The sequence below is a fragment of the Sebastes fasciatus genome, chromosome 9 (genome assembly GCF_043250625.1).
Source record: "Sebastes fasciatus isolate fSebFas1 chromosome 9, fSebFas1.pri, whole genome shotgun sequence".
NCBI classification, from domain to species: domain Eukaryota; kingdom Metazoa; phylum Chordata; class Actinopteri; order Perciformes; family Sebastidae; genus Sebastes; species Sebastes fasciatus.
The window spans coordinates 7,787,186-7,857,238 of NC_133803.1; the positions used below are offsets into that span (position 1 = coordinate 7,787,186).

At 42.6% G+C, this 70,053-nt stretch overlaps 3 protein-coding genes across 18 annotated transcripts; 2 read left to right on the forward strand and 1 right to left on the reverse strand.

Moving 5' to 3' along the window:
• Positions 1-2,154: 2,154 nt before the first annotated feature.
• On the forward strand, positions 2,155-15,390 carry arhgap22a (Rho GTPase activating protein 22a). Of its 4 annotated transcripts, none has more exons than XM_074645724.1 (12): positions 2,155-2,348; positions 2,593-2,686; positions 3,349-3,481; positions 7,490-7,686; positions 8,452-8,539; positions 11,473-11,601; positions 11,749-11,959; positions 12,066-12,198; positions 12,277-12,350; positions 12,745-12,866; positions 12,972-13,971; positions 14,049-15,390. In XM_074645724.1, the coding sequence occupies exons 3-12, from the start codon at positions 3,433-3,435 to the stop codon at positions 14,266-14,268; spliced, it is 2,223 nt and encodes a 740-aa protein (XP_074501825.1). In that variant the 5' UTR covers positions 2,155-2,348; positions 2,593-2,686; positions 3,349-3,432; the 3' UTR covers positions 14,269-15,390. The 4 variants fall into 4 exon arrangements, with proteins under 4 accessions (XP_074501825.1, XP_074501823.1, XP_074501824.1 ...); XM_074645722.1 differs by having other exon boundaries at positions 3,383-3,481; XM_074645723.1 differs by lacking the exon at positions 3,349-3,481.
• Positions 14,646-31,711, reverse strand: mapk8a (mitogen-activated protein kinase 8a). 10 transcript variants are annotated; one of them, XM_074645734.1, is made up of 12 exons: positions 31,303-31,703; positions 22,726-22,892; positions 22,333-22,462; positions 22,131-22,189; positions 21,890-22,028; positions 20,246-20,411; positions 19,419-19,490; positions 18,840-19,022; positions 18,613-18,737; positions 18,416-18,479; positions 17,487-17,564; positions 14,646-16,689 (listed from the first exon to the last, which is right to left on the reverse strand). In XM_074645734.1, the coding sequence occupies exons 1-12, from the start codon at positions 31,336-31,338 to the stop codon at positions 16,673-16,675; spliced, it is 1,236 nt and encodes a 411-aa protein (XP_074501835.1). In that variant the 5' UTR covers positions 31,339-31,703; the 3' UTR covers positions 14,646-16,672. The 10 variants fall into 10 exon arrangements, with proteins under 10 accessions (XP_074501835.1, XP_074501829.1, XP_074501828.1 ...); XM_074645728.1 differs by having other exon boundaries at positions 14,646-16,684; positions 31,303-31,702; XM_074645727.1 differs by lacking the exon at positions 19,419-19,490 and adding an exon at positions 19,890-19,961 and having other exon boundaries at positions 14,646-16,684; positions 31,303-31,698.
• A 40-nt stretch (positions 31,712-31,751) lies between these two features.
• ptpn20 (protein tyrosine phosphatase non-receptor type 20) lies at positions 31,752-57,127 on the forward strand. Of its 4 annotated transcripts, none has more exons than XM_074645718.1 (47): positions 31,752-31,899; positions 34,322-34,469; positions 34,677-34,840; positions 36,080-36,145; positions 36,233-36,412; positions 36,534-36,609; positions 37,137-37,217; positions 37,368-37,497; positions 37,728-37,881; positions 38,150-38,221; positions 38,400-38,574; positions 38,795-38,930; positions 39,033-39,171; positions 39,271-39,423; positions 39,531-39,716; positions 39,817-39,979; positions 40,079-40,346; positions 40,443-40,519; positions 41,306-41,383; positions 41,490-41,597; positions 41,739-41,855; positions 41,983-42,191; positions 42,413-42,514; positions 42,717-42,810; positions 43,374-43,459; positions 44,466-44,637; positions 45,132-45,343; positions 45,940-46,038; positions 46,149-46,663; positions 47,108-47,762; positions 48,392-48,562; positions 48,672-48,846; positions 48,933-49,143; positions 49,229-49,266; positions 49,544-49,630; positions 50,340-50,404; positions 50,705-50,866; positions 50,941-51,190; positions 51,500-51,606; positions 51,762-51,844; positions 52,228-52,364; positions 52,462-52,610; positions 52,705-52,795; positions 53,999-54,333; positions 54,425-54,640; positions 55,681-55,743; positions 55,849-57,127. In XM_074645718.1, the coding sequence occupies exons 2-47, from the start codon at positions 34,346-34,348 to the stop codon at positions 55,957-55,959; spliced, it is 7,242 nt and encodes a 2,413-aa protein (XP_074501819.1). In that variant the 5' UTR covers positions 31,752-31,899; positions 34,322-34,345; the 3' UTR covers positions 55,960-57,127. The 4 variants fall into 4 exon arrangements, with proteins under 4 accessions (XP_074501819.1, XP_074501820.1, XP_074501821.1 ...); XM_074645719.1 differs by having other exon boundaries at positions 37,422-37,497; XM_074645720.1 differs by lacking the exons at positions 51,762-51,844; positions 52,705-52,795; positions 53,999-54,333; ... (1 more) ...; positions 55,681-55,743; positions 55,849-57,127 and having other exon boundaries at positions 52,462-52,599.
• Positions 57,128-70,053: the final 12,926 nt, after the last annotated feature.

Here is a 70,053-nt window from a genome sequence, read left to right on the forward strand (position 1 = left end):
GCCTCTACCATAGAGGGCGTATTGGTCGGATTCAGAAGTTCCTCAAAGTGCTCCTTCCACCGCCCGATTACCTCCTCAGTTGAGGTCAACAGTGTCCCATCCTTACTGTACACAGCTTGGATGGTTCCCCGTTTCCCCCTCCTAAGGTGCCGGATGGTTTTCCAGAAGCACTTTGGTGCCGACCGAAAGTCCTTCTCCATGGCTGCTCCGAACTCCTCCCACACCCGCTGCTTTGCCTCCGTCACGGCAGTGGCTGCTGCTCTTCGGGCCCGTCGGTACCCTGCAACTGCCTCCGGAGACCTCCGAGATAACATATCCCGGAAGGCCTCCTTCTTCAGTCGGACGGCTTCCCTGACCACCGGTGTCCACCACGGTGTTCGAGGGTTGCCGCCCCTTGAGGCACCTAAGACCTTAAAACCACAGCTCACCGCCGCAGCTTCAGCAATGGAAGCTTTGAACATCGTCCACTCGGGTTCAATGCCCCCAACCTCCACAGGGATGCCAGAAAAGCTCCGCCGGAGGTGTGAGTTGAAGATCTCTCGGACAGGGGCCTCCTCCAGACGTTCCCAGTTCACCCTCACTACGCGTTTGGGCTTACCAGGTCTGTCCAGAGTCTTCCCCCACCCTCTGACCCAACTCACCACCAGATGGTGATCAGTTGACAGCTCCGCCCCTCTCTTCACCCGAGTGTCCAAAACATGCGGCCTCAGATCAGATGATACGATTACAAAATCGATCATCGACCTTCGGCCTAGGGTGCTCTGGTACCACGTACACTTATGAGCATCCTTATGTTCGAACATGGTGTTCGTTATGGACAATCCATGACTAGCACAGAAGTCCAACAACAAACGACCACTCGGGTTTAGATCAGGGAGGCCGTTCCTCCCAATCACGCCACTCCAGGTGTCTCCATCGTTGCCCACGTGCGCGTTGAAGTCTCCCAGGAGAACTATGGAGTCCCCTACTGGAGCCCCATACAGGACTCCATTCAGGGTCTCCAAGAAGGCCGAATACTCCGAACTGCTGTTTGGTGCATACGCACAAACAACAGTCAGAGTTTTCCCCCCCATAACCCGAAGGCGTAGGGAGGCGACCCTCTCGTCCACCGGGGTAAACTCCAACGTAGCGGCACTCAGCCGGGGATTTGTGAGTATCCCCACACCCGCCCGGCGCCTCACACCATGGGCAACTCCAGAGAAGAATAGAGTCCAACCCCTATCCAAGAGTACGGTTCCAGAACCGAGGCTGTGCGTAGAGGTAAGCCCTACCAGATCCAACTGGTAGCGCTCCACCTCCCGCACAAGCTCCGGCTCCTTCCCCCACAGAGAGGTGACGTTCCACGTCCCCAGAGCCAGCCTCTGCCGCCCGGGTCCAGTCCGTCGAGGTCCCTGGCCTTCACTGCCACCCGTGTGGCAGCGCACCCGACCCAAGCGGTTCTTCCCGCAGGTGGTGAGCCCACAGGATGGAGAGGAGGGGGGTGCCACGTTCCTTTTTCGGGGTATCCCCGGCCGGGCTCCGTGGCAAGCCCGGCCACCAGACGCTCGTTGACGGGCCCTCCATCTGGGCCTGGCTCCAGACGTGGGCCCCGGGCTTCCTCCGGGCCGGGTAACTCCTCCTCTGCCTCGTGTCGTCATTGGGTTTTTTGTGAACCATTCTTAGTCCGGCCCCTCACCTAAGACCAATTTGCCATGGGAGACCCTACCAGGAGCACGAGGCTCCAGACAACACAGCCCTCAGGGTCATAGGGACACACAAACCTCTCCACCACGTTAAGGTGATGGTTCCCGCATCGTGTCATGTAAGCATATTATATGTTTTGTTTATGTTTATAGTAACTAGAGTCAAATAATATATAGTGGAGTGAAAAGTACAATATTTGCCCCTGAAGTGTAGTGGAGTATAAAGTAGCATAAAATGGAAATACTGAAGTAAAGTACAAGTATGTCAAAATTGTATTTAGGTACAATATTTATTCAAATTCAAAGCTTGTGACCTTCCCTCTCGTTTTACATAGTAAAATCACTACCAGCCAGAGCGTTGAATGTTATGAGTGGGGAAAATGTACAGTAATAACATCTGAAGGAGAAACCCATAATAGTTTTTACACGGCAGTCAGCCGTTTTCACTTCTCCATCAAGGCAGCTCACTTCCTCAGCGAGAGACAGACGGGAAAAGTCAGAAGAGGAGGACAGCAGCAGACTATCGTACAGCTGTGTTTAATTTCTCTGTAAAGCAGTACCTATACCACAACATCTGTATGGGACTGTGATGCCCTCTTGTCGTGGTGGAAAGAGAGTCTGGCTCCAGACCGAGAGTCGTCTGGTCTGCCCGGTCGACAACACATGGCAAGTAATACTCCCATGACTGTCTTTATTTCCTTCCTTCTATCAGAGTCTGTTCACATCAGCATTCTTCATGCGCACGTCATCAGCGTGTTACTGATGGCAGCTATAGTAGTCCCTTCTCTTTGGGTATGTGGATGCCATTTGTTTCTTAGTGATTGTCAATTAAGTAGAGGACTGAGATTTCAGTGTTGCCATTGTTTAGACCCTGAGAGTGTGTGTGTGTGTGTGTGTGCTGTGGCTCTAGAAATGGCCCCAGTTGAGAGGGATACACCATGCAGACGGGTCAATGAAACCATCCAGGACTCCTCTGACCAGTGACAAACCAAAGGAATTGGCAGGTAATGCTCGCTTTTTGGTTTGTTTTGCAATGATGAGCATTGTATCAAGCAAGGTGATGACTTATGGTGTTGAGGATCCAACTTTCTGGTATCTGAGCTATAAAGTTAAGCTCTAATTTTACGATCTGTCAGGGTATGAGCTGTTTTTTGTGTAAAGCATTGCATTCCCAAAGTTATGCTCCTACTAATACTGCTACTCCTTAAAGCCTTCATTATAGTGGGGACCATTTGTCATTAATTGTTATGTGTTATTCTTTCTTATGATAAAGCTCCGTCAGCATTGTCCCCTTACTGCATTTTTAGTCTCATCCAGGCTCTTGAACTGCAGCATTTATCTGCTTTATCACATCCACTCCAACCCAACCAGACAGGCTGAATAGGAACAAGAACATCACACCCTTGAGTGCTGTGGCTTTCATCACAGAGATTGCTGAGTGACTGAGTAGTGTGGCATTTCCCCTCCGACTATAAATCTTAGCCTGAATGAGTCTGGATGCTAAATATGAGTGTTGCACAGTGGAGTTCTGTCAGGTTTTAACACCCGAATGTATCATGCAATGGTTTATAGGTACAGACAAGACAATAACTTGGCCACTTGCTCTGCATCAAACATTTAACGGTGTCAGTTAAATCAAATGTATTGATCTGAGGTTGTGCTTCAGGTGCAGAAGAGATCATAATCAAATCTCCCAACAGCTGGAGGGATTGTGGAGACTGTGGAGCGATGCGGGAGCCAATGTAAAGAAATGGGTGACAACAAGACAGAGGACACACAGCCAGACATATTTATAGACGGTGAGAAATTGATACTGAGAGTGTGCAGCAGAAGGCAGAGAGACTGATAGCAAAGGGGAGAGAGGGAGAGAGAGAGAGAGAGAGAGAGAGAGAGGGAGTGGGCAGGGCTCTGTATGTGGGAACAACAGCATGCCGGCCAGTGGGACAGACAGGGGGAGAAAGAAAGGAGGGGAGGAAGAGGAGAGTGTGTGTGTGTGTGGGGGGGGTTAAGTGCTTGTAAGTGTGCGTGTGTGTGAAAGCAGACGGAGACAGTGTCCAAGTGCAAGACAGTGAGCCAGGAGGAGAGAGATGCTCGGATGAGGATGAGGAGTAACAGGGCGAGGCAGCAGCGAGAGGTTCTGTGTGTGTGTTTGAGGAACAGTGTGTGAACAGAGGGATGCAGTCATGTCTCTGTGAGAGGGAGCAGCACAGCAACGGTAACCATGCTGAGCCCCAAGATAAAACAGGCACGCCGTGGTAAGAACAGTCCCTCCTCCTCTTTTCCTCCATCCCTCTCCATCTCTTTTCTTGCTTTTCCCTCTGTCCTCTCTGCAGTCCATCTTCATCTTTCTCTCTCTCTTTCTCTCTGCAGAGCTCCATTTGTCCTTCTGTCTTTGTAGTAATGTGACATCAATATTGTTGCCAGTGCTTTTTAATTGATGATCACATCAAAAAAAGGTGTAACAGTGCCATATCAGTAGCACCGGTGTCATCCTGCATCCCATTGTTATCAGTAATGACCTGAGTTTTCTTGCATGATCTGAAGTGTTGAGGCTTTATCTTCTGTGTCCAACGCTCACTGTTAGAGCTAACAGGCTCTATACTACTGAGTGATGTAATCCTTCTTGATTATACCATCCTCATTCCTAGATTTGATCCTGTGAGATACTGTATTGTAGTAAACATGGCTGCTGGGAGGATAATCCTCCCTCCAACAATGCTCTGAATCCTGACACGTTCACACCTGAACACATGACTTCATCTCTATTTGTTCAGGGTTTATTGGGTTGGTTTTTGGTTGCCGTGGGTTTTGACCGGTGACTCTAGATCAGAGGTGGTGGTGAAAGGAATGCAGGGGCTGTCCGCTCATGTAAATCACAACAGCTGACTGTCAAACATAGTTCCTCTAACGCCGGGTAAAACCCACTTGTGACCGCTGAAGTCGGGACGCCAAATATACGCCTCTCACATGACATGTGTGAAGATGAATAAGGAAGCTGTAAATCACAGGAGCAACTCCTGGCGCTGAGGTTATCATGATGTAGGGTATAAATACGTGCTGTGGTCTTCTTGGCAGGTGGTTGCAGTAGACAACTAACTGTTCCAGGTGGCTTGAGGAGTTGTGACAGTTGCCAAATTGTCTCAATGAAATGGACTAGTATTGATTTCTAGAGACGAGTATCCACATGATTGCTGTTTCAGAGGTATTTCCACCCTGACAGGAAGGGATTTTTTGATCTTTGTATGAAAATGGAGACGTTTAAGGCTTTAGGGTTGTTGCTTCATCTCTCCCTTGGCAGCCGTCTTATTCTAGCCCCGCAGTAAAAGTAAGACCATAAAAAGATGACGGGAAGGACGAGTGCCTGTTCTCTCTCCTTCATGAACTCAGTTGGAGAGTGCAGTACAGCCACTTCACTTTGCTCGCACCGTTTTGTGCGCTTGCCATCTCTCATTTGCTGTAATGGTATTCTCCTTTGATTAGATTCCCAGCTTTGCCCTCCTCTGACCCTTTTATGCAGCAGCATCATCGTACAGCATCACAGAGCTGGATCTGCACTCAGAAGCTGAGATGTCACAGCAGAATCCGAAAGTAGTGGAGTCTTACAGGAAGTTATTGGTAAAACTCTGAGATGTGGTTGAGGCTTCTGTCATTATCTGTGTGGCTGAATAATTGTCAATATGAGGACATTTGAATGAATATTGAAGTGCTTTAGTCAAGAAATGATTATTTTGAGGCACTATGTGCAACTGAGCCTTGAAGACTTCACGACATTTTATCATTTCCTCAAGATTTCATTATGAGAGTCTGTCCAAACTGCACCATGTTAATTATAATATTCACAAAACATCATTATGGTGTCATTAGCAGAAAAGACCATTAATGTCTAATAATCTAATAAATTATAACTAATAAGGTTAATCATTCCAATATTGGGTAGTTGCCGGCTTGAATATCCAAAAAGTATTACCTGTGGTGGAATGTACCAAAGTACAATTATTCAAGTTCTGTACTAGATACAACTTTGAGATACTACTACTGTAGTTGATTATTTCCATCTTGTGCTGCTTTACACGTTCTGCATCTCTACAGTTCAGAGGTATACAAAACAATGCGAGCACAAAATGTGACGCCTTCTAATAGATTAAATTACCCAACAGTAAATAAAGTTGTTTCAATTTGCTCCACTGCAACCAAACATAACAGCTAAATGCTACAGTAATGCATCATTAATTATGAATGTGATTATAATGTAATGTAACACTGACTGGGGCCATTTCCATTCTGTACGTACTGTACTTTCACTTTTGAGTGAATGTGTACCACTGACTTTTGAGTCAGTGGTACACATTCAAGGCACTGTTCTTGTTCTTAACTTCCGTTCTCTGCTTTACTTTATACTTCTGCTACACAACAAGTCAAAAGGAAATATTGTACTTCTTACTCCACTAAATTTACTTTACAGGTAGATTTACTAGTTTCTTTACAGATTAAGATTTGACATACCAAACATAGAATATTATGCACTGTGATAGATTAACATACCTAAAAGTATATAAATTAGTTACAGTTAGCTCCACCTCAACCAACTACAACAGTAATATGCTGCTTACACATTAATGCATCAGTATAGATTAACTCAATAATTAGTGCTTTATTAGTACATTTACTTTTGATACTTTTGTACATTTTGCTAATAATATTTAGGTACTTCTACTTATCTAAACTTTTGAATGCAGAACTTTTACTTGTAATAGAGTATTTTCACAGTGTGGTGTTGTAAGGGATGTAAGTAAAGAATCTAAATATACTTCTTCAATCAGATTATCACCAATGAGGTCATATGTATATTATTTTATTAAATATGTGGTGATGCCCTTTGAGTAACATAATGTCCTGAAAAGATGACAATTTGATCCTCTATGCTGACCGTAGATCAGTTCCTCTCTGAGATTTCCTGCCTCTTTTTTTTAAAAAGATGAACAAGAAGTCTGCTGTATTTATAGATCCGGCTCTGCCTGCACCCGCTGCCAGCATACAGTTTTGTTAATGACTGCTTCACGTGGTCTCTAGTCTTCTCCCTTCCCGGCAATCATGACTCTGCAAATGAAGGACATCCAGAAAGGTTGAGAAATAAAATGAGGAGCCCAGACAGAGAGCTGATAAGGAAGAGAGAGAGAGATTTCAGTCCAGGCCCTTCCTTGCAGATACCTCCTCTGCTGTCCTCAGCAGAAAGCAAGATGCAATTAACAGGAAAAAAAGACGCCATTGATTTCTCTCTCCTCTCCCTCTGCCTTCTGTTTATCTCTCTCTCTCCTCCCTGACTCCCCAGGGTTCTCGCTACTGTCACTGTTTCTGCTCTACATCTTTGGCATACCTATGCTAATATACAATCCATGCCTGTAATCAGTCTGTAGCAGTTAAAGCGCAACATGATCCGAAGCTAAACTCCTCTCCGCACCGCAATGACATTGGAAATGATATATGCCCTCATTAATATCTGAAACACATAATAAAATGTAATGGAGCAGATAGATGGATCTTAACGCAGGATGTCTTCGCTGCAAAATGGAGGCCGTGCCTCGGTAGATTGACTTAAGAGGGAATCTGGATGCATGGTCCAACCTGTGGGCTTAGCTGTACTCAAGAGAGACTGCTGTGAATAATGATTCAGGATCGTCGATGGGTGAATTGTTCGAATAAAAGCAAAAACAACACAGAAAGAAAATCCCCAAATAACATGAATCCTCTGTCTTTATCTCAAGCTCCCTTTTCCTTCACTTTATCTCTATGTGTGTGTGTCCATGCAGCGCGGTCCAAGAGCATGGTGCTGGGAGAGTTGTCCCGGGTCTCCCGGCCCTGCTCTCCTCTGGATCAGGAGAAAGCGCTGAAAGCCGGCTGGCTGAAGAGACAGCGGAGCATCATGAAAAACTGGCAGCTGCGTTGGTTTGTCCTGAGGACCGAAGCTCTGTATTTCTACAAGGACCAGGATGAAACCAAGGCACAGGTAAACGCTCACAAAACAAACACATATACAAGACAGTTACCTGATGACACCTGTTGCCCCATGGGAGGCTGCACTGCTGATTAATTCTGCTTCGAAGCCTGGCTGATACATATTCAAGCTTCATGAATTTATCTGCTTTCCCCCAGGGTCAGTCGATCCATTGTGTGTTCTCCAACTCTGAAAATAGCTTATTGATTCTTTTAAATCAGCCGACAAAATACAGTTTGTAGCCCTCAAGTAAAATTAAGCACTTTTCTGATTTAGGTAACCGTGATTTTGAACTCTTATCTCTATACGTTTGGTGTCAAACTATAGCTGGATAAATATCCATTCATCTTCACGCAAAAATCATCGCTCCATTAAAGTGGTAGTGTGTTGTTAGAGCCCTGACACACACTCCGATAATGTGGTAACTAGCTGCCCTGTGGTTCTGCTGTAAGCACTTAGTAGCTGACCTTTGACCCTCTCTATGGTGGAGGGATCAGAAATGCACAGCACAGGAAGCACCAGAGGGATAAAAAGATGAAGAGATGTTTCCCTGAGTCATCCCTCCCTCCATCATCATTACCTCCCTCCCTCTGTTGGACGGACGCCCAGAGCTCAGTGTACTCAGAACTCTATAATGTTTAACATGCACTACTCGTCCAAGTCCAGAACCACTAATTGATTTCTCATTTGGCCGTTGATACGGCTGTTTTCCTCATGCCGGTCTTCCTGTCTGTCAGTCTGTCTATCTCACGCCTTCCTCTCCTCTTTCTCCTACAGGGTTGTATTCCTCTTCAGGGCAGTCAGGTCAATGAGCTGCCTGCCAATCAAGACGAGCCTGGTCGTCACCCTTTTGAAATCGTTCCAGGTGAGTTGGCACGGTGACAACTCTGCATGTAAGCAAGTAAATGCATGTTGTTCAAGTGATGCTGAACCATCTGCTTAGTACTAAGTGTCAAACAAACAAGATTTTCATTTAAAAATGTACTTTACTCTAAATCCTGAGGTATGATGAAGCACCAATACCAATTCAAGAACTTAAAACTTTTCGTTTTTAGTGTTCCGAAGGTGATGAAAACCCAAGTCGTGCAACATCATTGCATAATATACCACCACGACTAGAACATTATCCCGTTGCCAGTTTTGCTGTAAATGACAGAAAGTATCTCTCCGTGTTGCTTGAAATTGTGATCATCATACTGTACACACAGTACAGTATGTCCTGTGTGTGAACCTCGTCGACCCATAATCAAAGTGATGGACAGAAGTAAATCAATAGCTACGTATGAGTCACAGGCCGTAACGCATGCATGAAATATGCAGAACAGCAGAAAGGATGCGATTGCCACGGCCTTGTGTTTGACAGTTCAACAACGGCTTCATTCATCTCTGCTCTTGACAGCGTGGGGTTGGCATGATTACGGTCACAACAGTGGACAGTATGTAGCCTACAGCAGATAGATCAGAGGGCCTGCTTGGTTGAAAGAAAGAAAGAAGTCTGCATAGTTGCTGGCTCTCATGGGAGTGCCTCTGTATGACTCTCATGGAACGGCATCTTGGATCATATCAGCATAGGTTCACCTGCAAGCATCCGTTCTTCTGAAGGGCTGCCACTGCTCAGTTGTAGCCCCTCTTTTCCACTGGTTCAACATGGGCCATCACTGCAGCAGGTTGACAAACACGCTGACATGTTATCCTGAGGATGAGGTTTCCATTAATGGTAGTAAGTAAATTTTTTCAGCTTTGAGGCTTGGAGGATGTATTGTAGAAATACTGTAACACCACCGTATTGGAGTACTTTTGAATCCAGATTGAACTACTGAAAAGTATTGTATATATCTCCCTCTCTGGCTTTCTCTGTTGCCGCCGGGATTGACAAGGTCTTTATGTATTGTATCAAAGGTCCTGTAGAAACACTGTGCACAGAAACAATCGCAACATTTTCACTTTGCATGTCTGACAACACTGGCATGTTCTGCTGCACCGTCTCAGCGTTTGGTGAATGTGGTTATAAGAAGTAATGTATGCCCCTCCCCTCTGAAACATTCATACACACATATATAGCGCATTACCTGTGGTTAGAATTACATGTCAGCAGATTTAACAGCTACTGCAGGGCTGCAGTGGTAAATGGAACAGATGTGGTCACATCGACTGTATACTGTGGGTGTAAAACAATTAGGCTGTTGCAGTTAGTGTTTTTAATTATGTATGTGACCTTCCAGTGTTTGTGCATGTTTGTGTGCATGTTCACATAAAGGACCGTTCCAGTGATAACACATTTACTATGGAAGAACATTGACAATATTGTATTGATTTATTCAGGTAGTACATTTTAAAGGGGACGTAGTATGCTTTTGTGCTTTTTCCCTTTCCTTTAGTGTGTTATATAGTTTTTATGTGCATGGAAAAGGTCTGCAAAGTTACAAAGCCCAAAGTCCATGCCAAAGGGAGTTACTCTCCCCGACAGAAACACTGCTCCTGAACTGCCTGAAACATCTTGATTGAAGTCCTGCCTTTTCTTCCATAACGTGGTGATGTCACCAAGTAAGACATTTTGCCGAGCTGCTAGTTTGGCACGCCCTCGTTCAAAGCCAATTAGAGCAGAGCTGGAGCAGAGTCCGAAGAGTTTGGTTCGGTTGACCAATCACAACAGAGTGGGCCAGCTGACCAATCAGAGCAGACGAGGCTTTTCGTATGCATCTCTTTAAATTTATTGCAATGTTGCAATTTGATATTGATGGTTACTTTTTGAATACTGAACTATTCAGAATTGTTGAGTAATGCATGCAATGATACTGTAACATTCATGTTTTCCTCCTTTCAACATATTTATCATCCCCACCTCACAGGCAGACACTGGTTTCAATTCATTTCACAACAACAGCATGAAAATCAACTTTGATGGTCATGAAAAAAGATAAGATGCTCATTCTGATAAATTACCTTCAGGTTTTAGTTCTCTGCAAGGCAATTTCCATACAGCTGAATGGAGACCAAAACACATTCAGAAATCTAAAACACAATGATGTGCTCTGGAAAATGGTGAGCAAACTATATGCATTTGTAGTAAATGGGGTAAAACATGCAAATACACCAGTTTGGTCTCTTAACATGTGAGATGGTGTCTAGTGCCACATTGGAGAGAAAGTGTGTTAGTGAAATAGCAGTGTGAAAACACGCTGATGAAAAGGTCCTGGACAAAAGAGGCATGTGCAGTTTCTGGTGTCCCCAGGGAACAGGACTCTTTCTGGGTCATTTCTCTCACACACAACACACTATGCACCACAATGCAGGACTTAGTAATGAATCCAGGTACTGACATATATAGCTTACACACGTTTATAAGCGTTTATAAGAAGGTTTTCATAAGTAGAAAATGTAAGACCATTTTTATGAATAGAAGCTTTGAGCTGAGTAGTGCTTCCACCTCTTCAAAAGCAAGCCATTGCAAAGTCACATGAAGGGAGAGGACTTCACACAGCGTAATCAAAGCTAAACTGAAATAAACTGAAATGTCAACCCAGGTGGCATCAAGCTGTGTGCAGCCAGAGGAAGGGGAGAGGAAGTGCTGCATGGCTGCGACTTTGTACTTTACAGGGGGGCTGGAGCTGATAAGGTTATTGGAAACACTGATAGTTCTAGTTGGTAAAATACAGTTTATATGATCAGCAAAATCTTTTTAAAAGCAGTGTCTGTTCTGTGTCTGATTCCACATATTTGAAGCGCAGCGGCTTTGAGATGTGTGAGTCGTTGTGTCCTATTGATCCAGAAAGTAATGAAATGTGTTTGTGTCTTCAGGGGGGGCTGGAGAAAAGGATCGAACGGGCATAAGTCACGAATCCTTCCTGCTGATGGCCAACTCCCAGAGTGACATGGAGGAATGGGTCAGAGCCATACGTAGAGTCATATGGGCTCCGCTTGGAGGAGGTGGGATTCTTAAACATACAGCACTGTTTATGGCAATTAAGCAAATATATTATTAATGCTTTAAAGGGAGGACTTAAACCTCTTCGGGTTCACATAAGAAAACATTCTGAGCTACCTGATTGGTGTTCATTTTCTGTGTGTTTGCAGGTATCTTTGGGCAGCACCTAGAGGAGACGATGTTGTACGAGGCCCAGTGTGGCCCTCAGAGACTGGTCCCTGTGCTGGTCGAACAGTGTGTGTGTTTCATACGTGAGCATGGGCTCGAGGAGGAGGGCCTTTTCAGGGCCCCCGGACAGACCAATCATGTTCGAGAGCTGCAGGATGCCTTAGACCGTGGCGAGAAGCCAGTGTTTGACAGGTGATGCAGCGGGAGGGGGCGTTTTATCTATACAGCAGCATGCCAAGCTATAATGTATGCTGGATTGCATTCATTATACTGTATGTCCTCTCTCTGTCTCTTACAGTACCACAGATGTCCACACAGTGGCATCGCTGCTAAAACTGTACATACGGGAGCTGCCGGAGCCTATAATCCCATTCTCCAAATACACACAGTTTCTCTCTTGTGCTCCGTTTCTTACCAAGGACAAAGCAATGGTAATTACATGTCTGCTTAACATAACTTTATGTCCAAACTCTTGCCATGGCAATGAACACATGTTCTTTTTCTTCAAGGGTATCACAGAGCTAAGCAAACAGGTGAAATCCCTTCCTCAGGTCAACTACAACCTCCTCACATACATCTGCAAGTAAGTCAACGCTGTGTTGTCGTCTGCTGTATGTCAGTATTTGTTAAGCCGAACTGATGTGACTGTGATGGGTTTTATTGTTCCATTCACTGTTTGATGATTGAGGATTTGTCAGCCTGTCACGCAAAAGAAATAACAATAATTCATTACACCCACGTCCTCGTCATCAGGGGAAGTGACATCACATTTATTGACTCTGAGTTTGTATAATTGCATGTCTTCTGCATCTATTTAAATATCATCAGCCGAACCCACACACCAGCCAGAGTCATGACTCAGTCCTCCTTTTCATTAGCTTGAATTTTACTACAAAAAAAAGAAACGGGGGCAGCCAACGCTGATGATTTTACATAATATGTGGAAGTAAGTTCCACTTTTGGTTCTTTCCGCTCAGGTTTCTGGACGAGGTTCAGTCCCACTCCAATGAGAATAAGATGAGTGTTCAGAACCTGGCCACTGTGTTTGGACCCAACATCCTCCGGCCCAGAGTGGAGGATCCAGTCACCATGATGGAGGGTTGGTGATAATGTTGACATATGTGCTGCACAAATGTGCTTTCCAATCAATTTGTACAATGCCATGGAACATTACAAGTATATGTGTGTTTGTCATTATAAACAGGAAGTTCACAGGTGCAGCTCCTCATGACTGTGCTGATCAGTGAACACGCCCGACTTTACCAACGGGAGGAGCCGGAAATTGAGGTCAAGACTCCCCAACAGCATCAGCAGAGTCCTCTGCAACGGTGCAAGGTGGAATGGCTCTCACAAGACGACGCTAACCCGCCACCCTCCTCAGGCACAGGCTCCAAAACCCCTAAAGAGCAATCCCGATCCTCCACCCCTACTACAGACGGTAAGCCGACTGCACCGAGCCCCGTTATGACGTCGGAGAAGGGCGAGGATGGTCAGATTGAAGGAAAGGGCAAAGCTAAGACTGAAGAGAAAGCAGATATCAAAACTGAAGGGAAAGGTGGAGGTGAAGTAGCTGTTAGCCCCAGTAAACAGTCTAAAGCCCTGCCCTCCTGGAGGAGCTCCTTCAAAGGCGGTGCAGCATCTGGGGTGCCGAGGGGGAAAATAGGGGGGTCGGCAGGGGACGTGTCAGCAGCTGGTGGGACCAACTGGCTGATGAACGGCCTGTCGTCCCTCCGAGCTCACAGGCGCACCACCTCATCTGGTGAAAGACTTAAAGACTCCACCCTGAAGGATTCAACCCTTTCCCTTAAAGAGGGAACTCTTCCACTTAAGGACACACAGAGAGACTCTGATGAGGACTCATCTCAAACACCCCTGTCTCACAGAGCTCTCCACCAATCCCACAGACTGTCTGCCTATGACAACGTCGCCCCCTCCAGTTTAAGCCTGCCTGCCGACACCTCCTCCATGTGGACATCCTTTGAGATCTCGTTGGCCGAGCCGGAGGGAAGCGATAAGGCAGTAAAAGTAGAGCAGGTTCAAGAGAGACCCACAGAGGTGAGGGACAGTACGAGTACTCTGGATAACAGTGCAAGCGGTACCGAGGATGACCTCACAGGGACAAACGACGGTCTCGCCAACATGCTGGCCGAGCTCAAGCAGGAGCTGAAGAAACAGAGGACGAGCTACGAAACCTGCATTCGCAAGTAAGAATGAGTCACTTCCTGTCAAATTAAAATCAGCACGAGTTGTTATTTATAACCTCTTCTTCTCTTTCTTTGAGGTTGGAGGACTCCTGTTCCAAGTACCAGTCCCAGGTAAACCGCCTGGAGGAGGAGCTGGACCAGGAGAAGAAGAAGTTCCACATGCTGGAGATCCGACTCAGGAACTCGGAGAGGGCACATGAAGACGCAGAGAACCGAAACGTCCTCCTCCAGAAAGAGATGGAGGAGTTCTTCCAAACCCTTGGAGATCTGACCACAGGAGCGACACGGACCAACTAGACCAGACCAACCTGCCTTCATCTGGTCCATCAGAGGAAGAGGAGGAGGAGCTTGATTAATTTGAAGACCAGTCAGCCCCAAAGCTTTGAAGACCAAATACCTCTAGTGCAGTACTACTTGCCATCGTGTCCTCTTTAGTACAGCCGTCTTGTGCCTACACTAAGCAGTGCCGGTGCCAAACGAGAACTCCTCTGGACCAAGCAAGCATTTTACCATTCCTTACTATTATACACCACAGGTCATGTAGCTGTAGCTGATTATTTATTGACTAAGAGAGCTGAAAAGGCCTGATACAGTCTTCCCATACACACCCTGTTCAATTCCCATTAGAACTCATAATGTTAACTTGACAGTAAAAGAAAGAACAATGCGAGACATTAAAATCCAACTCTTTTATTTGCTGGAGTTGAAGGTAGACAGTTTCCATTTTTTGATGTATATAATTGGTCTGTTAGTGAAGCAATTTCAGATCCACAGGCTAAACTTCACACAGCTGGCCTGATCAAAACACACCACAACAGGTTAACTCTTGGCTGTCAGCGTCAGACGACTGCAGCATCATCCCAGTAGTGCCGAACGGCGTTCCCGTCTTTCCTCTAAATGTACCTGCACTAAAACCAGATGTGCTCGGAGAAAAACTCATGCGTAGTCTAATCTATCTTTTCTATTTTTGAGGAGAGGAAAACAACAAAAAAGAGGAAGCCACAGCAGCCTCATTGAGATGTGTGGCCCAGGACGGGTCAGGACATGCGTCACAATCCCCAAAGTGCATTCTGGGAGCTGATGCTAAGGGGGGTTAGTTACTGCCTGGGGTGCCCAACCATGAAAAGGGCAAAAGGGACAGGTTGGGAATTTGAGCCATCAAACACATCCAAAGGTTACCGTGGCAGGTAGCAAAAATGCCTGTTTCCTGACTCTCAGAAAACACACATACATCTACAGTAAAATGTACAGATCGATCACTGACTCTATTAATCTATGAATTATATTGCACAGAAAAGAAAAAAAATGAAACAAAATGCATATAAATAGTACTTCTGAATGAAATGTACATTACATACAATAGACGCCTCCTAGCTTGAAATAAATAAATAAATAAATAAAGCAAATACAGAAAAAAAATGATCTTTTTTCGCATTTCTTTCGAATGATGTGTGCCATGATACTGTATCTTCAAAAAACGTGTGTTTGAGTGTGTGTGCATGTGTGAGGTAGAACTCAGAAAGACGCACCGCAGAAGAGAAAAGCGTCTGCAACGGAGAGGACTGAAAATCACTGAACTGAGTAAGGGCACTTAAATTAAATATGTTAAATATCAGACAGCGGTGAATAATGTCTGAAAGAACCTGCCAAAAGGGTAAAGTGATTTAGACTTAGTCTCTGGTGACCGTCCCCAAATACAGAACTAATTCTAGCCAGTGGAGTGGCCTATATTAAACAGTAATCACTGGCTGCTCACTACGCCACACTTCTATTCACTTACATTCACCCTGTTCTTCCTCATCCAACAGACCGTCGCCTACTAATTACATCTAAGTAACTAAACAAGTTTAAATACAGTCAGTTAACAGTATGCTATAGTAAAAAAAGAAATTCAGTGTCAGGGCAATAGACCGTTTGACTGCTTGTCAAGATGCACACAATCAGAGGTGATATAATACTAAGTTAACTTGGATACACCAATGGACGCTTTCTACAAGAAAGATGAGGAACAATATCAAAATAAAATCATTCATTTGGATCCAAACTGAAGTGCGCTCTAGTCTACAGTTAAAAACAGAATTGGTGTAGATTCATTCAAATGTCCCAAAAACAATACAAAAAAAAATGCCAAATCAATAATTCAAAAAATATACTCAACATAATATTGCAGTGCTAACAGCGCGGTATTCGACTGTGTAGCAGCAGCTAAAATAACAGCAATGTGTAAAGTACAATCAAATCCCTCTCTTTCATAACATACATCACAGATTCACATCAAAACATACTCTGATTCTTTGCAGCAAAAATACAGTAATAATGATACAATTTCAAACCACGGTCATTTACAGCAGTATAGGGGGGAGGGGGAAATAAAAACAATCTGTACATTAAAAGCGGCTCTACAAACTAACAGTTCCATTGGCCTAAATCCTCTCCCATCACACACACTGATGAGGAAAGGTTTTTGTGTGTAGTGTAGGTGTGTGTATGTGTGTGTGTGTGTGTGTGTGTGTGTGTGTGTGTGTACGTGTGCGTTATCTGCAGCAGGCCAGCGAACCCAGAGAGGTGTGGCTGTCTAAGCTGCTGTCTGTTTCAGAGGTCATGGTGGGGTCACTGCTAGGGTCAGTGGGCTCTGTGGACATTGACGAGACATCGTTGGCCGAAGAGGAGGAGGAGGACGTCGGCTGAGGGGGGCTGTCGATCACTGCTGCACCTGTGCTGCGAAAAAAATACGTCGACGCATAGGTTTCATTGAATTACAGTGGACACTGCCATTGTCTGCTGAGTCACAGATGCAGATGTAAACAGAACCTCAAAACTTCAAGTTCCCAGTAAGCACTGATTTGGTCATTTATAGGTCAAAATACTTGTAGTTTAAACAACTTTATTCTGGAAATATTGTGACATTATTCTGAAAATATTCAGATTTTATTCTCAAACTATTACGGCTTTGTACCTAAAATATTACAATTTTATTCTCAAAATATTACAACTTTATTCTGTAAATATTACGATATTATTCTGGAATTATTCCAATTTTATTCTCAAAATATTACGATTTATTCTCAAAATATTACAACTTTATTCTCAAAATATTTAGACATAATTCATAAAATATTCCAATTTTATTCTGGATATATTTAATCTTTATTGCCCAAATCTCTGATTATGGCCCTAATACACTATTGTACTTTACAGTGAAATATTGAAATGCTGTTACAAATGATTATATGTAACTTTTTAACCAAATTTGTCCCAGATTTACCCTACTGCAAATATCTAGGTTAAACCTGCAATCGCATGTGCATATATGAAGTATTCAGTGAACTTGTGTAAAATAAAAAGCATAACATTTTTGCATTATTCCATCATACAGACTGTGTGAGTGTCAGAATCTTGTGAAACAAAAATACTTTCATGCTTACATCAAGCCTCTGATAAATACCCATCATGTGATGCACTAGTTCATCCTTTTGTACCTCTTCTTATCTCTCAAAGTTATAATGATTACTCACCTAGAGGAGATGGCTGGCCTCTTATCACGCCATTTCTTTTCCACTCCTCCCAATCACTCACTTCCTTATAAATTAGCACTACAAATGAAAGAACAGCAGAAGGTTAAGTGGGGCAGGGGAGACGGAGAAAAAATCATTGAGGTTTTCTGTACAGTCACAGACACATTGCATACTGTACAGTCCAAACAGCATCATGTTTCTAACTTGGACAGGCTGTGCTGGTGTGACCCTTCTAAAAATGAGTGAGGGGTCATTATCACCTGGCAGGGGTTAGGATGAGCTCATCCTGCTGCACAACTGAAAGTGATATTTACTCATAATCTGAAGTCCTCCCGTGCTCCACAGAATCAGGTTCCCCCACAGTGGAAAACACTTACTCAGAGTCTTCAAAGGGGGATTTCAAGTCACGCAACGCACCGTCTGGCAACTACAGTGGAGACGCAGAGCTCCTCTGGCAACAACGTCTGTAACCAACTGACTCCATATTTACACATTCACTGGCTGTCCCACTGGATTTTCTTTAGACACGGTTTATTTTTGTGCTTTCCGTATATAGAAAATAATCACGTCAACACTGGTGAACTGCAAATCATAGAATCTAACCACCTGACCATTTTGATTTCATTGTAAACACATCTGATTTGCACAAAATGTATGAAGTATAGTGGATAATAGTGACCAGAAGTTGCATATTAATATATTAGATGTTAAATTACTACATTGATTTCTTGTAAAAAGTGGTAAAACAATGTGAATTTCCCTCAAAATTTCAAAATAAATGTATTTTATCAGAGTATTCACTTTCAAGATTACTGAATGAAACTTCTTAGGTAATTACTGTGAGTCAGAGGATAAATAATACCCTGAAACTGACAGGAGGAAAGTGAAGTGTTGAGTGAAGTGTTCAGAATCTCTGTCTGCTGTCTCACCTTTCCACTCGTCCACGGTATGCTCCCTCTCATCCAGCTGTTTGTCGAGGACCCTTGGAGGGGGCTGAGAAAGAGGAAACGGCTTAAAACGGCGGTACAAGAGCGACGCCAACTTTCCCTTTCCACTTCAAGTGATGCAATCAAAATCTCATGTGACCCATTTCAGGATCACGCGCTGCGATCGGCGATCCACTTACCGCTTCCACTTCAGCCGGGTCGTACCAAACGTTAATATAGGGGTGCTGCAGGGCCTCGTCTACAGAGATGCGCTTGGAGGCGTCAATCACCAACATCTTGGCTAAGAGATCTCTGGCTTGGCTCGCTGAGGGGAGAAACAACAAATAGATAAGATGCTGTGCTACTGATCACAAGTCTACAAATGTTGTTTGATGAAAGAGTTCATGATATGACAGTAAATACACACCTTTCAGTTTGTTGTGGTCAGAGTCGGCAGGGAAGAGAACATCTGGGAAGAGCTTCTCAAAGCTGTACCCGGCGTAGCGTGGCCTGTTTTCTACGTACGTTCTTACCGACTGGTTCAGCTTCATTAGAAAATCCTGAGATGGAGTGCCTAGCTGCTCGATTACTTTGTTCCACTGGTCGATGTCTGAAGTGTAAATGTTAAGGAAATACACTATTCACTCCCACACACATACAGTAACACACCACTGGGGCAGCCTGACATTTCACTTTCTTTGGAAGTGCACACACCAACAGCTCTACTTACGTAGTCCACACACACATACCACTCACCCCTTTTCTATGCAGCTAATACATAACTATTACACATACTCTCTACTGCCCTTTACTGTCTGGTTTGGCTTGACGTTCTCACAATAGGTGGGTGCAGCAGAGCAATGATGGAGGTCCCGTTTGTCTGGTGGAAAATTTGACAATGGGATAGCAACGTGACATAGGGGAAACTCTCCGGATGATGTTGCTGCTCTCTTAACACAGAATGAAGTGATGACACAGTGATCAACCAATGATGGGGGAAGGATACGATCAGTGCCGGGGAACAACACGCTTCCCCTGATCATCTCGGCCACTATGCAGCCCACTGACCATACATCCACTGGAGGTGGATGTTTAGATGACGGGGAGGTGGACATGCAAACAAAATGGTGAGGTAAAAAAAAAAAAAAAGCACAAACACAAAGTGAGAAGAATGCGAGCAGAAAGGCAGTGGTGTGATGGAAATGAAAATGGAGAACATGCAGCATCAGCCAGATATATGAGAGCGAGTGATGAAGCAAATGAAAACTGGCATGTTTACAGCCCATGCCGGCCAAAAAGCTTCAAAAAAAGCATGTTATACTGGGGTAATATTCACAAGTCCCCATAGCTGGGCACAACATGCTGTATGCAAGCCAAAAGCTGACCAGGAGAAAATGTGATAGCATAAAGCCCAAACACATTACAGAGATGGTTAAGATCAACAGCGTGAAGAAGAGTTTAAAAGACCCAAGGATACAGTCCCTTCCCGGGAAGAGGATTTTATGGCGAACCATTTCCGCCAGTATGCAGCCCACAGACCATATGTCCACTAGCGAAGCGGAACACGGCAAACAAAGCCGGTGAGAGGAATGCACAACATCAGGTTAGTTACACGTAGAAGGCCAGTTAGTGAGCAGTTTCTCACAACAAAGTCCCATCATGTTACAGAAGCACCATGCAGCTTAATACACAATGTTAACAGCAAGATTTATCTTCAAGTCCCTGAATATGGGTTATAATAGATCAAAGACACATGTTTTTATAAGAAAACAGTTTATGGTCCAAGTGACCAAGTGACAGATAGACAGACAGAGTACATAGATAATCACTAACCATTGGCTTGGTAGCCCATTCCCAGGATGACCTCTGGTGCTCTGTAGTAGCGTGTCACCACATACGGCGTCATCAGGAGGCCCGTGGCAGCCGTCCGGGCCAAGCCGAAGTCCAAAATCTTCAATGTGCAATCTGACTTTACCACTATGTTGCTGGGCTTGAGGTCCTACAGAGGAACACAATGCCGTTTGTTAAATATTTAATTTTGTCAATAAGAAGCATTTACAAAACGAGAATTATCGTCCCGCGGTTGTACGCCTCCACCAACCAGTCAAGTTGCAATTTACATCCATGTCTGTCCAAAATGTCATCACTTCATTATTTTATCCTGTTGGATATTTGTGTGAAATTGTCATAATTAGCATATGAATTCTTGAGTTATGGCCATAAATGTGTTTTGTGAGGTCACAGCGACCTTGATCTTTGACCGCCGAAATCTAAATCAGTTCATCCTTAAGTCCAAGTGGACGTTGGTGCCAAAATTTGAAGAAATTCCCTCCAGGCATTCCCGATATATCGCGTCCACGAGAACAGACCGGATGTACGTAAAGACGGACGGACGGAGAGACAACCCGAAAACATAATGACTCCGGCCACGGCTGTTGCCGGCGCGAAGGCATAAAAATACAGATGAATAACTACAAACGTAGTGGCAGGTAATGTACTGATTTCTCTTTAATATGTTCAAGTAAGAGAAGTGGCATGACGGAGGGAAACAACCTCCTAACACCATTCTGACTCAAAATGGCCCCCACACATTACAACATCTTGACCAGCAGCACCGTTCAAACAGTGACAGCTTTTTCTTTGTTTTTGTGATCACAGTATTGTCTGTACAAGTCACATGATAATAGCGTGCTACATTATCCATCGTGACTAATTACAGCTGATAAGCCTGCAGCTTCCAGCTCCTGCTGCAGCTATTTTCTAAAGATTATCTTTTTGTCTATGTCATGTTTCTCTGCAGTACAAATTGCTTATTTAGGTGTTTTGCTTGCTAGCAGCAAATGCATTTAAAGTCTACAGTAGTGGCATTTTACAATATTGATTTTTTTTCGGGTTTGCTGCTTCCTCATTCTAACTAGGAATAATGCTTTGTTGAAGATGCAACATTCCTTTAAAAGGCCTTTGCTTAATATATATATGTTAGGTAATTATAGAGCTATTATCAGTGATTAGAAACTTCATTGCCATAATATAATTTGTCGTGGCTGCATGTCTCTAATGCTAAGATAGTTTTCACTTGTTGTGAGTTCTTCTCTTCATGATGAAGTGCAATTGTAAATCACAGTCCATGCATACACTTTACACCTGCTTATTATTGATTCATATAGGAAAATTATACATACCAGGCCTACCAGCTCACATCAGCTACAGGAAGGCTGCTAGAAATTCAGCGCTCTATTCAAGGACATTTCATTAAGAATGCTTTCTTTGAATTTAGGTTTTATAGTAAAACATGATACCACTGATGTTTTTTTATAGATGTTTTATATCTCCAATATATTTATATGAGGATATATAGGGTTTTGTAGGTAATTAAAATACTATATTAATCATGTAATAGTGTGCCAGTTGACCGATACACTTCAGTGTCAAGTGTCCTGGTATTAGTCTGTGCAGTCACGGCCAGCTGATACTCACCCTGTGAATGATGCCGGCGGCGTGGAGGTGTTTGATACCACACAGCGTCTGATAGAGCAGATAGGACAGCCTCTCATGGTCCAGCTCCATCTGAATGACCTGGCACAGGTTGGCATCCATCAGCTCCATCACCAAGTACCTGAGTTTACACAAGTGGTTGAGAAGCATTTCAGCAAAAACACACGAGAGGAAGTAATTCAATTTTATGAACAGCATGCAGAATTCACATATAGTTACTTACACATCTTGGAAGTCTTCTAATATCTTCTGTGGGGTGAATACATTTAATAGGCCGATGATCTGCGGGTATAAAAACGACATGAATCAGGAATGATGTTGTCATTTACACACACATTTAAGCGTACAAACGCCCTTCATATGTTGCCATTTTAAAACACCACGTCTCCCACTGCTCATGTGACTGAATATATTTGCATACTCACATTTTTGTGATTGACACATTTCATTAGGACTAGCTCTCTGTACGCCCTCTTGGCATGGGTTTGATTTTGAAACGGCCGACTCAGCTTCTTGATGGCGACATTTCGTTCAAGGATTTGGTCATAGGCAGAGCTGAGGAACAAAGTTTGCGAATTAATTCGAAATACGGTCACAAATGCAGAATTATAAGACAATAGTCAATAGTCTAAACACCTCTGCTTTTGTCATCAACAAAGGAAATTCAATTAATTTACAGTTTGTATGGATTCATATTGTGATTTCTTGAGGTAAATATTCTTTGGTTGTCATGGATGTTGTGGTGACGTGTTGGAAACGGTGACCCACATTTCATTAAGAGGCTGTTGACTGAATGTGGACGAGGTTGCAACACTCACCAGACGATTCCCTGTGCTCCTGAGCCGATAGGTCTTAGATTCTGGTAGCGCTTCAGTACTGTGAACGTCGAATCCCCAACGTCTAGGCTGTAGAACTCCCTTTCTTTCTTGTTTTTGTTCATGGCGAATTCTTCAATTACTGCCTTCTGTGCATCCAAAAATGTCCTCTGTGTACACAAAGACGGGCACACGTTTAAATATTCTGTAGTGCCAGGACTATGCACCACAGATACCAGCCAAAAAATGAGAAAGTCAAATGAAAAATCCCTGCTCCAGAAGAAAGCAGATTAGAAGTAAAGGAGAAAAGACTGTGCTGAATTTCACACTTGAGGCGAGCACTGCGGCTTCTTATCCCAGCAACTCAGCAAACACACCAGGATGGAAGATTTGATACAATCAGCAGTGGTGGCAGAACAGCAGGACACGGGGAGGTCTAGCTACTCCATCATATGAAACAGGACTCTCAGAGCGACTCTGTCACACTGGAAAACCAAGCCCGGTGATAATTCCTACGAGTTTGGACCCCGGCCCAGGACTCCAGCCCAGTTCTACAAGCGGGTCTTCCACAGGCACATGTTAACTGGGTCAAGTTGCACCATGCGGCTGTGAGCCCAGATAAGACACAACACGGAGACGCCAATTTGTGTGCGTGATGTCCCCGGACATTGTTTCATTAACACGAAACCACCTCATATCCAATAAAAAAGGAGAAAACTAACATCGGCTTCCTTTTTCCTTTCTTCAATTCTTATATAAGCAACGTAATAATCACCCGCCCCGCTCTTCCTCCCTGCCGACACACAGTCCATATGAGGGATATAATTGCCAGAATAAAATGAGTCAGCTCTCCTTCTGTTCCTCCAACGTCACAAGGACGTACATAACATCCACCTCCCTCACAACATGAAAATAGACATGCCGCCTCTTTTTATATTTCAGACGGGAAGACAATTACGCTTGTCTGAGTTATGAAGGCTTGAATGACACTGCAGTTAGCGTGCAGCAGTACTGTCGGTGGTATATGCAGTCATTATCCGTTGCACTGTGGTAAGGTCATTATTGTAATAATGGCTATCCATGAGGATAATTAAGGTCAGGTCAGTGCAGGGAAGGAATCACAGGCTGATTTGATCCCCTAAACTCCTATTTAGTCACACACACTGTGTTAATATTACTGACCCCGCTGTGAAATAACTAGTATTGATGCGTACAACTACATGCTGCATCGACAAATACCTCTGAAATCAATGGCACACTATTAGATTGCAGTTATGTGTCAGCTGCAGTATTTACACTGTGCAGAGAAGGAATGCAGCAGCCACATCAGTAGTCTCAGCAGCACCTAAAGAGGTCTGGACCTTGTGGATGGATTTGAAGGCAGGGAGCTGCAATACATCTAGGTGCCTTGTTGTGTATCCTGCAAAAGCAGAAATATAGGTAGGTCATTCCTAGAGCGCACTGCTCTCTAAAGACTTAACCTCTGTTTTCTCCAAACAAGACGCTTCACCTTAATGATTTAATGAATGGCTTCTACTTAAAGGCCAATTCAGATCCTGGCAATGGTGGTTAATAATGACACAAATTCTCATTAAAATGCACACACTTGTGTTCACATATTAACACAATATTAAGTGATATGGTTCAGCTTTCTTGTCTATAACATCACATAAATCAAACCAATATTAAAACTAGTAGCACACACATAACTAATACTAAACAGCCTAATAGGTAGAATAATGTATCATAATTTGGGATGCACCAATCCAACTTTTCCAGTCCCAATACCTGGGCTTTGGATATTGGCCGATACCGAGTACCGATCCAATACCTGTGTTTAATTAATAAGCTGTACGCCTCACTGTGTGGAAGTGACTGTGATCATTGTTTTATGTGTAAGACAACATCAGGCTTGACTTAAACATTGATTTCCTTACTATGTAAAACTAAATGTAACGCATAAATACATAGATACCATAACATAAATTTACTGAATTGTTATTTATTATTAAATAATAAGTCGTGCACCAGCAACTTGGTAAAAAATAAATCTTAAAAATTAACAGGAATTACAGTTCCTGTGTAAACATTTTCAATATAGCAACAAATTGGGCAAAAAAAATAAGCAGGAATTAAATTTCCATTATGTAATGTATGTAGTATACAAACATAAAATTGAATTTAATAGATGGGCTCCATTGTTACCGATATCCGATCCAGCTATTATATAGTCAGTATCGGCCTGATATCCGATCCGGTATCGGTGCATCCCTACTTAAAGGATAACTCAGATCTTGGCAAAGGTGGTTATTAACATACTAAATAACACAAATTCTCATATAAATGCACATACTTGAAAACTGAGTTCACATATTAACATAATATTAAGTGATATGGCGCAGCTTTCTTGTCTATAACACAATACAAATAGGTAATAATGTATCATAACATTTCCATAATACCATCTCATGTTCTCCCAATGTTCATGCATCACTCATCATCAGCAGCTGATAAGGAAACACAAGAAATATCTCTATAGCTATACACATTATTTATTATAATCTACCTTTCTGTCACATATTATCCTGCCCAATCTTCCCTTTTTTCCCACATGCAAACTGTGAGCATTAGACGGAGAAAGACCCAGAGAAACAGAAGACCTTGGGCTCAGATTAACAGCAGAGACTCAGTGGAGGACCACTATATCGACCCCTTATTCATTTTAACTGGATGTCAGCGTGTTAACCTTGGCCACACGATCCCTCTGCCTCGTCTTGTCCACGGCAGAGGTAAACGACTGTAAAACACTGCAGATCAGAGCCGTGCATGCTCAGAGCCTGAATACCCCGCACACTGCACAAGAAGCAAAGCATTATCACAGCGGTAATGAATGACAGCCATACTGTGATATGACAGAGGGCCTGTTGGTGAAACCCAGTGCGCAGTCAGTTGGTGTGATCGCCCCACTAGCTTATATATATAAATATATATATATATGCGATCTACATGGCTGCACCGTGTACGGACGGATCACACTGTAACAACACGAAGAGACAGTATTTTATGTAAATGATAAGAATGGACAACACCCTTTAACAACAAGCCCGTCGGTAAAGCAGCAGCATGCAACATAGCGACATACACGACCCTCCCCCACAGCCAAACAATAAGCAGCCCGTATGAGCAGCAGCAGAGAGGTGCGGATCCTCATCTTACCTCTGTGATCAGATGAAAACTATATCGATCCCCACCCAGCGGTCCGATCAGCGGACAAAATGCTTCGGACTATTAGTTTATCTGAAAGATGATTTGTTCCGTTGTTGTGCGGCTTAAAAATACATGACCTCACCGAATCCACTTGCCTACGTTTCCATCTGGCTACTACTGAGACTACTGACAGGCCAGGACGCGCAGTGCGCACGGGGCATGCGTCCTAGCACTACGTCACTCAGACACAGAGACACACCCACCACCTCCTCCTCCTCCATCCTTCACTCCTTCACTCCTTACTTCCTTCCGCCGGTCTATATCTATCTATGTATCTATCTATCTATCTATCTATCTCTCTGTCTGTCTGTTTGTCTATCTATCTATCTATCTATCTATCTATCTATCTCTCTGTCTGTCTGTTTGTCTATATATCTACTATATCTATCTATCTATCTATCTATCTATCTATCTATCTATCTATCTACACTGTTAAGAATTTACCAGTAAAATAACAGTAAAGAGCTGGCAGCAGGGTTGCCTTTATGTTACTGTAAAATTAACATTATTATACCGTTGCTGAAATTTACAGCTTTGTACTGTTAATGAAAAATACAGTTTGAACTGTTTTTTTATTATTAATTTCACAGTATTTTACAGTAAATTTACTGTTTAAAGATACATTATAGTATAGCTGTTTTTCCACCTTTCTTTTACATTATCTCTGATTTGTTTTAATGCACTATTTAGGTTGTATTTTTTACATACATTTTAATAAGCATTATTTTTGCCTAGATGAATAGACTTAGCAGGTTACAGACATAGGAGTAGTCACAATAAATACAATTAAAGACACTTGTTAGGAAAAAGGCTATAATAGATTTGTTGACACATTTCCCAAAATGTCTGTCTATAGCTGGCTACAAGCACAGAATGCAAACCATAACAACATGTGAGTGAAGAACAATAAAGCTAATTCACTGATTTTACAATCATGTACAATGTACAAGCCTCACATGTGCAGATCAGGTCCCAGAATTAAAAAAAAAATACTGCATGAAACTGTTACTGATGATACTTTAGACAGTTGATCAGCAGTAAAGTGATGTTTTTTAAGAATGCATTATAGTTCAGTTAAAAAACGGCCTATGAGTGTAATTTAACAGATTTTCTTTTGTATTAACAATCAATCAGATGTTATTTTATGCTCTTTAGAGGGCTCACTGAAAATAGAGACCCTATACTGCACGATAGATATTGAGATATTGGCCATATTTCTGTCCAACGGTGCATTACGCAATTTCTGTTAAGTGAAAATGATCATTTCTAAATGGTGTAATGGAGAGTGAAATATGAGGCTATGAGGCTGCATATTTTCCTGGTTTATATCTTATAAAATGTCTTTTTGGTGACAATAAAGAGACTACATGAGAGGGAGTGTCAGGCTGTGTGGTTTATGGATCACTGAGCACACACAGGTCAAACAGTCATTCACATATTTTTCTGTGGCTAAAACTAAATGTATTGGAAACTGATGCCCCGTTTTTCTCCACAAAGTGTCCTTGCTGCAAAATCCTTCACAGAGGGAAGGACAGCCCAGTGTCCACATAAAGGGTGTAAAGCTTCAAGCAAAAGAGTCAAGTATATTATGGACAGATTTGACATTCATATGTGTAAGAATTTAAAATGTGTCCTTTCATTCTTTGTAAATCATTCATTTAAATGAGGTTAGTTAGGTAGGTAGGTAGGTAGATATGTAGTTAGTTCGGTAGGTAGGTAGGTAGGTAGGTAGGTGGTAGGTAGGTGGTAGGTAGGTAGGTAGGTAGATATGTAGGTAGGTAGGTAGGTAGGTAGGTAGGTAGGTAGGTAGGTAGGTAGGTAGGTAGTTCGGTATGTAGATAGGTAGGTAGTTAGGTAGGTAGGTAGGTAGGTAGGTAGGTAGATATGTAGTTAGTTAGGTAGTTAGGTAGGTAGTTAGGTAGGTAGGTAGGTAGGTAGGTAGGTAGATATGTAGTTAGTTATGTAGTTAGTTAGGTAGGTAGGTAGGTAGATATGTAGGTAGGTAGGTAGGTAGGTAGATAGGTAGGTAGTTAGGTAGTTAGGTAGGTAGGTAGGTAGGTAGATATGTAGTTAGTTATGTAGTTAGTTAGGTAGGTAGGTAGGTAGGTAGGTAGGTAGGTAGGTAGGTAGGTAGGTAGGTAGGTAGGCAGGCAGGCAGGCAGGCAGGCAGGCAGGCAGGCAGGCAGGCAGGCAGGCAGGCAGGTAGGTAGGTAGATAAGTAGTTAGTTAGGTAGTTAGGTAGGTAGGTAGGTAGGTATATATGTAGTTAGTTCAGTAGGTAGATAGGTAGGTAGGTAGGCAGGTAGGTAGGTAGGTAGGTATGTAGGTAGGTAGGTAGGTAGGTAGGTAGGTAGGTAGGTAGGTAGGTAGGTAGGTAGGTAGGTAGATAAGTAGTTAGTTAGGTAGTTAGGTATGTAGGTAGGTAGGTAGATATGTAATTAGTTTGGTTGGTAGGTAGGTAGGTAGGTAGGTAGGTAGGTAGGTAGGTAGGTAGGTAGATATGTAATTAGTTCGGTAGGTAGATAGGTAGGTAGGTAGATAAGTAGTTAGTTAGGTAGTTAGGTAGTTAGGTAGTTAGGTATGTAGGTAGGTAGATATGTAATTAGTTCGGTAGGTAGATAGGTAGGTAGGTAGGTAGGTAGTTAGGTAGGTAGGTAGATATGTAGTTAGTTATGTAGTTAGTTAGGTAGGTAGGTAGGTAGGTAGATATGTAGGTAGGTAGGTAGGTAGGTAGGTAGGTAGGTAGTTAGGTAGGTAGGTAGGTAGGTAGGTAGGTAGGTAGGTAGGTAGGTAGGTAGGTAGATAGGTAGGTAGGTAGGTAGGTAGGTAGGTAGGTAGGTAGGTAGGTAGGCAGGTAGTTAGTTATGTAGGTAGGTAGATAGGTAGGTAGTTAGGTAGGTACTGTAGGTAGGCAGGTAGTTAGGTAGTTGGGTAGTTAGTTTATTTTTTAATGTAAACAAAGATCAAATTGATATGATCAAGGTAGGTAGGTAGGTAGGTAGGTAGGTAGGTAGGTATGTGGATAGGTAGGTAGGTAGGTGGGTAAATATGTAGTTAGTTAGGTAGTTAGGTAGGTAGGTAGGTAGGTAGGTAGGTAGGTAGGTAGGTAGGTAGGTAGGTAGGTAGGTAGGTAGGTAGGTAGGTAGTTATGTAGGTAGGTAGATAGGTAGGTAGTTAGGTAGGTACTGTAGGTAGGCAGGTAGTTAGTTAGGTAGTTGGGTAGTTAGTTTATTTTTTAATGTAAACAAAGATCAAATTGATATGATCATTTCATAGCTTTTTCGGGGTGGGGGGTGTTATGTTTATTTTAGTTTGTTATTATATATATTATATAACTAAGTTATCATTGTTTTCTGAAGGAGATTCTTACATCAGAGATGTTGGTGAAGGAAAACAGCTCTATTTCAAGTAGGCTATGATCATTTGGTAAACAGATAAGTTAGTTAGTTAGTTAATTAGTTAGTTAATTCCAATGTTTTTCTTCTTTTCTTTTTAGTGTAAACAAAAAGGCAGTCTTACAATTGGAATCCTGCTAATTATTATGACTATTATTTCATCCTTTTTTGGTTTTGTTATGCTTGTTTTGTTTTGTTTGGTTTGTTTTGTTATGTATCATGTCAAGACCTGTACACCACCTTGTTGTCTTAGTCTATTTCTCCTTCCTGTTCTCATCCTTGTTGTACCACACGTAATGTCACTGCTGTTTAGCAATAAAAAAGAAAAAGAAGTGGAGCCCTGCTATCATGATTGACAGGTATTTTTGATATGACAACTATAACTAAGTTATCACTGTTTTCTGAAGGTTTATTCTTATCAGTGATGTTGGTGAAGGAGAACAGGTCTATTCCAATTATAGGCTATGATCATTTGGTAAACAGACATTTTCCACCTTAATAGGTCCTGTGTCAGTATAGCCTACTTGTGATACAGTAGTCAAAGGTTGGTCAGTTAGTCAGTTAGTTAGGTAGGGAGGTATAGTTTTCAGACTGGGTCCAATGGGCATGTTAAAGCCTGTTTCCATTATAAACAGTGATGCTGCAGTGTCACCAATAAATGAATTGAGAGTTATTGCATGATCACCATCAGTGCAATATTTATAGCTTATGCCCCTATACCCACCTATATCTGCTAACTGTGGGATCATTGTGGACTATATGACATGCAGATAGCTCTGCAGATAGCATAGTAAAGTTCTGGGTACCATCTAGAGTTCATGCATCACTTTCTACAGGCTCTACAACAAGGGATGCATCCACGCAGCCATGCTCTGCAGGCAGCATGTGACTGACTGAGTGAGTGAGGGACATTATAGGTAAAATTAACTTATAGCGCTGAGTGGTTTGAATTCTCCCCTGTAGTTAGTTAGTTAGCTAGTTAGTTAATTAGTTAGTTAGTTCCAATGTGTTTCTTCTTTTCTGTTTTAATGTAAACGAAAAGGCAGTCTTAGAATTGAAATCCTGCCAATTATTATGACTATTATTTCATCCATTTTTTGGTTTTGTTATGCTTGTTTTGTTTTGTTTGGTTTGGTTTGTTATGTGTCATGTCAAGCCCTGTACACCACCTTGTTTTCTTAGTCTTTTCTTGGGTATTTCTCCTTCCTGTTCTCATCATTGTTGTACCAATTGTATTGTTGTAGGCTATGATCATTTGGTAAACGGACATTTTCCACCTTAATAGGTTCTGTGTCAGTATAGCCTATTGTGATACAGTAGTCAAAAGTTGGTCAGTTAGTTAGTTAGTTAGGTAGGTATAGTTTCCGACTGTGGGCATGTTAAAGCCTGTTTCCATTGTAAACAGTGATGCTGCAGTGTCACCTATAAATGAATTGAGAGTTATTGCATGATCACCATCAGTGCACTATTTAGCTCATATAGCCTACCCCGTGGATCTAATCTGCTAACTGTGGGATTATTGTGGACTATATGACATGCAGATAGCTCTGCAGATAGCATAGTATAGTAGTTCTGGGTACCGTCTACAGTTCATGCATCACTTTCTACAGACTACTCTACAAAAACGGATGCATCCACGCAGCCACATGCTCTGCAGGCAGCATGTGGCTGACTGACTGACTGACTGAGGACATTTATAGGTAAAATTAACTTAATAGCGCTGAGTAGTTTGGATTGTCCCCTGCACCCACCTGACAGCCCTGGATGCTTGTTATTTATCCTCGTCCCTGCGCAGACAGCCAGCGGCCTGCAGAGACAAGCTGCGCGCAACAGCGAAGCATCCGGATGAACGAGACCCGCAGAGAGACCACACCACCACCACCACCAGCACCAGCACCAGGCTACTACGGTTTCTTACCCCTTGCTCGAAGAGAGCCCGCAGTGTTATGATCATTGTGTGTGTGGATGATCAGCCCTACAGCAGCAGCAGCAGCAGCAGCAGGAGGCTACAATCCTCTGGTTTTTGGCCGAGGACGTGGTTCGTCCTTCCCAGGTTTTCTCTCCGTAGCGCACCTTCCTTACCGCCGGTGGATCCACCGCACCTTTTGGGCGTCAGACGGATTTAGTTAAATCTGTGTAGCTGATCCCACGCCACACCGCTATTGGTGGCTCTGACCTGTCGCTGTCAAACCGCGAGGCTAATCCAATTAAGTGTTTAAAGACAAGAAGCTAAGAATAGCCCCAATTACAGCAAAAAAAAAGTTTCATCCATCTTCAGCGAGCTGCTGCTGCTGCTGGAGGCTGTGATTGAGGAGCAGATGAACGAGGCTCCATGTCTATAGTTAATGTCATTGATGAGTTGTATACCTGGAGGAGAGGAGCAGCCGCTACTGAGAGAGAGAGGGACGTCAAAACAGCAATGCGATGATCACAAGGATTACTTTGGATCCGTGGTGGGAGCACTGAGGCTAATACAGAGGATCAGAGAGCTGACATAGCTCACATATGGTACCAGGTAATCATGTTTCTCTATCACCTTTCTGCTTTCTGACAGTTTGGCTGAAATGAGGTGGGTGTCTTCATGTTTAGATCTGAGATTTCAGATGAAAAGTATAATTCACTTTAGCTAGACATTCACAGGATCTGTAATGAGATTTACCTTTAAGAGTAATGCATAGTACAGCCTTCATATTCAGGCCTGTGACGACAAAAAATGTGTTGTTTGCTGATGCTGTAGTTACATAAACTAGACTCTGAGCACAGTGGCACTTTGTTTTGTCATGGTATACAGCACATGAACGTGGGAATTTATTGTCACTAGTGAGAAATAAGGCTGTAAGAGACCTAGATGCTGAAGAAGAAGAAGCATGTTGTCCCAGATTTCCAAGATGTACAGTACAGCTTCTCCTCTGTCTGTGTCTACATATCATGTGTCTGCTTAATGGATCAGAGAGGTGGTTTGTGTGTAACATAATAATAAGACTATTGATTCATTGAAACCAGGCATGTTCTGACATAATGACACTAAATGAATAGGAGGATAAAGATGCTTTTACACCCAGGAGAAAAAAAGTGTGGCAACCAGTGTGTAAACTGGATGTGGCATCAGCTTTTTGGATTCTAAAAAGGATCTTCTTTATGATCTATAATTTAATCTTAATTATCAATGTGATTTAGGGAATGCAGATGCTGTAATAGGTAAGATGTTAATGGTGAGAGAGGGCAGGAGAGGTCAGACTTGGTCTAGCCAATCAAACACTAACGCCAAATGTTCAGGTAAAAGCCATGTTTGTTATATGATCAACACAGTTCCTTGATGTGTTTTTTTTTTACCCCCAGAAATCCAGCAACACACGACAGTGGTGTCGATATAATTAGCAATAAGCAGGTTTCTGTGTTGGTCCCTGCAGCAGTGCACGGCTTCACAATAGTAGCTTTACACCTGTAGACAGACCACTTTGAGGGAGTACAGCTGCAAAAGTTTTGCACTATAGAGTGGACGGGTGGGTGCACCTGGCAGGGTTCCTACTCTCCTCTCTTCAATCCCTTCCACATTGTAACGACAGACCAGCGTGCAGGGAGGGACACAGTGGGATTATTTTGTATTTCTCATCAATATAGTGATTTAATCACTAATTTTGCATTTCTAAGGACACCTCGTAACCTCACACTTGCATCAGTGTCTTTGTCTTTAGCCACACATTTAATCTCATTCGACTTTCCTCGTATTCAGTCGACAGTCTGGGTGTCACAAGCCGAGGATGAATTCACTTTAAGTGCAGGATAATCAGGCCTAAAGTAATTGGGTTGGTTTGTAGCATTGAAAGCGTGTTGCTTCGTTCAGCATACTGTGCGGTTGGCTGAGAGTGGTCTATTGTATCACTGATCTGAAACACTTACAGGAACACAATAAATACAGCATACAGCAGGAACAACCCGATTCTGTTTCCTGTAATTGTTTGAGAAAATACATTTAAACCTATTAACCTGAAAGAAAACAGCATGTCAGATTTTACCACTTTATCATTCTAAGGTTGGACATGCAGTGAAACATTTCTCAGACTTTTTAAACATCAATGTGTTGCAATTATTTCTGCACTTTGAGACGGACACTAATGGAAATGTCTGTGTTTGTTTTTAACTGTAATCTTCCAAAATTAATTTCAATTTCAGGTCAAGTCTAATTGGGATCAAAATAGATCTGCAGCTTTACAACAACATGCAATCTTTTAGAAAGAATGCATTGATCTTTTAGTGTGTGATTGGCTCTGTTTTAATGTATCAATTTGCCAAATGGAAAAGAAAAGAAAGGACTTACTATATCATATACTTAAAATAATATATATTATACATGTTATATCATTTCAATATACATTAAACAATATGTGTAATATGCATTCTCAGCTGTATATAGTTGTGGTAATACCTACACACAGCATGTGACAACAAACTAACATGGGATCATGACACAGTTGCTTTGGTGCCAGATTCACAGAAGTGCCCTCTGGTCAGAAGAAAGCCTATTAGGAGATGGGAGGGATGGAGAGTGAGAGCGCAAGAGGCAGTGAGACTAATGGAGTAAGATAATCTAATCACAGTCTGGCGCAAAGAACTGTCTTTTTCTCTCATAACTGTCTCTGAAGACAAATCACTGTTGACAGGCGACGACAACAGCGATGCCCTCACAGAGAGATGTAAAGACGGACTAGAAAGGATGAGGAGAGAAGAATTCAGAGGATATAAGAAGCTTGACACCCAGCAAAGAATATCAGCCTAATACAGAGTTTACATTGTGTTACAGTGTTTAAAAGACATAGAAGACATTCAGCTGACCTCTCTTCAGAATATGACCTTGAACAAAGTGATGTTTTGGGTTTGTACATGTGTACACGTGTTTTATATGGATGTATGTGTGCTCTGTGTGCGTACGTCCTCAGGTGCGTGCTGGGAATGTGTGCAGGATGAGCAGCACATTTGTCACATTAGCTGAAGTACTGGAGGCACGAGGGGGACCTCTGCTGGAGGAGGAGGTCTGGTCCCTGCTGCTGGGCACTGCAGAGTCTTTAGTGGATGTCTCTTATATGGGTAAAGCATTTTAGAGATAACCCCCTCTTATTGGAGGCACATGTACATCACATCTTTTCATTCTCACATCTCATCATTATGGTATTGCAATGTAAATGTAACATAAACATTTAGTATATCTTGCAATATTTCAGTTTTGACTGTACCGTAGGACTGTTATCAGCAGCATCATACATATTATGGACTTCCTACCTGTTTTTTTTTCAGGTCAGAACAATATGTGTAACATCATAAGCCCCACCTCCTTGCTGCTGTCAGCCACTGGTACCTTAGCGTTTAAGAATTGTGGCCTATCAGATGAGGTATCCACCTTCACTGCTCCAGAGATGCTGCAGGGCCGTGCCAGCTCAACCAAACCTGCCATAGAGAGGGTCAGTGCACACATCCTCATCATACATGTCCTAATAGCTCACATTGATGGCAGACTCGTCAAACACAAAACAGTATCAGTTCATATTGTTTTTGTTTTATCTATCAGTAGCTTAAAGCTCTGCTGGCATATTCTCATGTGTCTTTTTTCTGGGAGTGTAAAATCTCAGGATGTCAGGAGTTGAAGGACGACTGAGGCGTAAGCTCGTCATCTAGTGGCCGAGCAAAGGAGCTGCTGCCCTGAAATCTGCACCTCAGAGCCCTGATTTATTAACATTGGGTAGAAAAGGCTCTAAAGTAGCTCCTAAAAAAGTATTAGAATGTTTTAACATATAAAAATTAAAAATAACAAAATAATTTGAATGTGTTTACACACAAAAATAAAATAATTTGAATGTTTTTCGATACAAAAATTCAAAAAAATAACTAGAATGTTTTTGCATACAAAAATTTAAAAAATAATTAGAATGATTTTACATACAGGAAAGTTATCAAATATGTGTGTGCTTGCCACACACACACCTTTAAGTAATTTGCCCTGATAAATGCCTCATATTTGTGATCACAATATATACTATTTATATAACCCTAACATATGTATTCATTTATGTTTGAAAGCTGCAGGAAATGTCACCCGCTGCATAATACAAAAGGACATGTGCTGTGTCATCAGCCATGTGTAGAAATCACAACTGTTGTCGCCTTTTACTAAACTGATAGGACATTTATAGTCAAACAGTAATTCACATAATTGGCATTTATTAAGTCATGCATGCATTATTATTTGTCTATGATTTTTCAGACCTTCTGTGTAAACTATTTGAAAGAAAAAATAATTTACCAGACACATTATTAATGTAGTTTTCATCATGATTAGATTGTTATGTGTATTATATATCAATTCCCTCTCAATTTGTTGGATAATATTTAATTTGTAGTTCTCCTGCTTGACCACAAAATGTTGTGTGTCAACACAGTCCTGCACTTTAAATCCAAAATCCCACATATAGTTCACATCATTTCTGTTCATATGTAATGATAATGATCAATGACTGACGCTCAGCTTAGGGGTTTTAATTATGGTGCAAGGGTTGAATATAAAGTATTATTGGAAAAACATCATTGAGCATCATTAAGCACAAAGACATGTAATACAAAAGTAAACCTGGTTTTATTTTAGAGTTAGTTGTCGCAATATATCCAACCTGTATTGTCATTAACCCATTGATTTTGTTGCACAGATGCTGGTGTATTCACTTGGTATGACTCTCTACTGGTCAGTTGATTTTCACCTACCTCAAAATCAGGTGGGAACCTCTCATTTATAGTTCAGCACCATCACAGTCCTGCACGCCTCAGTTGTTATAATGACTTTCCACTCTCGTTCTTCTCAGCCAGTCCAGTTGAGCGACCATCTAAACAGCCTCCTGCTCAGCATGTGCGAGGACCTGGCCCACCGCAGGGTGAATCTCAACGCCATCCTGGAAGCCTGCGAATCTCAGCATAAAGCCACCGTCCTGCCGTCGCCCACCAAAGTCATCAGACAGCTGGTGGAGGAGGTTTTTCACGAATCAGTGAGTCTAGACATCTACCTACAGCGTGTTCCTGTCTGTAAGCTTTTTCAGCGTCTCTGCGGGTCATTGTGTGTGTGTCAGAATCTAAAAGTGTAATTTGCATGATGACATTTTCCTCCAGATGGACCACGGCGCTCTGCCAGACAGTCACGTCCCGTTGAGTGGCAGGAGCCAGATGATCAGAGAGAGGCTTCATGGTGAGCATGCATGTTAAGAGTCCTGATACACTTGAGTTTTATTAAACCAGTTGTACTGTAAATACTAGTAACATAAGCATGAAACTGGGAATTTTCTTGAATAAGGGCTTTTGACAAACAAGCAGATATTTTATTATCTAACTGTACATCAGTAAGTTTTTGTCTGTGGAATATTTGGAACCATAAAAATGTAATATGTCTATTGTACGGGAGGGAATAGCCTATTCTGCTCTATTGTTTCTATTCATTTTGACAACATTACTACTTACTTTGACCCTACATATTTACGGGAAGTAGTTTCAGTCATTGCTCTTTTGACTCGAGGCGGCGCACAGGTCAACAGGATTAAAATCTTAACCTAGCAAGCCCAGGATTAGGCCCCAGCGAGAGCCAATAATCAGGTACAGAGTGTGGATGCTTGCAGACTAAACCGTCCGCTAGTGTCTCACTGTCTCCTGGGAGAATAGAGCAGAGACAGACAGGAATGAAACATTGCTGTCATCTTTCATCTCTTACCTGGTTGACAGGAAAGAGAGGGCCGCTCTCAGACTTCAGCGAAGGCAGCGCTGAAGGGAGAAGATACTCAACGGACTCTGACTCAAAGTCAGGTACTGAAAAGAAGTCAAAAATGGTAGAAAGAAGGAATTCTTAAGATAATTTGTCTTGTGTCCACGTCACAAAATCCCTCCCTTCTGGTGTGCAGATGTCATTGTTAATTAAATCCCAAATTTTCTTTTCTTTAATGTGTGTTCCAGCAGCAAGGTGCCTGTTTCGACATTGCTCGAAGTGCTCGTTTTATGTGTGTTTTCTAGGGAGTTTACCTCAGAGACCTTGGAGACAAAGACCAAGGAGCTCTCCCACACCGTTGTACCAATCTTCTTTAGACCGGTATGTACTGTATATGCACGCATTACATACGCATCATCACCACTAATAATTTAAGATTCTTCAACTACTATCTGTGTGTGTATGTCAACATAAATAAATCACTTCTCCTTTTTTGCGCTTGTATTGACTTTAAGGGGACGTGACATTGTCTCAGAGTTTGACTTTTCCAACTCGTCTGCACAACTATTACACAATCCGTCCTTCATCCCCACCCCTCTCTCTCCCCTCAGACTCCCTCGTGGGGTCCGTCACAGGGACAGCAACTGCAGTTGGCTCGGTAGGAGCCCCCACCACGACATCTCTCCCAAGACATCAGGCCGATCTCACAGTCCCTCCATCACCTTCAGCGAGTCCTCGATCAGCCTGAGCCAGAGGAAAGCTAAGGTAAGAACAGGGATGTTTGTTCAGTGACATAAATGCAAGGGAAATAAGTGTATGTTCTGTACTACAAGGAGCTTTTCCACTGTGTCATAGGGGTACTGGTATACAGTATTTCTTTGAATGAGAATGACAGTGAACTGTTGAGTATTTAGTGCGAGTGAGGCACAATTTTAATTCTAAGAGCAGACAGCAGAACATTTAGAGAAGCACAGAAGTTTGTCAGATGTGTTGCTGCTTAAAGAGTTCATAGTATACGTGTTTGTTTTGTCAGGCTTTGGGTCCTGAATTCTTCAGAATGCAAGACGAACAACACGTTGTTCTCGATCTTCCAGGATCCATTGTGGTAAATTTATGATTTATCTCCTCTGCTTCTGATCAATATCAATGTAAATTGCTGTTTTCTCACACTATTTGAATTTGTCTTTTCTTGCATGCTGTTTGCATAACTGCATGTACAGTGTTTGTTCATCTATATTGCATGTATGTGAGTGTGTTCGTGTGTTTGTGCGTGTCCACCACAGTCCAGAAAGGGCCGCTCGTGTTCGTCCCAGAGAGAAGTGACTGTAGTGCTGCCTAACGGACAGTACGTGGTGGTTCGCTGTGACATCAAGTCCAAAGCCAGAGATGTGTTCGACATGGTGGTGGCTCACGCAAACTTGGTGGAACACTTCTACTTTGGACTCGCCTTCATTGATGGTAAGAGTGACACATTATATGGGCTCTAACCCATCTGGACTGTGCTGATTGTATATCAATAGTCCAGCTTGTGATATTGTGCCTTCATGGTTGGCATGTTGGGTGAACTTGGGATAATATTTCAACATTTGTTACTTAAATAAAGTTGAATTTATTTCTTAATGCCTGTTGTGTTGTTAGGAGTCTAAAGTTAAAGAGGATTTTCTTTGTCATTCTGCAGATGATGAATATTTCTTCTTGGACCATGAAACAAAAATCTCCAAAATTGCACCTGACAGCTGGAAAAAAGGGCAGATATTCTCCTTTTTGGTGTTTCTTCGAGTCAAATTTTTTGTTGATGATATGTCCTTCATTTTGTAAGTACAGTACTTTGTGTGTTTACTGATATGTAGAAAATGTATTTATAGAAATACACAGTTTTAAAATCTTTGACATAATCTTTTGTTCCTGTTTCTTAGGCACAGACTGACTCGCCACCAGTACTACTTACAGCTGCGGAGGGATCTCTTGGAGGACAGGCTTTACTGTAATGAGGAGACGGGCTTGTTTCTGGCTGCTCTCGCTCTGCAGGCTGAATTTGGGGAATACATGCCAGAGGTACAGAGGAAAATGTTCACCGTATGTCTTTAAATACATCATCTTTCAGTCAGTGTGTGTTACAGCAGCGCATTTTGGTTCTTTTGTGTGTCTCTTTAGCTGTATGGTAAGAATTACTACCAGCCAGAGCATTATGTGTCCAAGAGGATGCTGGAGAAGCTGGCGCTGCCCAACATCAAGGAAGAGTTGCCAAGACTGCATGCAAGTCATGCCCAGATACTGCCTGAAGAGGCAGAAATAGAGTACCTAAAGGTATTTGCTTTTAATTTGATGACACTGTTCCACTTCCTTATAATGATCATTCAAATAAATGGCCACTATTTCCAAATTGAATGCATGTAAACATACGTACCCCTTAGATTGCCCAGCAGTTACCAGAGTATGGGGTCATGTTCCACCGTGTGGGGAGAGAGAAAAGGACAGTGGTGGGAGAGTTGGTTTTGGGAGTCTGTGCCAAAGGAATCATTGTGTACGAGATGAAGAACCACCTCCGGACCGTCACCAGACGCTTCCTCTGGAGGGAAACTGACACCATATCCACCGGGGTAAAAATATCTGTCCGATTTTGCTGTATAAGATATATTACTTTGTACAGCTCATTTGAAGCTCAAAGTAAACGTGTGATGACTTGTGTCTGTCTTTCAGCGGCGTAAACTGATCATAGAGTGTGGCGGGCCCAGCGGGAAAAAGCACAGTTTTGTAACAGAGAGCACAAAAATAGCACAGTATCTCTTGAACCTCTGCTCAGCGCAGCACAAGTTTCACAGCGAGATGTCGTCACGACAACTTAACCACACCATGATATCAGGTGGGTAAATTTTTTCTGATTGTGTAGAATGACTTTGACAACACTGATGCATTTTAAAAGAAGGCTCACAAAGAATAAATAACACTTCTGTTTCTCCAGATGACAACATGGATAAGTACGCGGCTGTCTACCGGGATAGTAACTTGAACCTGAAGCGGATGTCCTGCTCAGAGAGCATGTTGAACCATGTGGGTTTGACACCGGGTCAACCAGACTCCCTCTCCAAGTCCTGCAACAACCTGACCGCCAAGCTGGAGGCGAGGCTGTGCCAGCAGAGGGAGTTGAGGAGGGAGATGAGCAGAGAGCTGAACAAGGAGCTCACTGAAACAGGAGACCTCAGGGACGGGAAAGAGCAGCAGTGTTGGAGGTAGCCAACGTTGATGATAATAATGTTCATATTCTCCGTACAGAAACATATTCTCTGCAGCTGTGTAATGCGACTGTGTGTGCACATGTGTTGTAGCACTCCAGAGTCGATTCCCAGAATGATGTCCAGTGTCTCACTACAGAAGCAGGACTCGGACGCTTCCTCCATACGAGGTGAATATGTCTATCTTTTGTGAATACGTACAGAGGTGTGACAAATCAAAGGATAAATCTACATCAAGCAGCTTTAGTAAGGTATATCACCATGAGCCTCTTGAGCAGTTTTAATCCCCCTTGGCAGAGAAGTCGCTTGACCTCTACTGGTCCAACATGTTGCTCAAAAATCTCCCATATGTGTTTAGTTGGGATGAGATCTTGACTGTGAAGGCCCTAACATATGGTTTACATTTCCCTACTCTGCATCTGTATTTGTTTTGTATCTCTTCCCATTTATGAAGGCTTTTTCTTTAATTTTTCACTCGTCTGTATGTTCAGATTTGCGTGGCACTGTCATGTCAAGAAGTAAGAATGTTTTCCCCATGTGTTTGGGTCTTATTCCACAGTTCAAAGACATGCAGATTAGGTCATTTGGAAATTTAAAACTTCCACCACCCCACTTGGTGCCCCCATGTTCAAACAAACTGCAGCAAATGTGCCCTTTTGGATGTCCCTATGGTAGATAAAACGTGATGAATTGCCCTCTACGGTGGCCTTAAAATTGAGAAAACATGATGCAGTGCCATATTGTCTACCCTACATGCTAGAAAAGTTTTTGCATGCTGGTGCCCCATTTATTATTTCGCCCCTGCCCCTCAGACAGCCTGAGTCCGCCACTGTGTGAATGTGTCTGTCTATGTGAGCTAACCCTTTGATAGACTTCTGACCTGCACGCTGGGTATGATATAAATATTAATATATAAAGGAATTTACAGCAGCCCATTTAAAACATGTGCTTTGCAGTCGATACACCAACCAGGACCCCGCCAGAGAGAGAGATCGTCTGTGTGACCCTGAAGAAAGATGTCAAACTGGGCTTCGGTGAGTTCATTAAGGCGGACTAAGCTGTGAACTGGATGTAAAATTAATGAGCAGACGTACCACGTAGGAGACTTTTGTCTTCACCTCCTCTCTGGTCCTGTTTCAGGCTTTGTGATCGTGGGCGAGGACAATACGGGTAAACTTGACCTTGGGATCTTCATTGCTTCCATTGTGCCTGACGGACCTGCGGACAAAGATGGACGAATCAAACCTGGTACAAAACACCAGCAAAGGGATCTGGAAACATAGACGCACATAGCTTACAACTTAACATGCAGTGTAGCATCACTATAGAGACAAAATTGGGCTGCATGTGACAACCTATAACAAGGATTTTGTGATGATTTTTTTCCAGGTGGACGTCTCATCTCTCTAAACAAGACTAGTTTGGAAGGAGTGACGTTCAGCGACGCCGCTGCCATCTTACAGAGCAGCCCCGATGAGGTGGAGCTCATCGTGTCCCAGCCTAAACGTAAGAACTCCTCTGCATGTACAGTCTGAGAAGTTCATACAGTTATGCAAGTATTCATATGTCATTGCCATACTATATATCATTGTGTACTGAGGTCTTTTATCCCACTTGGTTGTTTTCCTATCAGAGACTCTGAAGGACCGGAGGTGTTCCTTGAGTCAAAGCACTCTGGGTTTGGCGTTGGAAAGGGGCTTCGGGTCTCAGACGACACTGAGTGGCAGCGAGTACCGTCCCGTCATGGAGGAACTGGAGGAGGCCATCTCTCTGTCCAACATGGCAACCTCAAAACAGAACAGGAGGCTTCACATTCCTGTTGTGCGAATACATGACGCCCAGGTTAGAGATAAGTGACCTGGTTTCCATGGAAAGTCAGCGTGAGGTCAAAGCTGATAAAAGAGTTAAACCAGTACTACTTGTTAAATGGATTAAGCGCTCTGATTAATGTGATAGAACTCTAAGTTGTTGGGATTGTCCTGCATCTAAAGTGTCCTGAAACACACACTTAATTTATTAGGCTTGGTATACTGTTTTTTTATCGCTTTCCTTCTGTGTTTCAGGATGTGTGCTCCAGGTCCCCCTCTATCTTAAGTTTGAGATCTGGGGAACGGTTTATAGTGGAACTGAAGAAAAGCAGTGGTAGTCTTGGCATCAGTGTTGCTGTGAGTTTTCCTTTTATTATACAGCATTTACCTTATGCACTAGCTAAAACTAATACAACAGTCCTGCAATAAATCCTATATACTGTAGGTAACAAGCTACAATGCACATTAACTTGGATCCCTTTATGTTGAGTCAGTGTATGTTTCTAGGGTTATTTGAGGCCTGAGATAGTGACTAATTACTTCTCCCTTTTGCCAAAAGGGAGGAACAAACACCAGTGTGCGATTTGGAGGCATTTACATCAAGAGTCTGGTGCTTGGAGGTGCTGCAGAGCAGGACGGGCGCATTCAGATCGGTAATCTTTTCATTTTTCATTTCAATATGTGATCAGGTGGCTGCTCAAAACACGAAAGGTTTTGTAAAGGTTAGATTTTGTGCCGCATGTTCACTCAACTTCCGATTAAGTAAAGTAGTAGCAAAAGCCATTGTTTGTTTCTCATCTGCGCAGCTTTGACTTTCAGTGTTTTATTTTGAATGACAGTTTTCCTATTCCCTTTGCATCATCATCATCATCGAACAGATATGATGAAAATATTGTGAAATATATGCCATGTCCGTCAGACGTCACCCTTATTGTTAGCTTGGGGGGAGATCGTCAACTTCCTTAGACATTGAACCATGCGCCATCAGAGGAAAGACCTAAAACCTGTATGAATATGAGTGTCCACTGAGGCCACTGTGTCTGTCTGTGTCTGCTTGGTTCATGCTTCAGTGAGCAGGAAAGACTTTTAGATTTGTTGACATGCCCACCAACCACACTTACACACACACACACACACACACACACACACACACAGACCGTTTATGTATTGATGTTGCTAATGATGATGATGAGATGTGTGTTTGTGCATATGACAGGTGACAGACTGCTGGAGGTTGATGGGTCCAACCTGAGGGGCGTGACTCACCACCAAGCTGTCGAGTGCCTGAAGAGGACTGGGGAGGTATACACACACACACATGCACAGAAACACAAACACACACAAACATACTTTCACTTTTGCGGATATGATTGCATTAATATTAATACAATATGTTGATTAAAGCTGAAGTAGGCGAGATCGTGACAGTAGTACGTGAAACAGGTAACCTGAAAAAAATCATGTTCCTCTGTGTCCTCCGGTGCTCCTTACAGCATCTGCAAGATTTCACAGACCGGAGGAAAACAAGCAGTAAGAGCTGATCTGAGGTCTGCTATCCATCTGCTGTTCATGAGAGCCGGCTGTCCATCACTCGCAAACTCCGACCAAACGGTCAAACTAGGAAGCGCTGATCAAATATGAATCAATATTATGTTACGTTAATCCCTATTTCTCGCCTCAGATGTTCTCAGAATCATCTTGTAGCGCACGGTTTAGCTTTAAAATGAGAAAGTTTGTGACGCCACCGCCATTGTGAAATCTGGTGATTTCATCTCTCAATGAAATGACCTGTGATTGGTCAAAGTCTCCCGTCACGGGCTAGATTTTCTAAAGCCTGAAAACAGAGCAATGAGGAGGTGCAGAAGTCTAGTTTTCTCTCAGAACACTTGAATTACAATATGCTGAAAGGTTATTATGGAATTTTTGCCCAATGATGCCAAAAATATACTGCCTACTGCCACTTTAATTCAATCATGATGACAATCCCTCCCCAAACTTAAAGAAGTCGTTTTTAGTTACCTAATTTCAGTTAGAGATCAGACAACTCTCATATGAGTTGTTTTGAAATTTGATCATTTAATTGCAAGGACTTGTTGGACCCTTAAGACCCTTCAACCTTATCTACAGTAATCTAAAGAAGCTTTTGCAATTAACTCCATTCAAAGCTGATTATGAATATGCACCGAAAAAAAAGCCCAGTAGCTGGTGATACTGTAAAGTATTTTCTGTACTTACTATGGCGGTTCATGTGGAAGTAAAAACTACTGAACATATAAAAGTTTTTTGTATGTGCATCTGTTCCCCGTAGGCGGTGAGCCTGCTGTTGGAACGGGAGCCCACAGTAATCTTGGAGCCCAGACCTGACTCACCCTGCCTCCCCTTGGCCCACAGTTCATCACATACACAGCCCCCCAGGACTGAAGTATCCATGGAAACGACCTTGAGTGGTCGAGCCAAGGACTACAGCTTTGTGACTGATGGTGAGAGGCGAGAGGAAGGGGCACATACGCTCACATAGGAGGAAAAAAAAAGAAGAAAAGATAGACAGTGTCAGGCACACACACACGTACACGCACACATGGCCCAGAGGTGACTGTGAGTCATCTGACAGCTACATTGTGGTTGCTGTCAGAGACATCCAGGGCTGATGCTCCTTCTGTCCCCCGAGACAGCATGCACTGAAACCTTGAAGCTGCCTGTTCACTGCCTGAGCTTAGTGAAAGGGACAGTCCCTCATCTCCACAAAGCCTGAGACAAAATGTGGAAAAAATGATTGTCTGCTTGTTCAGATTTTGTCATTGGAGAAAAAATAAATGCCTCTCATAGGAACATATGCGTGTTGGGGGGATTGATAAACATGTTTTTTTGTTTTTTTTATCACAATGTGCCAAATCGTAACCCACATTACAGATTAAAGATTGCACAACACACATTAACGCTCCAAGATTCCCCCTCCGTCCCCTCTCATTCCTAGAAAACACGTACGAAGTGGTGCTGAAGAAGAGTCTGTCTGGCCTCGGCTTCAGCTTCAACATATCGCATCTGCACTCGGGGCCGGACCGTGGCAGCGTGGTCCGCATCAAACGTCTGTTCCCAGGTCAGCCAGCGCTAGAGAGTGGCCTGCTGCGAGAGGGAGACATCATTCTGTCCGTCAACAGAGAGCATGTCAAGGACCTCTCTTACCAGGTAGGGTTTGGGGTCAGGGTCTGAAATAAAAAAAAAATTCCTCAGAAAATGTACACATTCATAAATAGAGCTTGTTTGTTGCATATACAGTATAGTAAGTGGTTTTGTTGTGGTTGCAGTTTTGTTTGATCTTTTTTCCCAACTTTGGAATGGGGACATAAAAAAGTGTGTGCACAATGTAGTCAAATTTTAAAAGAATAGACTGGTTTATAAGGTGCTGACTAAAGCCTAATAAGTGTTCAAACATTGTTCACTACTGGCAGCACACTGGGTGATGTCGTCTGTGGATAATTAATCTTGAATGAGCTTGTGAGTGCACGAGCAGCACTAGTGGCCCTGTTCTTTATTAAGATCTCCACCACGTCATTGGTCCACTAATCCTTTAATCTCATGCCACCCAAAATAGCAAGCTGGTTGTGTCATAGTGTTTGATGTGTCATTTAATCTTTTGTGTACCACCAAGGAGTTACAACAGAGTTCACACAGGTGCATTTAAACATATAACAATTAAAAAGATTTGCATATTGTCAGTCTGTCTCCAGCTGCACCCAAACGTTCCTGCATCAACTCACAGTGTTTTTTTGGGGTTGTTTCAGAGGGTTTTGTTCCTGCTACGTGGAGCTCCATCTGAAGTTCATCTGCTGATCTGCCGACCAGGTTCTGGATTGCTGTATGATGTAGATGACAACACACTGGTGAGCTCACACGCACTACACACACACACGTATGTACATATATAGAAAAAAAACACCCAAGTTAGACCCAGTAATCCTGACAGACCGTCTTACCTCATGTCTGACTGCAGACTCCTGCATTCTTCCGTGAGGCTCGATCTCAGTCTCTGGACATCCGTCTAGGAGATGACTACAGCCAGCTCCTTAAGTTTCAATATGATCTCAAAATATCTGCCCAGAAGCAGGTCACCAGCCACGAGGAAGATCTGACAAACACAGCTGAGAAAAGCTCGGATCCTCCTGCAACTCCAGCGCCCCCGGAGACTCAGGAGAGACCGGAGAGTAAAGTGCAGGTCCACCAGACTCCCCCGTCTCGTCCACGCTCACCCCCGTCGGCCACCTCACCTACATCGCCTCCGTCACCAGTCTCACCAGCCTCACCTGCCTCCCCACTATCACCTTCCTCACCTGTCTGTGGCTCTCCAGCAGCTCCACAAGAGTCACAACCAACCACCGGGAAACCAGAAGAACAACAGGAAGTAGAAGCAAAGAAGAAGAACAAAGAGGAGGTTGCAACGACAGCAAGCTCAACTGTGATGCTTATAGACGTCTGTCCTAAAACTGGTTCGAACTACACATATGCCAGGTACTGTATCAGAAGTAGACGTGAAAAATGTTGTTACACAAAAATACAAATGTTTGTATCACTTATTGCTCTCTTGAAGCCTGGCGTGCCAAATGGAAATGTTTCAGAGAGAATAGAGTTACCAAATATTGTTGCTAATTCTGCAACAAAGGATTTGACTTGAGAACTGTTTAACAACAGCAAAACAGTATCAAAATGTGGATGAAAACTCCTCAAACTACTCAGCAGGATTATCTTAGTCTCCCATTTCCAGTCGTATGTTTAGTACTGCATTAGTACCATTTAGTACCACAGTAAAAATGCATGTTTTTTTACTAGAATATCTGAAGAATTTTTGGCAAAATCGTGCCAACTTATGGCCTATTCCTTGAACCTTTTGAGTGAAGTATTATTTTATGTACACTATACTGTATACTACAGTAAATACTGTCTGTTTATCTGCAGTGGAGTCAGAGAGGAGGCTGATGGAAGTGTGACCTACTGCCTGATGGGAAATGGACTGACCATTATGGCAGATGAGGAGTACCTGACCATCAGCTCCACACTGGAGACTCCTCACAGCCTTCCCTCCGATCAGGCCATTCATACTCCGACAACCAACCTCGCAGGCCTCCACTCTCAAACCTCCAACAGCTCCTCTGGTTTCAGCTCTCACAATCCAGGCCTCGGCCCTCACGTCCCCGCCAACACTACCACCGTCTCGCCCCGCAGCCTCTCGTCCGACACCCCGACCACCTGCTCCCTGGCCCACCGGTCCCAGCCGCTCACAACCCAGCCGCCGAAAGCCAAGCACCACCCGATCCAGCAGGGGCTTCTTCCGAGTCACTACAAAGCCATGTCCAAGAACAGCAGGTCTATGTTGCCCCCACCCCAGCCTCCTGCTCCACCGCCGACCCCCATCACAGCCCAGGTGGTCCCGTCCGTGCCTCCCTGTACCAGTCCACCTGCCCTGACGCCGCCCCCCTCAATGCTGCCCCCTCCTGCCCGGAGCCACTCACAGCTGGTGTGTGGGACTGAGGAAGAGCCGGAGAAGAAAGAGAGGGAATACAAGGATGATGATGAACTGGATGATGAGGAGGAGGAAGAGAGTCGAAGAAAGGCAAGTTTGGGATATTTTGTCTCACATTTTACCTTAAAGTTTGGTGAATAGATTCAGGCTTTGGGTCAATTAAACAGTAATTAAAGTTAGCTGGTTATTTGGCTTGAGACCAGTAATGAACAGGTTGCAGGTTCAAAAAAACTATTTAAAATATTTATTTTTCAATGTCTTTTTAAATTGTGGTGCCATTATACAACCAATGTAAACTAACAAGACTACTACCAATTAATAAAACAGGATTCAAGCATAAAACCAATTTACCCAACCATACACTGTAAATCATATGCTATATGTACAGTATTACTTGTATTTATTTAATGCTAGGGGGAAAAAAGCTATATACGCTACAATATAAGACATATTAAAAATGTTACTTTATATAAATTATTCACCATTGCTGTACCCTAGTTAGTCATCTTACACCCTCTTTCTCTGCAGATTTAAGTGTTATGGTTCGAAATCTGTGATTAGACGTAAAGGAACTCTTGGCTTTTGTCCACAGGGTTTACCAAAGTCAACAAAGTGTTGAAGTTTAAACTTAAACATGAAGTGATGAATTATGTAAGTGTGTTAAAGTGATTTTTGTAGCTATTAAATAGATCAATTTGTCATTGTTTCTTGTCTGTCAGGGATTGGTTAAAGAGTTTGAGCTGACGGTGATTCTGAGCAAGTCCAGGAGTGGAAGCTTTGGGTTCACCATCACTCGAAGCAAGCTGGACAACTGCTACTACATACAGGATATACTGGACAACCCAGCCAGGGCAGATGGACGCCTCAGAGCAGGAGACAGGCTCATCACAGTACGCTCACATCCGTACATTTCTGCACATTTCAAAACATTATTTTGATTATTTTATTTAGAGTTATTTCTGGTCCAGTTGACTGACTTCTCTGTCATTTTGTTTCCAGGTAAATGGACATGATGTTACCAGTGTGGCAGATGATTATGCCATGACGATTCTAAGGTCATCTCCGAGAAGGCTGAGTATGATTTTGGGGAGGTCCGTCACCAACCTGGTGGCCCCGCCTTCCTGTGACAGTCTGCCTGATGTAGTTCTCTACAAGACACCCTCAGGACAGCTGGGTACTTTCACACATTCTGAAGACACAGGAGCATCACCAGTATTATTTGATTTGACCTATTATATGTGTGTGTGTCCCTCTCTCCAGGTATAAAGCTGACAGGAGGCATTGGCAGCAAATGGCAGGGCATCTACTGTCTGCAGGTGGTGCCGGGCTCCCCAGCCAGCGAGGAGGGCAGCGTCCAACCCAACGACAAGATCCTCTACATCTGCGGCAGGTGCACCCTGGGAATGACCCTGGAGGATGCAGTCAAAGCCTGCGAGATCGCCCCTCGTAAAGTCAAACTTAAGATCTTCAGGTGTGTGCCCTCAAAGGCTGGAGAGATAGACATTGAAGTAGTTTTTGTTTCTTTGAGTGACTCTGACTGTTTGTGTCTGTCACAGAGAAGACCAGCCAGTGAACCCCAAGGCCAAGTGGAACGGTAAGGGCCTCTGAAGGATTTATGGGATGGTTTCACCTGCTTGACCCAAGGACACATAAACAGGATAAAGTTTGGTTGTTAGACGCACTGATGGATTGCCTAGAAACCAGATATGTTTGTGCTCAACTGAACGATAATTTAAGTTCAATCATTACAAGAAAGCTTTTCAGTTCTGGGAAGGTAGTTGAAGGTAGTAACTGGACTTTTTTAAGATTTTAGATTTGTTTCCTTGTACAATCTATGGTAGTGCTTCTCTATACAAGTGTTTCTCTTATAGGTCTGTTTGACTGGAAAAAGGACAAGAAGTTCTTTGCTCGTTTTGAAGAGCCTGTCTCTCCAGAGAAAGACTCTCCTACCGAAGATGGTGAGTTGTTTTTTTCTCCTTGCATGTTCCATCAGCAATATAACTGGTTCCCTTTCACCCTTTTGCTTGTCGCTCCTTTTGTCTGCGTGAAGCCGGAGCTCGGTGCTGAAAGATAGTTCTCTTTGCATCTGTGTGTGTGTGTGTGATCTGAATGCTGACAGACAGATCCTGGGCTCTCACAGCAGGATTAATAATTAGCAAGCCTCAGGCCCTCCACTGGTGTATTGGACTGCACGGCTGTACCCATCTCACACACACACACACACACACACACACACACACACACACACATAGACAGACAGTGCCATACAGCCAGTGGTCTACAGGGCAGGTAGCTCAGTTGCCTGGTGACGGTGCATGCGGCGGTAAGGGACAGTGGAGAGGGTCAGTCTGAAAAGACCAGCCTTGTTCACCTGTCATAGAAGAGACGCACCCATCAACACTTCTCTTTCAAAATGGCCAAAGAGGTGGGAGGTTGGTGTGTGTTGCTTTTTTTGTCTGTTACGGAAATTTCATTGGCTAAAAATGGTCGCATGGATGGAAATTAGTACAGAAGGGAAGTTTAGTAGCTTATAGGGCCGAACTCCAAACATTTCCCTATTTAGCTTTTACATCGCTCGGTCAATAATAGTTGAATACATAATCGATTATGCAATACCTGGAGTTGTTTTGTCTGCTGATTCATTGATAACTCTTCTTGTTTTTTCAGCTGAAGATGTTCGTAGGCCTACTGGAAATTTCAGATGTGCCTCTCTCACACAAGAACACCACGATGTAAGTTTCTGAACATAATATTATTTATCTTTCTATTCCATCTATTCTTTTTTTTTAACGGCACATCTTTTGAATTGTCTGGTTGAAACACACACTGTAACATGAGTCTACTGTGTGTCAATCTGCGAATGCACTCTCTGCTGCGGGGGGGGTCACTGTCACTGTCAGGCTTTCTTTTTACCTGATTCATGTATTAACAATAGTTTTGTATTTTTCTGCATAACATAAGGTGCTCCTGTAAATACAGTGGAAACTCACATATTACTCTGAATTCTTTCTCCTCATTTTCTCCCTTTTTAGAGTTGCATCACGCAAGTGGAGTTCACCAAACCAGAAGGAGGAGGCCTCGGCTTCGCTTTGATCGGGGGAACCAATGGCAGCATGCTCAGAGTGAAGGAGATCTGCTCTGGCGGAGTAGCTGAGCAGGACGGTCGGCTGAAAGTGGGAGATATTCTGTTAGAGGTAACAACAACCCATCATGCACCTTGGCTGTTTTATTAGGGAAAACCCTGATCCTCACCGTGTTTATATTCTAGGTGAACGGTGTGATTGTGTCGGGGCTGAGCCACAGCAAGGTGGTGGATATCCTGCGTAAAGCCGAGGGCACTGTGCAGCTCACCATCTGCAGAGACATCCTGCCCCTGACCTACTCCGAGTCACCTACACCGCCCAACATGTCCACTCATACTGAGGCTATTTTAGCCGAGCAGCCGGCTCCTGTTTCCAGCCCTGACGCCTGCTCCTCACCTGACATCATGCTGAATAAGCCAGTTGAGCGCCCCCCTGGTATGATCTCTGACACTTTCTCCTTTTATCATGAATTATAGAAGGATGATAGCAGAGATATGAAATAAAGAGCTGTGTGTGTGTGCTACTAATCTTACTTGAGACTTTGCGGCCTAAAGACATAAGAATTAAACAATGATTTAGCTAAAAAGCGTTTTTTAAGCTATGTAAAATATACTATAAACACAAATGTTGTGTCTTTTAAATGCATTCAAAGACGTGTAAAGTGTTCATCTTGACTTGCAATTTGCTTTTGAAGACATGGACTTCGAAAACTAAATGCATCGTTTCCTTCTCTCCTTGTCTCAGAGGCGACTTCAGACCCTGTGGTCCATGAGACTAGTGCACTCATCACCTCACCACCTCCTCCACCACGCCGACTGACTGTCGTAACAGACGACACTTTACTTGCACAGGTAACACGCAAACTAACAAGCACACGTGCAGAAGTACATGAACTTTAGTGTAGTAATAATGATGTTAACTTAAATCACACCCCTCCTACCTCTTTACTAACATCTACTACTAACATCTTGCCCCTCCTGTCTGTGGCTGCTTGTCTGCGGAGCAGGAGAGCTGTAACAGCACGCCTTCTCATCAAGCTTGCTGCCCATCCCTCAATGTCACTGACATGTTGCATGGAGCTTCTGAAAGGTAGTAACATCCTAAACTACTCTCCTCTTTTGTCTACTTAATTTCCTCCCCCCCTTCTTCTCCACCTCCTCCACTGTTAACCACAAGGAGGCAGCAGAGAGCAATATATGAAACACCACCCTAGGAGAAATGCTGTTCCTTATGGGCTGTGAACCCCAATGAGACATCACATAGTGCACCAGTTAGGAAGTGAATAGTACTCTTCTCTGTAGCCTCAAAACAAGAAGTATGGCAGAAGTACACAGATATTTTAGCCTCTTGTTTATACTGTATTTTAGGTGGAAAAGTCGCAGGTAAAGGAAGCTCAGCCTTGCATGATTTCATCCCCTCCTACCGAAGAGTAAAAATGGTCTGGTCTCACCCCTGCCCCCTGACTTCCCCAGGAAACGACTTGTGACCAAACTTTTGGACCAGTCTTGCAAAGACATCCGAAAAACCCAGTCGGACGGCTGGAGCAGCGAAGAGGAAGACGATGATGTGTTTGACGCCACCGGTTTGGAAACGACCTCACCCCAAACAGGTGTCTATCCCTCTACTCTTGTGCTGCAGTGTCAGAGTGAAAATTGTATCTATGCTGAGCTATACTAACAACTATTTTCATCCTCTTGTTTCCACAGGCCCTCCCATAGTATCAGAGGAGGAACTGGCCAATTTAGCTCTCATTAGCCCCTCTAAGACCAGCCAGTATTCAGGCTCCAGGGTCAAAGCTCTCATCCAGATTCTGCAGCATCAACTGGACCAGCAGGAACTGGTCAAAGAGTTCATGGTGTGTTATGGACAAAATAGTTAAAGCACAATGTATTTACTGATCTGTGTAATTGATATTTGTAAAATTGCTTTGCCCATGTTGTTCATTTCAGGCTCTGGAGCATCTGAAACCCTCTGACAACTGTCTGGTGGGAAAAGCCCCCGAGAACCGAGACAAGAACCGCTACAGAGACATCCTACCCTGTAAGTCTGAAAGAGGACTTCTGTTCACTTTTACTTTCTTCTGGCAGGATCTGAAACTTTTTACTTTCTCCATTTGTTCAGACCCCTGCGCTTCATTTTATGTTCCCCTGTTGGAGTTTTTTATTGGTGAGCTGAAGCTTGTAAAAGGCGAATACTCACAGACTTGGCATTTACAGGAGAGCCTGTTTGTTAGCACTTTTCTTAGCCGCTCACTTTAAGCTGACTGTAAGACCTTTACTGAAGGGAGCCGAGAGATTTGTTTACAACGCTTGTCTGCGCAACAATTCATTTCCCGCATTAGTATCAATAATTCACTGGAGCCGCACTTATAATCTCCTCGGAGTCAGCCAAGTATGTGATGATGAAGAAGATGTCATTTATTAGCAACCTTGTAATTATCTGGGATTTATATCTTTAATAAACGAAGCGGCATCAGGAGAAAATAATAGTATAAACAAGATTATTAATATGAATTTCAGGGTGTATATACAGAGACACAGGATGGTGTGTGTGTGCGTGTACTCTTCTACACTTGAGGTCAACACTGATGATGTTGAAGAATGTGAAAAAGCTGGCGAACACACACTCAAATGCACACAAACACATACAGAAGCATTTGCTTGTCCAGCCCTCAGTGTGTTAGGTTGAAAGGGTCAGAGTTGAAATAAATGAGCGATGAGTGATGAAAAGGGTAGTGACCCCCAGTGGAACACCACCACACCTGAGCCAAATGCCTTGTTGCTTGCAGCCTGTTACAACTGCTGTTTGTGCAAAAGGTCCAGGAAAAAAGGGGACGTTATGTACCGACCCGATCCATCGCTTGTAGCCTTTAACTATTTTATTTAGAAAGTCTGGCTTCCAGTCTGTGGCTTTTTTGACCTCCGAAGCAGGAGTTGGGGGACCAACCTAGAAAACATTCCTGACTGCCTTCGGTCTATCACCCCTCTCATCACCAACAAACTTCTTCACAGCGCTGGTTTGTTGCGCCCCGACGCCAGACCTCAGAGCTGTTTACTTGGCTTTATTTACTGTACACTTTGACTAGCAAAACAACAAAGTAGCAGTGTTTGTTGTTTGTGGATTTATCAACCATCGAGAAAACCTAAAGCATGTCTGTCTGCTCTGTTTGTGGGATGCTGCTGGAGGGGTAATTACTTAGTTTCAATTATGAATTAGGGTATTTTTTCCTCTTTCCCCGCATAGATGACGAAACCCGTGTTGCCATTGGAGACAACCGGGACTACATCAACGCCAGCTACATCCGCATGCGAGTCGGCGATGAAGAGTTTGTCTACATCTCCTGCCAGGGCCCTCTGCCTACAACAGTGCCGGCCTTCTGGCAGATGATATGGGAAAACAAATCTGACGTCATCGCCATGATGACCCAGGAAGTAGAACGGGGAAGGATCAAATGTCATAAGTACTGGCCAGAGAAGCTGGCCGTGCCTCTGGACACCGGCAGGTACCAGATTCACCTGGAGAACCAACAGCACCTGGAGTACTTCCACATCAAGGTCATCCGCATGGTGGAGATAGAGGTGAGAGATCTGTGAGGAATACCTGCCCATCTGTCTAATGTCATTAATATTATGGTTTACTTTTTAAACTGCTTAAACTTGTTATTCACAGACCGGTGAGACCCATTTCGTCCGTCACCTGAAGTTCACACACTGGCCTGACCACGGAGTGCCGAAAAGCTCCGAGCAGCTAGTTCGCTTCATCCGCTACCTGAGGGCCGTGCACCACGAGGGACCGGTCACTGTGCACTGCAGCGCCGGCATCGGACGCACAGGAGTTCTCATCTGCACTGACGTTGTGATCAGCCTCATCGAGAACGACTTGCCTGTGAGTGGGAGCCATTTAGTTAGGTTTACTAATAGTTTACGAATAGTTTGTATTTTTAGCCGTGCTATGGGGATGGCAATGGTGTCCACCACTCTGGTCCAGACTCAAATATCTCAACAATTGATATCAGATGGATTGCCATGACATTTTGTACAGACTTCCATGGTCCTCAGAGGATGGTTCCTACTGACTTTGGTAATCCTCTGATTTTTCCTCTAGTGCCACCAGCAGGTTATCATTTTTGTTTTTTAGTGAAATGTTTCAACTGTCTCTATTGTCATGACATTTGGTACACATATTCATTTTCCCCACAGAATAAATTGTAATAACTCTGGTGATCTCCTTTTTTGTTTTGTCTAGCGCCATCATCAGGTCAAATTTTTAATTTGTGTAATACTTAGGTTTATGACCAAACATCTAAAAAACGATCCCTTCAGCCTCGGCTGTACTTTGTGTTTAGTGCTTATTTGCCAATGTTAGCATGGCGACAGAAGGTGAACTTGGTAAACATGATACCTGTTAAACATCAGCAGGAGTGTGTCTTTGTTCCCTCAGATCAGTACCTCTGCCGGTGCCATGCCATGCCATTGGTCTGACGGCCCATTATTCCGAAACCCCAATAGTCCGAAAAATGTCCCAAAATGGACTAAAGCCTATTTGTCTGACAGCCCGTTATCCCTAAAACAAACACCCATTTTTTTCCTACCATGGTGAAGGCATGACCCACCCTACTCTGCCTTTGATTGGCTTACTCTGATATTCTTACCCTAACCAATCCCACTTCTCATGCCTAAACCTAACCAACCCAACCCTAGCAGGCAATGATTACCAGCCAGACTGTCTGTTATCTGATTTTTATTGCGATATCTCAAAAAGTTATAGACAGATTTTAACATGGGCCAGGGATGATGACCCCACTTCAGCATGTTAGCACTGTCATTATTAGTCTTGTTAATGTATTATTGATAATAAAAGTAAACTATAGCACTAGTTCACACATGATGTAGTTGTGCCTAACACCCTTCTGTGTCTGTCTTCAGATCAACGTGAGCAACGTCGTAAAAGAGATGAGGCTTCAGCGGCATGGGATGATTCAAACCAAGGTCAGTAGCTACCAACAGAGAGGTTAAAGTTCAAAGTTCAAGCTTTTAAAAAAAAAAGAGATCATTCCCAAAAGCTTGACGTGCCCTTTGTCTCTCTCGTTTCAGGAACAGTACTTCTTCTGCTACAAAGTCTGGTTGGAGGTTTTACAGGGCATTTTACAGCTTCACGGCAACCAATGGCAACCGGAAAGTCCCCGAGACCACAAAGTAGTTTGAACGTTTCCACCTCCAGTTCACCTACCTGTAAAGCACAGACTGTGTATGATGGGCAGTCTATCACAGCATAGACTGGTGGTACCTTTTTCTTTGGCTGTAGTTAGTTTAGTTAGCTAGATTTAAGAAACCTGTTCTCTGTTTTGATACTTTGTGTTGAGGAGGCCTATTGTTTAGTTACAATAACTTCAACTTTAATGTTTTTGTTCTTGTATGTGCTCTCGGTGCTGTGATTATGTCAATTTAATTTAGATCACTGAGGTTGTTTTTGCCTTTTCAGGCTTAGTGATTTGCCTTCTGTCTCTAGCATCTTTTTTAAATTTTGTGTCACTATTTGAATGTATCTCATTTGTTTTTTCTCCATGTCCTATAATTTGCAAATTGCATTTATTTTTAACAGTCACACTGCATGGAATTTAAAATCTGGTACTATTCACATCTTTTATCTGGCAGTAATGTCATCGAAGTGAACATACGATCATCATACCAAAGGGAGTATCTGTTTGTGACCTTGATGAGTAGCATTTGATTAAGCATTGTGTTATCATTTCATTAAGTGCATTTTGTACCCTGGAGAAAAGGGCATTAGCAAAAGAACACTATTGATTTTTCAGTTCATCATCTGCAGAAATGAAAAGAATCAAGTGCCTTGGAATGACTCACACCGACCCCGAACCACTTGTCACAAGCGGTCGGGAGACGGAGAGCAAGAAACTGATTTGAGAGCACCCGGCGGTGGTTAGATTGAATGTCTGTTTGTGGTCTGAGGTGGATGTTTGGTTGATCCAAACCAGAGGAGGATTACATCTCACCTTTTAGTTCAATTGTAACGTAGAAACAATGTGAAGTTTGCACACCGCCTGTCAATCTTTTTTCGTTTGTGGGCCCATTTTATACAAAACACTATCGCAACAAAAGTCTTACTACACATAATAATCACAACTTGCACACCCTGATACAGATAAAGAATGATTCGACATAACAAATGCTTTGGATGAATTCATCAATTTTCAATTCACTCTTTTACTAAAATTTGGACGAGGCGTTGACACTACAGATTTTTTGTAGAATGTACAAAACTGATTTAAATAGTTAGTTGCTAGGTGTAATTTGTTATGTGACAACATCCTTTATCTGTATTCCATAGCTATTTTAATACAAACTCAGCCAAAAATGCAAAAAAAAAAAAGATATTATGAGGTTTACAAACTTTCCATTTTGCCACTTTAGATGTATATGATGTACAAAGAAAGCAACAGAGCTGCATCTCTGAGTCACGGATCAAAGAGGATTTATAGCTGCTGGTTTGAACCTCAACCGTTGGATGTAACTGCTTGTGAGCTTTGTTCTTTTAGCTGCTATCACACACACACACACACACACACACACACACACACACACACACACACACACACCAGCTCTCCTATTGCATGCAGACTCTTAAAGTGCAGAGACGTCTGAGCCTGGAGTTTGGCCGAATGACTTGATCAAAATGTGGAATGTAACAAAGCAATACTCTCCACGAGGGATGGGGAGATCAGAATGTCGACCTCTTACCCGATAACAGCGTCCAAACTGTTTGGAGCATGTTGGTAAGACACATGCAGTACTGTACCTTCGCCATGTGGATGGCTACGCAGAGCCATCAGCCTCTGTACTGTGTATGCGACATCTTTTCATCAACGCTGCTCGGTTGGTTCCCAGCGATAGGTAACCCTCTGTTATGTGCAAGTTCTCTTTGAGACCCTGTTAATAATGTTTTCTCTCACTCAGATCTTGGAAAAATACTTATTCTTGAAAGAACAAACAAAAAGCACATTTTGCATTCATCTGTGAAAATGCATCTTGTACAGCTGAGCAAGTGCTTATGCAATAGCATTGTGAAATGTAATAACCCTTAATTGCACAACTGCTTATTTATGCTATAAATTAATCTCTTGTCACTGTACCAGCCACTATGTAACCAATAACTGAGAACAATGTAATACCTCTCTCTTTAATTAAAAACTATTCTGAAACTTGTTTGCATGTTATGCACACACATTTTACCCCCACCCCCTTCGACTCTGAACATAACTCAAGTTGAACAACGGAACGAGCAGCGGAGTGGGTTTTCCCTGACGGCACACACAGAACAGAGAGCCGGAGGCGGCCCTAAATCTAATTCCACTGAGCCCCCTCTCCACTTTTACTGCAGGGTATACTCCCTCTCGGGTTTTACTGCAGGGTAAATAAGCTGGTCTCACAGGGGTCTTTGTGACAGCATGGAAACCCCTGGAAACACACTGCACGCTCCGCACACATATAAACCTGATGCTGGGGGAAGCCATGGCTGCAGATTTACTCCCTCACCTTCTCTCTCTCTGTCTACTCCCACTGCCCTTGGGCACTATCTCTACCACACTCATACACAGTCACCCACCCTCCTCCCTCCTCTGTCTCCTTGCTCCCCAACTCAGACCTTGTTATTGCTGTAAGTTATGGCAGGAACGACAGCAACGCAGCCCATTTACGCTTCTATCATTTTATCAAACAGTTGTCCTTTGAATCGCAAACCACAAGATGAAGAAAGAAGAATTACTGACACTGACTCAAAGGTGATATTGAAAAGAAGGGAGAGTGATAACTGGAACCTGAGCAAGAATCAGGGTAGAATATCTCCTGTATATATTCAGGGTCTGACAATGCAGCAGCCAGGAGGATGTAGAGTAGGGAGACGGGAACCAAGTTGACGGTAAAGTCATTAGCAGAAGGCCGTTTAGTCAGAGTGTGATTTAAAGGGTCGAGGAAGGTGTAGAAATGAGCTCATATGCTCTCAGTAAATCCTCCTGCTCTCTGCTGGGCTCACAGTTTAACACAGACACAAGCCTGTTTTCTTTTTTTCTGTGTACTGATTAAAAATAGCACACAAATTATGTGCTGCCAGAAAACTACCTCCACACACACACACACACCTACCCTCCACCCCCTCCTGATGTTGGTCCCAGCCTCCTCCGCTGTCAAATTTCACCTTGAATTTCTAGCAGGCAACTGCAAGTCCTTGTAAGAGTATAAAACATGATGTACAACTTCTGTGTTTTGTGCGTAAATGATTCAGCAAAATTCAAATGTTGGCACTAAGTAACCATTTCCAAAACCTCAGCGTTTTGTTTAATTTCCATCTTGAATAGATTTAAAGTTACATCCATATGACACTTTCACTTTATATATTCAGTATCTGCTTGTTTCAACACGTCAATGAAGCTGCAGCCTGCTTACACAGAGTGAATTATTCACATTATGGCTAAAACATTAGATTGAATGGATCACTTAATGCACATTTTCCTGTATTTCATCCTGGCATTATAGAGACTTTGGGATCTTGACTAGAATTTAAGATAAAGATCAGGTCTGGGTGCACACACCATGCATTTGTCATCATGTTTCCCCCGAGAGGTCTTTAAGGTTTGAAGAGGTCAAGTATGAGCCTCCCTCAGCAGCTTAGAAGAATTATTACCCTGCAGGATCCTTGCAAAACAGGCCCCGTCATAGACCGTTTACATTCTCAGAAAAACACAGGGATGAATTCCTGCTTGTGTTTTCTGATCAACCAGCAAGATAAAACTGGAGCTGATAAAGGAGAACTATCGTTGACCAGAGAGCATTCATGGATGCTGGAAGATAAGGTTGGCCAAAGTAGGGGTTGGCACTGAGAGGGCCTCACAGATGAGAAAATTCTGAGTAACAAAGAAGCAGATGTTCATTTAAAACTAATTTCACATATTAATAACTCAATTTCTGATAAATTTAGATTTTTCCCATTTGTAAGACTTGACATTTAAAAAAAAAAACATCAATTTCCTAGTAAGGGACAGTAATTTTACATATAATGCAGGAAAATGTCCATGTGAAACAGTATTTCACATGGGATAAATTCACATAAGCTTTGTAGTTTTTGGACAATTCTCATGTGCAATATATTTGACATGAGAATTGTAACATGTGGTAGCTGTCCTGCTAAGAAAAAACACCTTTGTGACAATGCATTTTTTAGCTAATTCACTGGATTTAAATTGATCCTTTACCTTAAACCCGCGATAAGTGTTTTTTATTCACTCTCCTTTTATCTCTGTTTTTGGTCTCCACCAACTCCTGAGGAGCATATCTGTCTCTTTAGCTGCTAACTGATCCACTTTGTTCACCAGTTAGTCATTAATTGTGTCTGTCTGTTGTTTGTTTGCTGAAAACAGCTGCCTGCTGCCACCAAAAGCGACGTTATATCAGCTGCGAGAGTGAACTAAGAACACTTCTCAATTTCCCACCAGATGCCTATTGTATTACACTATGGATACTTGTTTTCTTACAGAACTGTCTTCCAAAATGTGGTATTTGATTGACTTTCAAGAAGCAAAGGAAATGAGCATTAATGTGTTTTTCTGAGTTGTTGTGCCCTTTGTAAGTCGACCCCACGGGATCCTCTGTGATGACGGCCCACTGACAGAGACACAGAGAGCCATTCATCCCTCTCTGAGCAGAATGTCACTTCTGCGGCTTTTCCAGACTTTCAAAAACCACAGACTTGTCAAAGGAAGCCGATTATGATTATGGTCCCCTCTTGTATGTTCACTTGTAATTATCTTAAGTTGGTTATGTAAAGGGTTAGCTGGCCTCGCCGTCGGGTTTTCTGTGGTGAGCTGCGAGGGGGGTCTAGAATTACATCCAGCGGTGCTCTGTGAAAAAAGGATTTAATTTTCGGAGACTTAACGAGTGAATTTGTGTCATTTCCTGTTCTATTGTGTCTGGTTAAAACTATAAAACATACAACACAAGTCAAACTACACACCACACACTACAGCTTGCTCTGTAATGGTTTTGTTTTTTAAATGTCCATCACATGTCCAGTAAGTAAATCCAGCAGTGACTCTTCTAAAGGCTACCCAGAAACATCGTCGGATCTTTAATGTCAAAGAATCAAAACCAAGTTCACTTTAGGCCTATTTGATGAGGAAGGAGTTCTTGGGTACTATCGATCTTCTTTCCTTCTTTTCATTTACTTAACCAGGAAGGTCTCATGAAGATTAAGAGGACCTATTATGTTAGTTTTCAGGTGCCTACTTGTATTTGGGGTTTCTACTAGAACATGTTTACATGCTTTAATGTGTAAAAAAAAAACTATTTTTCACCCTCTGAAATGCTCTGTTTGAGCTCCTAGCACCCCCCCAACGCCCCAATAAAAGCCTAGTCTGCTCTGATTGGTCAGCTGGACCACTCTGTTGTGATTGGTCAACCGAACCAAACTCTTTGGACGCTTCTCCAGCTCCGCTCTAATTAGCTTTGTTTGAGGGCGTGTCAAACTAGCCGCTAGGCAGGTACTGTATTATGCAAATGTGGTACTTGGTGACATCAGCACGTTACAGAAGAAAAGGCGGGACTTCAATCAAGGCGTTTCAGGAACAGTGTTTCTGTGGAGGCGAGTAACTCCCTTTGACGTGGACTTTGTAACTTTGCAGACCTTTTACATGCACAGAAAACTACAGTATATAACACACTAAAGGAAAGGGATAAACCACAAAAGCATAATAGGTTCTCTTTAAAATCTCATTGTTGAACGAGACCTGGCCAAGAAGGCAGCATGAAAACAGTGTTACAACAACTAATATGTTACAGACAACGTAAATAGGCTAAAAAACCTGTCACATATTTGATTTTCGAGCTAAAATCAAGTAATACCAGGGCCATAATGACCTATAAAGATACTAATACCAATGCTTATTATTTTAAGAGCGGCTAATGACATATCATGTAGGGGAGGTCTATGTGTCGTGATATATGCGATTTAAGCGATTGCATCATTAATAGGTTAGTACTTGTAATATTCTCTGTTAAATTGCTTAATCAGATGCATATTAAAACAAATAGTTTTTATGTACCCAGAAATTCACTATTTTTGGTAATGATCCTACTACTAGTTTTGATTCTCAAAGAATTTGTTTCGGTGGTATTGATACTTAAGGTATGTTGCCCACCCCTATCGCACACACCACACAAAAGAGCATGAAATCGCATTAAGATGCATATTCAAAATATTACATTTATATGGGATTTAGTTTGCAATGGTTGCTACAGAACACACAAAATATGGCCTCATTGTAAGATGCATTATTATTTTGCTTCCAATCCCCCAAAGAAGTAAAGACCTTGTTTTATGTACACAGGAAAGACATCGCACTACAAGCTGTATGTAAAAGTGTTATCTGGTATAAATGTTAGGATGCAGCGAATGGATGCAGAACATTTTGGAGCATTTTGTCTGAAATAAGACATCAGCCTGCCATTGATTTATTTTAATCACACAGCTACATCTGAAGCAAATAGCAACAGAGTTAATCATTTATCCCTCCCAAAGGTCGGAGAAGTTGAACGATATTGTATTTTCGGTGTTTGGTTTGCTCTGGAGTCCATCGACAGAACTCAAGAAAGCCCTTTTTCCACGACCATAATTGGCTATAATTATCATATGAACTCTCCAAGCAGCCAGAGTAAATAAGCACCTGTCACTGGGCATAACATTTTGGTTTTAACCAAAAACAAATAAATATATTAAAAATCTGCTAAATATAGGATGAATGAGATCCTCACATGTGCTTATTTGATCCCTTATTCTCTTGAAGTTGGCTGTTAAAATCATGTAATGGGATATTTGATTGAATGGAGGATGGTCAGCACATCAAAAACTGCAGAGTGCAGCAGAAGGCCCTCTTTGTGAACTGAATGGTCTGTGTCACTGAGTGGCAAGGACGGTCTTCTCTTTGTCAAACTCCCTCCTAAATCACGCGCCACATCAGAGCAAGGTTGATTAACACCTGCTTTCAATTAAGTGACTTTCTCATCAAGCTCTGGTTGGAGACAGAAAAAAAAAGGCCTCACGCCTCGTCACGTCGAAGATGTTCCTGAATTAGAAAGCTATTAAATCAGAGGAGCAGACGCACGCCGACGCGAGGGGCGTCGTTTATCTTCATTTGAGCGGGCCCTCCATGATCATCTCCACGGGGGCGGCTAATTGAAAAAGGGCTTCAGAAATGCGATTGTTAGCAGCGATAATAATTTATTACTCTCAGCTTGTGGAGTCCTGGGAGTCATTTGTATTCATTAGTGTAAATTCAAATTATGTTTGCGATTAAAATGTGACTTTGACAGGCAGAGGGGCCTCAGACAGGGACAGGCACTGATGAGACCTTTGCTCCAGGTCACTGCCTCCCACATTCGCCTCCTACTAAGTACGCAACGGAGAAGCCTTCTTTGCCTCAGCACCATCAATCTGTGTCTGATTCGAGTTGAGACGTTAGCCTTGATGGCCTCTAGTTAGGCGTGTGTGTATGCTCTGAGCACACTTAGTAAGCAAATGAATCTACCTTCTGAAAGACACCAATCAGAAGCAGGATAAGACGCCGAGGCTACCCACTAAAGAGTCACTCTTCTCTTTTCTCTTTTATTTAGCCGGTAGTCGCTGTTATCAGCCAGAGTGCAGGTTATTATCTGTCATGCCTGACTAATATTGACCAAGCTTTTCTCTAAATGTCAGGCAGTGATTTCTTTGACATCCAAGAGATGGCAGTTAAGTAGGTCAGTGTCATTGTGATGAACATCAAGCATGGCGGGTCACTGACTGGGCCGCTCCTCCACTTGCCCGCCCGCCTGTCACAAACCACTGAGCCAGAGGAGGCAAAGGAGCTGAGTGCTCCTTTATTGAAGCCCGCTAAATTACTCCAATACAGGCTGTCACCACATAAAGTGAGGAACTTTATCAGATGTACACTGCCAAAGGTCATATTTTATTGACCTGACAGGTCGCTGGCGGGGGCCCGCTGCTGGAAAGGGTGACAAGGCTGGAGCAAAGGCTGATGGTTAAAGGCGGTTTGTGTTGGATGTGGAAATGTCAAACACAGCAGTTTGGAAGAAAGAACAGCTTTCGATTTGTTCTCTCTGCTTTTTTATGAACTCACATGCACGTCCACATGCAAATGTTCTACGTCAGTAAATGTTTAGTCCCCATCTGCAGAATTGATGGTGCAGATATTTAAACACATGAGAATACAACTTTGCATTGAACATGTCTATGTCCAAAACCATTCTCTATTTACTATATAATGCACTTTAATTACTGTCCACCATTGTATTATTGTATTGTTTGTATTTAGTATACAAATTGTGTGCAAAATTTATATTGATCCCAAATTGCGTTGCTTCTTATACTGTAGATGTGAAAATTACAGTTGTCCAACACCTGTCAATGATGATGATCCATATAAACCTTTTTTATAACACTAACAATGCTGCTTTACATGCCTCATGTAATTATAGCCATTCATGTCTGTATGATTATTTGTCAGTTGGTGGGGATACCAGTAGATGGAGCTAAGAAGCCTGACTGTCGATACATTACAATACCTTTTTTCTGACTCCCCTGAGACTTCTGTTAGAGGTAAAAATCATTCTTCACAAACAATTAGCAGTATTCATCAAAGAATCTTTGAGAAGCTGTAATGACAAGTCTTTCAATGAACCCTTAAAAAGCTGCGCGTTAGGGTCAGATCAGCCTAATATACAACTCTGATTCATTATTGCTCACATCCTTGGCCGACATGAAGCCGACATGAGGCCTACAGAGAGGCATCCGTCCCCCTCCTAAAGCTCTGCGGCATGAAAACAGATTTCCCCTCTCAATTACGCATGAATCACACACTTTAAAACGTCATACATTTCTGTGCAAACATGGGAAACATGCACACACACACACACACACACACACACACACAACTGTATACCTGTGGAAAATCCCAGAGTTTCCTTCTGACCCTGGTCCACACTTGACACGGGGACAGGAGCACCAGCGTACATCAATGGGGCTTTTCTCTTAGGTGGAGGGAAACCTCACACACACACACACACACATACACGCAGCGTGCACGGAAACACACTCACAGGGCAACCCCCCTCACATACTCCCACGCTCCAGCCCTCTGTAAATGTCAGACCGTGGGAGAGAGGGTTTATCTTGGAGCGGTATGGTATTTTTACACCTTTCGTTACTGCCCATCTCACACACACACACACACACATTGAGGTCTTCCAACACTGCCCACCAATGAGTGGCAAACCTTGGCCTTGGTGCGCTACCTCGCTGTGCGTAACACAAAAATACCAAAACACTTGAACATTAATGCTCTGAGACGTCCTTTCATGTTCTTTGCAAAGTTTAAGCAAATGTCACGATGGGAGCCAGTGTCCATAATGATGGGTAACACTGGTTGAAACTGTAGAAGGTGAAAAAGAGTTTCATGTCACAAAGCATGAAATCTTTTAAAGCTTTTTATTTGGAAAATAGTCATTGAATTCAGATTATTGTGAATTTATGTGCTTTTATATTGTTTTTTTGTTTTCCACTTGAGACTTTTGTTGCACACTGTTGTTCCACATTTTCTGTTTGTCATCTGTAATCTGTGTCTGAACAGCTTTTCTCTGCTTGCACCATTAGGGACTCCCTGACTTCCTCTGTGTTATACAAACACCTTATCTGGATGCACTCAGTGTATATTGTGTGAATAGATGGCCTTTCCTTCACTGAAAGGTAGTGTTTTCCTTAATGTCGGCTAAGGGTTAGCCCAATGGATGCGGAAGATCGCCGGAAGATCGGGGTACTTTTCCAGTCAGAAGTCGAGCCATTTTGGCCTCATGCGCCACTGAGCAACTTTCATAGGAATGAATTGGGCCTCGCCTCCAACGCTGTATCCAGTTCTCTTTATACATCCATGATGTAGATATGAAGGGATCATTCTTAGCTAACAAAAACACGATTCTTAGTTTCAGGTGATTATATACTGACGAAAACAAAACATTTTTTTGGTCTGCTAATAGATCCCCCAAAATGTTACACACTGTTCCTTTAAGACACTTTAAAGGAGCAGGAGGAGCACAGTATGGCTCGTCTCACAAAGCTCAAACAGGAATGAATATGCCACAAAGCAAGTTGGATATCTTCTAAAACATAAAATATAAACAAGTAGAACTAGGCAAAAGAAAGAAAAGAAAAACGCAAAATACGCAAAACAGTAGCAAACCCCCAAAAAAGAGAAAAGGTAACACTTCATTTTGCAGGTCTGCAAATTTCATGGTAATTAGGTGATAATTAGCAAGTAACTTATTTGAAATTTCTTTAGAATTACTGCCAAATTAACCCAATATTTACCTCAAAATGTATTGAAAATTACTTTATTATAAACATTATATGCTAAAATAGCATATAATCGTTAAAATAGGGCCCTTAGGCTTGTGCGTTGCTCTTTATCGGAGGCGGAAAACAAACATTTATAGAAAACACTTCTGTTCAGGCACAAATCTCACCATTGTGTGACTTATTGTCTGTACAAATGTAACCTGGTAGCTAATGTGATGATTTTTAAAGACATTTCAAATAAGTTATTTGTAATTGTTATCTGTGTATCAGCAGACATGGAAATAAAGCATATCAATTAACTTTGTATTCTTTTCCTGGAAATGTATTAAATATATTACCATCTATTGGGAAATAGGGGAATATAGCCTAATTATTAAATAATGTTTATAATAAGGTAATTTTCGATACATTTTGAGGCAAATATTGGGGTAATTTGGCAGTAATTCCAAAGAAATTTCAAATAGGTTACTTGCTAATCATCACCTAATTACCATGACATTTGCAGACCTGTAAAATGAAGTGTTACCAAAAGTTATTAACAAAATACCTGACTTCATATATGGCCTTGAAATGGGATGTATGAATTGTTTCATCCTATACCTCTACTGTGCTCACACCTGCCAAATAAGGCGTGGCTCAAATGCCATCTCACTGGACACCTGTATCATAAAAGAGACTTGTCATTGTTGGTAAAACATCAATACAGAAATAGCGTAATGATATATTACATATGGATATGTCTGTGATATGACCATAATTAGGCTACATAGTTGTGCATGCCCACATGTAAGTATGACACACCTCACATCGTATAAAGTTTGATACATACATCTTATGCTCACCTAACTTCATACTATTTTGGAAGGAAGCTGGATTACAATATATGTACAGTAATAATTTATCATGTAGCATGAACACAATTAAAAAGAAAGTTACTTGCTAGATTTGAAGAAAAATGGTCAAATGATATATTGCTAAAACCAAAATTACGAACAAATATTCAAATCAAGCACAATTATGGCACTGAATCTTATGTTTTAGCAAATCTATCAAGGAGTCAAAGGTCTTTAGTTGCACAGTTAAGAACAGGAATTGGTAGATTTAAAAACATCCAGGAGTACAACAGGTTGTGCGAAGTATGCGAGTTAAGAGAAGTTGAAAATGAATCACATTTTCTTTTGCATACTATGATGAGTTATGAATTTCTATTATAAATCAAATGTCTGTTCAAAATCCCGAAATGTTTTAGTGCTCAGATGATGACAAAATGGAATGGCTATTTAATTTGAATGCTTATAAGTTGGTTACTTTTGTTTTTTCAATCTTGGAAAAAAGGTCAGGATGGTTTATGTGTCTAGTATTATTTGTAATTTATGCTGCTACTCTGGTTTCTGCCTCTGTCTTTTCTTTATTTTCTAAATAACGGTGTCTTGTAAGCCCGTTTGAGCTGGGCATATTATTTACGCATGACAAAATAATAATAAAATCTAAATCAAATGTAGTCATGTGACGTGCATCAAAGCAGCAGCACCCATTGCTTTTTATGTAGTTTTCATTTGAACTTTATGAAAATGAGTGCAACATTCGCCTACAATTATTACCCAAGAAACATTCAACAAAGAGTGACGCATCAGTGGGACGGGAAGTTCATTCTTCACCTGCTGTGGAGTTGTTTTTTTGGAAAAGTGAGCATGATATGAATGGAGAAATTTGAATGTATACGATCAAATCCTTGTGGCAGCATGTGCAATTAAACAACCTCAGACAACAACAACAAAAAAGCAACATCTAGCTTCTGATTTGGATGCAAAGTGGCATGTTCATTTAGCATGTTCCAGTGCGCCGGCAGCTGTTGTTTGTTTCTCCAACATCCTCAAAATGGCCGTGTGTGCTGCAGGAACGGCGGTGGCTGGCTGTGATAGGGGTGACGGGGGCCACGACAATGCCTGTCTCCCTCCCTGCTGTTCCACCCAGGAGCCTAAACTACTAATGGCCCCCTAATGTATAAATACCATTCTGTAGGCATTAGTCACACTTTCTCTCTTTCTCTGACACACACAAACATGTATGCACACACACACTCGGGGAGGCAGGTCTATAAGGCATTAGTCACAGTGGCAGCCCTGCCTATGGTTGGATTGCAGATGAGGGCCAAGGCCAGGGGCTGAGGGTCTAAATTCTCTTGCACAAACAATGCATGTCAAAGAGGCCCATCAGAGGCATTCTTTAAGGACGGGAAGATGTTGTTTGGAGCACAAAGAGAGGGCAGCAGGACCGTGCCAGAGGCTGGTGAGGATAGAGATGTGTATATCTAGAAGCGCAGGTTGCTATTGTAATGTGTGTTTTTCCTAAGTTTGTATCATGACCGCGTGTTCATGCATGCCATTCCGTTGAGTAAACGTCCAGCGGGATGTCTGAATACGGCAGCAGAACATGGAAAACATGTTTACTTTGAAGCCGTGCGTGGATGCAAGGAGACGCGCAGGAGATTTTTCTTTTTATTTCCGATGTTGTGAAGCGAGACCACAAGCGGGGGAAGACAAAAGCGTCTCCAGTACCCGGGGATTTGTTGACAGCTAAATATCTTCATTCTCACATGAGGCATTACGGATGCAAATTGCCATTTAGGTGCATGTGTGCAAGAACAGCGGAGATCATTAATTCCTATTTAAAGCATCATTTATCAGAGTTATATAAAGACTGTATGAGCGGTCATTAATCACTGTATTATTGAGTAAAAATCTTGTTTACAAAAATGTGTGTATTTTGATGCTTTTTTTTCATGTGTGTGTGTGTGGGAGGCCGTGAGTGTGACCTCACCCTAACGTTCTGACATTTTCCCACACACATCATGGAAGCTATATGAGCTGACAGCCAAAAACACTTTGATAAATTCATTATCTTCCTCTTTCCACCACATACAAGATCAATCAAATTTCTTTTATAGGCAGTTAAGGCACAGATTTGTGATTGTTAAAGGACAACCAGGGAGGCTATAAAAGTCCATTTTGGCGTGAAACTTTAAATTAGATGTCAAGTTCCTACACATTCATGTATGGGCTTCTGTGATATTTGCAAAGACACATTAAACAAATCCTTTGATGCCAACAATCCCAGGAAAGTCTCACATTTGCTTAAACTAACAGATGGTTGTGGGTCAAAAGTCCGTCATGCTGCTGCTAAAGTACAAACCCATATTTCAGTCTATTTAACAATTAGTGCACCTCACAGCATGGGACATGGAGATCATTACTGGAGTGCATCAATCAGACCCCTGAAATCAACCGTGGCCATGCAACTGTTACTGAGCCGTGACCACTCAGTGGCGCTGACCTTATAACAGGGGCTGTAAAACGCATAAGGAGGCTTTTATTCACTTCTTTTTTTTTTTTTTTTAGTTTCACAGTATTCTCCTATCGCATTGCTTTAACCAACCTATTTTAGAGTGCAAACAATTTAACAGTCGCAGACAGATTTCTGTTCTGTGTTGAGCCGATTACAAGCCAAGACAAAGCTGAGAGCATTAGAGAACATTAATACCTTGTTTCCATCAAAAAGGTCGTGTATGGTTTGGCGCGTTTGTGTTCGTGTAGGCTTTTATGTGACAGAGCAGGAATGTGTGTGTGTTAAAATAACAGCGTTTTCTCCTAAGTGGCTGGAAACTGTAACGAGCTAGCAGCATTTGGAAGGGGATTCCATGAGAAAACACCTCACCAGGGCTTTCCTCGACATGCTTTTCCTCCACCCGCGCCCGAACACGCTAATAGACAGTGACACGCATACATGCAGAGAGAGCGAGGCACGCTAATTCCTGCTTCTCTTGGACAAAGATAAAACCGTGCAGGAAGTCGGCAGGTTGTTTGGATTCATTGGCGTTATTAAGA

Excerpts from the sequence above, each read along its gene's own strand:
- mapk8a (XM_074645728.1), bottom strand. The coding sequence starts at position 31,338 with ATGATCATAACACTGCGGGCTCTCTTCGAGCAAGGG. Across the intron at positions 22,893-31,302 it reads GGGCTCTCTTCGAGCAAGGG|AGGACATTTTTGGATGCACA; the intron begins GTAAGAAACCGT and ends TTGTGTACACAG. Across the intron at positions 19,491-20,245 it reads AATGGGCTACCAAGCCAATG|TGGATGTATGGTCAGTGGGC; the intron begins GTTAGTGATTAT and ends ATCCACCTCCAG.
- arhgap22a (XM_074645722.1), top strand. Across the intron at positions 12,199-12,276 it reads TTACCAAGGACAAAGCAATG|GGTATCACAGAGCTAAGCAA; the intron begins GTAATTACATGT and ends TTTTTCTTCAAG. Across the intron at positions 13,972-14,048 it reads TACGAAACCTGCATTCGCAA|GTTGGAGGACTCCTGTTCCA; the intron begins GTAAGAATGAGT and ends TCTTTCTTTGAG.
- ptpn20 (XM_074645718.1), top strand. The coding sequence starts at position 34,346 with ATGAGCAGCACATTTGTCACATTAGCTGAAGTACTGGAGGCACGAGGG. Across the intron at positions 39,172-39,270 it reads TTGGGGAATACATGCCAGAG|CTGTATGGTAAGAATTACTA; the intron begins GTACAGAGGAAA and ends GTGTCTCTTTAG. Across the intron at positions 52,796-53,998 it reads CTACAGAGACATCCTACCCT|ATGACGAAACCCGTGTTGCC; the intron begins GTAAGTCTGAAA and ends TTCCCCGCATAG.